This window comes from Cryptomeria japonica, chromosome 11 (genome assembly GCF_030272615.1).
Source record: "Cryptomeria japonica chromosome 11, Sugi_1.0, whole genome shotgun sequence".
Classification (NCBI taxonomy): domain Eukaryota; kingdom Viridiplantae; phylum Streptophyta; class Pinopsida; order Cupressales; family Cupressaceae; genus Cryptomeria; species Cryptomeria japonica.
In genome coordinates this window covers 275,476,467-275,548,555 of record NC_081415.1, presented here as the reverse complement: position 1 = coordinate 275,548,555, position 72,089 = coordinate 275,476,467, and the positions used below count along the sequence as shown (strand labels likewise).

Sequence of the window (72,089 nt, the reverse complement as noted above, 5' to 3'; positions counted from 1 at the left end):
CTAAAAAGGCGAGGATGGGGTATCGTCACCTATTTGCATTTGCTGTTTGTGGATTGTCTTTTAGTAATGCTATGACTTGTCCAAGGATATGAGGACACTGTGAGTCTAGTATGAACTGGGGCATTCCTTGTTTGTGACTGTCTTATCTCCATGCAAACGGGTACAATGACTTTTTGGGTCGAACATATGCCTCGATTGTCATAACCTACTTGCCATAATAAAGCTCAATGATGATAACGCACAAGAAGCTCTTTCACGTTCATATCTTCTATCTTTCATCCCCCTTTCTTGATTGACTTCCATCGTCCTTCTCAAGTCCGCGTAGCCTGCTATCACATGACTAAGTATAATGATACACAAAAAACATTTGCAGTTCATGTAGTTTGCACCTGCATTACCACATATAAGCATTTCATACATACATATAGATATCAAAACTGCATCACATCTTGCACACAACACCTGTTAGCACAATTTACATCTGCATTATCATATTCATCTGCATTTCATACATTCACATGTGCATTGGCATAACATATAAAATATAAAAGAACAAAAATATTGCATTGGATCATGTACATATTGACATCCATATCATAAGCATCACATAAGAACATCTCATCACATAGGTACACATGCATATAGCTACCGCAAAAATGAATCATCTCATATATATATATAAAGTGTCATGGTACAATGATGTCAAAAAATCATATGGCTACAAAATCACCCGCAGGTGTCTACAATACAAAAATGGTACAAATACTGATACAAGGGAGCCCTCTATGGCTATGATGAACTCCCTCCCTCGGAGCCGCCTGGCCTCGATGGAATTTGAGCCCTAGAAGGACCCGCTCCAGGATCACCCTGCCTGCCCCCTCTATCTAGTGGTGGTGGAGGACCCATGACCCCACCACTCGATGCCTGTCTCCTCCGGCTCCCTCCCATAGCTATCGCTATCCGTGATGGTCTATGGAAGCTCCTCGCCCGCTGATCTGCTAGCATGGCACCATAATAAAGGTCCCTCTAGTAGGCAATCTCCTCTCCGGCTCGCAGGACATATGCGTAGCCTGCTCCTGCGTCCTCCGCCGCCTGCCTTCCTGCCCTCAGCACTGTCTCAGCCTTCGTGTAGCCCTGAATCGCCTGATCCCTCTCCCGCTCAGTATCCCTGAGCCTGATCCTGAGTCGGTCCCTCTCCCTCTCTAGATCCTGGATCTCATCTACCTGGCCCTGGCAGATCTCCCTGAGCTCAATCAGCTCATCCTCCTCTGGATCCCCACCCTCTGCCTCTGCCTGTGGCTCTCCCTCTGCGGGTGCCTGTCCCTATGCCTGTGCTGGTGCCTGTATGGGTACCTGTCTCGGTACATGCCTAGGTCCCTGTACCTGTCTCCGTCCCTGCTCCTGTGCCTGTACTGGCACCTGTCCCTGTCTCTGTCCCTGTGCTCTAGGACCCTGTGCTGCTGGTACCTGTAGGGGAAATCCACCGCGACCCCTCACCACCTGGGCTTGTCCCTCCTGTCCACCCTCCCTCCGAGGTGCCACCCTCCTCTCCCCAACTACTCCCCTCCGCCTCCGTTGGCCTCGACCCCCATCACCCCCACCATCATCATCATCATCTCCTCCTCCATCTCCCTCCAGTAGCTCTCCTGGATCTGTCAATCGAGGGAATGGATGCTTGGCCCAATATGCTGCATACTCTGCATCCATCCAGGTGTCCTCGATCTCTGGCCACATATCCCAGGGTAGGGGCACCATCTCTGCCAGCTGTGTCAGCGCCTGATCATATGAAAATAAAGGCCCGAACTGCGCCTGATCCCTAACTGTATGGGCATACATACCCGAGCCTCGTGGCATCCTCTGGATCCTGCCATACTGCCTACATACTCTATCCACCAGCTGTCTCTCCAGTATATAGGGCGTCCGCCCAATCAGATACCTGCTCCGGAAGGTGTAAGGCAGCTCCACTGCATCATCCTCCCACTCCTCGCATCCCAGATACGGCCTCCAGATGACTACGTCAATGTCATCTATCACTCGCTGCCAATGCTCTAACCTGCCAATCCGCGGCTGCGAAGTGATCATGTCATACAAATGAACAAAACTCTGTCCATGACCTCTCCCTCTAAAATGTATCGGTCGCGTAATAGGAAGATGCTCGTATGCCCAAACCTGCAGTAGTGTCACTCCACAGCCCAGTCCCACTGATCCATGGTATACAAACTGGTGAAGCTCATAATATAGGTGGGCCAACACACATGGACCCCACGCATATCTGGTGTGCTGCGTCACCAGTGTCTCTAGTGCTCCTCCCCAGCCCACTGCCAACCCCTGTGTTGCCCTGTCCGGACATAGGAACCCACTGATAGCTCCTCCGATCACAACTGGCAAGGCTAACCCTGTCGTGGTCATGGTGTCCTATGCCACATGTCCTGCTCTCATCTCTAGGTCGGGATCCTGAAACACCCGTCTCAAAGCCTCTCTGTCTCCGTCACGATCATATGGAATCAGATCTCCATCAATCGGTATATGCAAAATCCTGTAAACATCCTCAAGGGTGACTGTCATCTCACCCATCGGCAAATGGAATGTGCAAGTCTCTGAGTGCCATCTCTCAGCCAGTGCAGTCAGCAATCCCATGTTTGCCCAAAACTCAGGCACATACAGCACGTGTCTCAAACCCATCTCCTCGATGGCAGCTCTATCCTAAAATGACAACTCCGATCGCAACCTCTATGTCGACGGGAATCTCTCCCGTGACTCTAACATAGGCAAATACTCCTGCAGTCAAACAAAGCAAATCATGTCAGTCATCGTGGCATTCATTGTTCATCACAAAATGCTACCTTTTATCTAAATGCATATGGTTATCTATCTTAGTGACACTCACTGTTCATCACAAAGTGTTGCTTCTATCCTAGTAGTACTCCCTGTTCATCACAAAGTACTACGTGTGTGACACTCCCTGTTCATCACAAAGTGTTACTCACATTTTGCACTCCCTGTTCATCACAAAGTGTTGCTCATACTTTGGGTACTCCTTGTTCATCACAAAGTACTCTATCTTGGTGCTCCCTATTCATCACAAAGTGCCTTGATCTATCCCGGTCTTCCTAGAGGACCTGCTTGAGTGTATCCTCTCAGCAGCTTATCCAATCGACAACGTATGTTCATCACAGAACTGCCGATTTGACCTAGAAGACAAAACCTTGCATTTTTCAGACATAAACACGTTTCTAACTCACAAACGCACCTATAGACTGCACAAGCGCGCCTAAACAACACAGACGCGCCTGTTTGACATAAACGTGCCTACATTGTTCACAAACGTGGCTTTCCAACATAAACGCCCCTGAAGGACGTAGGCGCGCCTGACTTTGACACAAACACGGTTTCAGGCACAGACGTGCCTGGCACCGACACAGACGCGCCTGACACCGACGCAGACGCGGTTTCCCAGTTTTTTGCATTTTTTGTACCCTGCTTCTAAGCGCATTTATTGCTCTATTCGGCATGCATTAATGACAAAAGCAAATGCATCAAAGTACAAAGAGGTTTGGTGGTACTTACCGGTTCTCCTGCCTCTGCTGGCCTCTGAAATCGACGAATGCGGTCGAATCTGTGCACGAAAGCCATTGCTGCTGACTGCTGCTGCTCTTTTCTCGCTCTGTACTTTGATCTCGTGAAGGTGTAGATGACAATGAGGATGTCTTTTTCCCATGGTCTATCTTATAGCCTACCCTAGCCTTGGCCTTCATTTCCCGAGTCAGTCTTCTTCATCCCGTGACTCTGTCACTTTATCCGGTCAGTCCATTCTATCCTGTCTTTCTTATTGAGAGATTGTCTACGATCTTTTCAGACATTTTCATCCAATCTCTCGAGGGGGCATATCATTCTCATTCTGGGGCAACTTTGTATCAGTTCATCTTATCTTCTTTGAAACAACGCGACAAGCCGCATTGTCTCAAAGAGGGGCAAAATGTAGACACCTAAAATTGTCATGTCTAATTAAATAAATATTTTATTTATTTAATTATCTAAGCCTAATTCTTCTATTAATTAAATAAATCTTTATTTATTTAATTAATTCATTTATCCTCTTCTAGCCTTATTTCTCATTTAAATAAATACATTTATTTATTTAAATTATCCTTTTCCTAAATTAAATAAATATTTTTATTTATTTAATTATCCCATTTCTTCTATTAATTAAATAAATCTTTATTTATTTAATTAATTCATTAGCTTTTTCTACACATGACACATGTCATTCATCTCTTAATTCATACACTACCTACCCCTTTCATTATTTTACTATTTCTTCTACCTACCCTCTAATCCTAGCCGACCTCTCTTTTTACACCTATCAATCTTATCCCTCCATTTCATATTGTGTCTTCTATTTAAGGAGATGCCTTCTTCATTATCAAACCCTAACAACTTGATCAATTGGCTACACTACGATCCTACTTGCAACCACATTCCGTTCTTTGTTGAGCTCTTGTGCACATAAAAATCTGAGAGCAAATATATCAAGCAAGATCAATGGAGATAGGAAGAATGGAGATCAAAACCCTATTGGACATGTGATGGTATAATCTTTGTGATTTTGTTTTATTTGCATTGTCTTAGGTAATCTTCATATGTTATGGTGGATCTTTGTTGATTATTAGGCTAGGGTTTTGTGGTTGAATTCATTTAGCCTTTCAATATTGTTATTATTGTTATCCATTTTCACCATAAACAGTAGGTATAGTAAATATAAAATAGATTTATCCAGCAAAGTGGGAATGTTTTATTATTATTTTAATTTAATGTATTCATACACCCCACTTAAGAAATGAAAGTCAAACTATTAAATAAAACATGAGCCACAATTAAATAAATCAAATGGGGGAATTAAATTAAATAAACCAAGGGGTCATAAATAAATTAAAGAACCAGATAAATATTAAATACCAAATAAATATTAAACCATAGATGATTAAATAAATAAACAATTAAATGCCAATAAAGGTCAAATCACAAATATCAAATAAATATAAAACCACAACATAAACTAAACAATAAATATTAAATAGATATTAAATCATCATTAAAATAAATAAACATTAAGAATCAAGTAATTAAATACCCAAAAGGCCAATAATCCAATAATTTAAATTAAACATTAGATAATCAAATAATCAAATCGCTATTGATCAAAATAATTAAAATAAACATTATTAACTAGTTAATCCCATATTGATAGTCAAATAATTAGTCTCAACATTAATAAACACATCATCTCACATAATAGAATAAACCAACCAATACCAGCATACTCACAACACAGAAGAAACCAAGCTTACTAACTGTCATAGCAACTTACACCAAGATGTTGATGACTCATAGTGAACAACTTAGACCTAGAGTATGTGAGGGGAACTTGTGTCAACTTCGAACCCATTGGGATTTAAAGACATACTCAGACCTGTGCAACCAAGTGGAGTCAGTGTCTGGTAGCTGCAAATCCTGCATCCACAAAGCAATGATACGACATATATATATATATATATATATATATAAAACAAGCAAAGGTTAGAGAATTTCAATGGCCCATCCCGCTCGCAATGAGTGATGTGACATCGTCTCTATCCCGAAGACAATCATACAACAATAAAACACACAATAAGATTAACTCATCATAGATAATCATTAAATATGGTTAGTACATCGAAACATCATCAAGTGCATGGTTAGCATAATTCATCAATATAGTAAGGCATTTAAAATCCATCAAGCATATGAACACATATAAGATCCATCAACACTTATACTCATCAGATCACATGATCAATAAAGATAGTACCATCATCCATATAAACCATCAAAATAGCATATATCCACATAAGTCATCAGAGTATCAGATTTTCCATTAATGCCTAACATCATAATGAGTATCTGCAATGTAAATAGATTCATGATCATAATCTAAAACATCATAAAATAGCATCTACGATATGAATAGAGTCATAAGAAATCATCAGAGTATCATCAATATGTCTAAATAAGTGTTATCTATCCATAGATCAAAAGATAAACTAAGGAGGGACACTACAACGGCCATAGTCTGGACATGCTTGGCATTGGTGACTCCATCATAAACAACATTTTTGTTTTTAGACCAAAACTTTGGCTGGTTATTATACAAGGATGAACCTTGACTTGATTTTTAATAATGTTTTAATGTTCCTTCCTCTAAAAGGACGCACTCTAAAGCTAGCCCCTTCTTGGTGATTTGGTCAAAGGTCTCCAAGCACTAACAAGTCAAAGGTTTAGATAGTTTAGGTACCATGTTACATTGGAATAACTCAACTTGATTTGACTCTAGTATATCCCACGAAAACTTCTTGATAAGATGCCACCACCTTTGTAGGAAGTTGGTGAAGGTTTCTCCAAGCCATTGCTTTGTGTTGCATAGGTCCATCATAAAAACATTGTTCTCAATATTATAAGCATAGTGGGACACAAACTTCTCTGCTAGGTCCAGAAAGGACTTGATGGAGCCAAGAGGTTGGGTGGAGAACCAAGCTAGGGCATCTCCACTAACACTCTTAGGAAAAATTCTTAGAAGGTAGACATCACTGTAAGAGACCTCTTGACAAAGGATGTAAAATTCCTGAAAGTGGTCTCTAGGGTCACCCTTGCCCTTATATTTTTAAAACTTAGGCATCTCAAAACTTGGAGGGTAGGGTGCAACCAAAATGGAAGGATCATACGAACAAGGACATATTTCCTCAAAAGTGTAAGGTCTCTTGTTTGTCTCATCCTTGAAATTTTTAATAAGTTCTTTCATGTCCTGAATTTCTTTCCTGAGGTCGGGTTGTTGATTGTTGACATTAGGGACATAATGACCCATGTTAGACCTTGGTATCTGATTGGACATAAGCGGGATACCACCACCACCAACATATTGGTAATTAGTGGAACCAAGCGGTTGTGAAGTAACTTGAGGATGTGACCCATGAATGGTGTTACTGGGAGGCAAGCTAGTGTTGATGAAATTGAGAGAATTATGAAGGGGTGCAATCGACCTAGGAGGTTAGGACATGGTTAGATTAGAAGTGCTTGGAGGTATAGAAATTGGAGGTAAAGAGGTCATGTGCGTGGATGTTGCAAGTTGTGGATGGAGAATAACATGACGATGGGTTGGTCTACGAGGTCACCTTCTGATGGTTTGTCGAGGATAGATTGTTCAAATCCTAGGGGCAAGTGTGCCCCTTGAGTAATGAGATGACCTATGAGCCCATTAGGATCATGTTTGAAAAATCTTTCCATCATCTCCTAATTACAAGGATCATCTATGAAAGATTGCACACAAAGAGAAAGCTCAGGCTGATCGACAAGTTGTTCCTCTTGTTGCGGATCTTGATCAAAGAGGTGACTAGTCTCAGGCATCTCATTGCCTTCGGTGGCCATTTTCACTTTTTGTGAGCGAGTCAAGACCATACATGGGTAGCTTTAAAGATGAAAAATGAAGATTTTGGAATAGATCGAATTTAGAAAATGATGAAAGGACTTAGAAATTTTTTATTTGATTTGGGATGGTCCTTGGATTAGGAAAAGGTTGATTCAAAATGACACCTTAGCCCTTGGATTAGGACTTAGATGAGAAATTGATGATGTGGACCACAAGCATGGTGATAACCAAGATAAGTAAAATTCAGACATTGGATTAGGCACAATTGATTAAACCTTCTTCTACTTAGGATAGACTCGCGTTCCTAAGAAAAATAGGGTAAGAGGATTAGGGTTTTGATTAACCCAAATGATTAAGCAAAGGTACATGAGGGAGATTCTTTCTCAAGTTAAAAAGCCAATTGATGATTGATCAAGGGTAAAGGTCTAAATCAAACTTTCACAAAGTATTGACCTTAGGATGAGGTTGATTGATTGATAGATGATTAGGATCAAAGGTTGATTAATTAGTATGCTAATTCCTTAGAGATTAAAGGTGAAAATGATTGTGGAAGAGAAAGGTGACAATCAATTATGGAAGAAAGAAAGGGTTGATTGAAGAAAAGAAAGATGAAGAGGAATAAGGTTACCTTAGATGGACAAATGACTCAATAAGTGATTTGAGGATGGGGCAAGTTGGACAAAGGGATATGACCACTCCTATTGAAGCCTTGGGATAAACTTGATCTTTGATGGAAAGCACATGTTCTCAAAGGTTCTTCATCAAACTCATTGGTGTAACCATGAAGTGAATTGTGAAAATGGTGCAATAAGGTTCTATGCTTCAACAAGAGTTCGCGGTTGATATACAATAATTTTCGATGCCTGAGGATTTGCTTATAGTTGGGTTTCTTCTTCTTGACTTGGCGGTATATGGACTTCTTGGGATGCTTGATGGATTTGGTCTTCTGGTGCATAAATGAAACTAAATGGAAATTTGACTAAGGTGAAGACGTCGAAGCAAGGCAAAGACGTTGAAATAGTGAGGCGAAGATGTTGAATTACAATGTTCTTAGGCCAGAGGCACTAAAGGATAGTTTGACAGTTTTGAGTAAAAATTTTGAATGAACTTTCGGTCAAACTTGGAAAAAAGTTTAGTCTTGTCTACTCTTGGCAAGAAAATATCAGACAATGAAGACACATTGGCCAAGGATTAATGCTTTATGACAAGCGTGAAAGGGGGGGGGGGGTAGATTAGCCTAATTGACAATAATGAAAATGAAGACACATCAAGCATACATCCTAGGTTCAAAAATAGAAATCATTAGATGGGCCTCTCAAAGAAAGCGATACCTCAAACAAGAGGATAGATAGAGATTCTGGTAGCACTAGCTCCCCTCCACAACACTCACTTCTCGGGCATACCAGATTCTCTTGCCCCATAGATTCGAAGATCATATAAGGTCCTATCTCATCTTGAGTGGGTACATGAGAGGTAAATTTAGGGTACGATCTACATCCCCTACACCACTAATGTAGGATTTGGTTTACTAAAACAAGGCTCTTAATACGGGACTCTCTTTCAGGCATCCATATACACTCTCTCCCTCGAGAGGATTCCTTCTTATAGAACCCAGGTAATAAGGAAGTCGACGTAGGTAGGCAATTAGCACCTGCCGTGAGGACTTTCATCCCACGTGTTTTATATAGTATCTGAGAGGTGACCTACCTAAAGGCCCATTACTGCTTGGGTCGTTCTCCCCTCACTTAGCCTTATGGGCTACTCAAGGGGACATGCTCTCTACCTATAAAAAAGAAAAATCAAGTGTTGCTAACACTTTTCTCGTGCACTCAAGATCACGAAGATCAGGGGGAGAGGATAGTGTGTGTTAATGATTGGGACCACTTTACACAAGTGCAAGTGCACAAATCACTGAAAACACTTGTTCATTGTAGTCCCACAAAAATAGGTTTTCTAATCTAAATGCAATGAAAATAAACTATCTAGTGGCAAAAATCTTGTCTTCGGCAAGCATGCTACAAGAAAAGCATTTAGTAGACTAATCAGAATAGTCTTGGACTCACAAAAACTCAAAATTTGATCAATAACAAAAATCCTAACTACTCCAGCACAGACGCTGAAGTATAGGCACAAACGTTGAATGTCTGTGCAGGCGCTAAAGTAAGTCTCGAATCTAAAACAAAGATAAAAATGCAAGAAAACGATTTGAAAATTTGAAATTTTGAAAATGAAAGGGAATTCTATACCTACAGATACACTGAAGAAGGGCACAAACATTGATCGTATGCATAGACACCGAAACAAAGCGTTGTAGAAAATGGTTAGCTGGTAGAAAATTCAAAATTTGAATTAGGGCGAAAAAATGGGCTCAGCGGAGATGTCGAACCAGAGCATAGACGTTGAATGATTGCGCATACGCTGAAGCATCAATGCCCAAAAATAGTACCTAATTTGTCGAAGAAATCTAAATCACTACTAAAAATACGAATAATATAAAAAATGTTAGTCAGTAATTTAAATGTTTTTGTGATTTTTACACTTATTTAATTTTTTTTTATTTAGGTGATTTAATTTAAACAAAATAAACACTAATTCAAATTTTTTGTTATTTTTACACTTTTATTTAATATTTTTTTTTGCTTTTTAGGTGATTTAATTTAAATGAAATAAGATAGAAATTAATTAGAAAACTAAAGAAGATAGAGACACCATTTTAAAACATAGACGTTGATCTACAAATTGCAATAAAAACAAGGCAAGAAAGAAATTTAAATTTTGAACACAAACGTCGATTCTATGTGTAGATGTTGAATCAGAGGCATGGAGATGTTGAATCAGAGGCATGGAGATGTCGAATTGCAGTTGTAGACATTGAAGCAGAAACCTGCAACTAAAATCCTTCAAAAATCCACAAAATGATTAGTAGCTAGGGACGTGGGTCGCATCGAGTGTGCCAAAATGAACCAAGGGAAAACTAAAGTGAGGTGGAATGGTTAGTTTTAATCCAAATTACATAAAACATTCAAGTAAACTCAATAAACACCATTATACCTTTGTAAGCCTTCTCTTTCTCCTCAGTTTGGACCTTTGATGAAGCTAAGGTTGTGCCCCTACTTTTCTTGATTGGATTGGTCCTTGGTAGGGATGAGGAATGCTCTCCACTACACAACAACAAGATTGGATAATGCTCTTTTGATGGATTGATGGATGAAAGATGACTAACTATGAATAAAATTAGCTACTGTACGAATACTAAGGATGATTTCTAAGCACAATGGAGCAACATAAAATTGCATGAACATGAGATACGGACATGAGGGGAGGAGACCTCAATTTATAGATTTGAGAGGGCCAAAATGGAGGGCCAAGATTAATTTTGGAATGGAGAGTAGAGATTGAATGAAAGTGATGGGAATGATTGAGAGGACATGGTGTGGAGACCAAGAGATTTTCCATAAAGGCATTTCTTGTCTCCACACTCCTCTAGGTGCATGGGGAAGAGATCCCTAGGCACATTGGAAGAATAAAAGGAATTATAAATTCCTTGGGAAGGGACAAGGGAATTAAAAATTCCTTGGGAAGAGAGGGCATGGGAATGTGCAAAGGATTTGAAATCCTTTGACATGACCAAAGTAGGTGCATTTAAGGTTTTGGAAGAAGGATGTGACAAACCATTTATGGCAAATGGTTGACTTGTTCCTAATCATGGTGATTAGGATTATGCAAATGATTAAGGAAGGAGATTAGGTGGGTTAATGAGAGGTTAGAGGGCAATGGATAAGTTAGGAGGATTTGACAAAAGAAAAGAGAATGAGTGGGAGAATATAAAATTGAGGGATAATGATAATCATGCTTCTAAAAGAATTAATTATGCTAAGTGAAGATTAGAAGTGTTTTGTAGGAATCACATAATTGAGTTAATTAATTAAGATTAATTAACTAAGAGGGATTTAGAAGAATTAATGATTTAAGGGACTTTAGATGAAAAATTAATTAATTTATTGACAAATTGATTATTGAACTATAGTGATAATATTAATTAAAATTGATTTAATTCCTTTTAAGAGGAATAAATATAACATAATTAAATTGAATTAATTATGTAGAAAGGCTAAATTAGCTTTAGACATCTACAAAAACATTAAATTCGCTATAGTCAATACATACTCGCCATTTACCACCTTTGGCACAATAACTAGAGGTGAAATCCATGCACTATTTGAGATAGGATAAATGAATCCTGCATTTAGGAGTTTTTACAATTATTTCTTAAAGTGTTGGATTCATGCACCTTTGTGGTTGTCCAACTAGTCGGTATCCTTCATTAATGTAAATTATGTGCATACAAAAATCTGGATCAATGTCCATGTCCTGATAGTCCCATGCAAATGTTGAACTGTGGGTTTGCAACAACTAAGCTCATTGTTGTGTTGTCAACTCATTATTGATGTTGTGTTATATGTCTGGACTAATTTATATAGGAGTAGTAGCATATGAGATGGAAGCAAGATCAAGACCAACAATGTTCAGGCTGCAATCTTTAGGTAACACACTTGCTATCATAGATGATTCAACAAAATCCTCATTTTGGGCAAAGCTATGAACTAAACAAGTGAGACATGGCGAAAAAGCTTTTTCTTGATCCAATTCATAATAGTTTTGAATAATCTTAGCAAGAACAATGTACTCACCATGTGTTTCCATCATTGGCGTTCTGTCTATCACCATGAGATTATGAAGTGAGAATTGTTCATCTTCTTCCATGCTAGGCCACATTGCTTGTTTTGAGTCCACAACAGGTTGAGTTGGGAGATATTAAATTAATTGTTTTGACTTATCACCACTGGATATGGTCATGCTTCCAAATTTGCAACCAATGAATGCATTAGTTGTGGCCAACAATGGCCTTCCTAGGATCAATGGGTATCCCTCCAAGTGGACTTTAGGCTGTAGTACCACAAAGTTGGTAGGATAATCATAGGTTTCGATGGTTATTATCAAGTCTTTGATCATTCCTCCTAGAATGATAGTGGACCTATCTGCTAATTGTAGGATAGTTGGAGTAGGTCTAATGTGTTCAACTACAAATCATCCATTGTTTTCTTGGTCATGACATTGATGGTTGCTCCTAGGTCTAATAAGAAATTCTTGATAAAAGTTCCCTTTCTACTAACGTCAACAATAAGAATTCCTTGTGTAGATAGGAATTTGGAAACCATCAAAGCAATAGAAATTAGACTAGCTCAATCACAAAAAACTAGATTGCAGTGACAAGAAATCCTAATAACATTCAATAGAGATTGAAAATAAGACATTCAAACCAAATGCAAACCATTACAAACGCGAATGTCTCCTCCAGAATTCTCCATTGTCCTTCTTTCTCCTTCAAATTAGTGTGTTTGTGGATCTCACCTACAAGTGCATAAGCATAATATGAAAGCAAGATTGACAAGACAACATAAGGATACTAGAAGCGTGATTGATTCGGATCCCTGATTGAAGAAATTCATCCAATTTATAGATAAATTGGAGAAAAGACAAGATTAGCATGAAGAGATTTGAAAGGAAATTCAAATCAAGAATAACAAAATTATGACAAGTGTATGACAAATTGCTATGCAAGGTGTTATGACAATTTATGACAAATTATGACAAATCGCTATGCAAGGATGTTATGACAAAAATTTGAAAATAGAAATAGAAATTAGAAGAAATTAGAAAATTAGGTTAGAAATGATAAATTGGAAATTAAGAAATTAGAAATTGATGAAATTAGAAAAATGGGTGAATTAATTAATAATTTTTCATTCATTAATTAATTCACAAAAAGAGAGGGAATTAATTAGCCAATTAAATAAATATTTAATTGTGACAAGAAGACTTAGGATAAATAAATAAATTATTTAACCTAGAGGGAAAATGACAATCAAGATTAAATGAATAAATCATAAAATCCTAGAAGATGAATTAGAAATGCAATGACGACAATTAGGTCAAGACAAAAGATAATTGATGTCGATTCGATCATGATTTTAATTGACAGAGGATCAATGCTGATAAACGATTGAAATTGGTTGACAAATTAACCAAGATTGATAAAGAGACCAAATTGAAAGGCACCAATTGATGAGGAACAATAATTGATCCAAATTGACACAATTGAAAAGAACAACGATCGATGACAAATTGATCGCAAAATTAACGAGATTGACAAGAGGACAAGGATCGATGACGAATCGATCACAAAATGACAAGATTGAAAAGAACAATGATCGATGACAAATCGATCACAAAATTGACAAGAGGACAAGGATCGATGACGAATCGATCGCAAGGTGACAAGATTGACAAGAGGAAAAGGATCGATGACGAATCGATCGCAAGGTGACAAGATTGACAAGAGGACAAAACCCTAATTCTATCGTCGATTAGGATTGACGATGTCCAAAATATGACAAATGAGCATGCACATTGATGCGACAGGATAAGATCGACCAAAATCATGACTGAAGATTGTTATCGACAAGACCAAATTCAAAAGCGAGAAAAATGAGGAATGCAGAAGGAGGGCTCGATGCTCGCAAATGATAAAGACCAAGTGCGTAACATAGAAGAAATGTTAATGCAACGCAAGAACCCTAAAATAAGGCAATGCGAAAATGTTAAAGTATAACTCCGCAAGCGTTGACCATTTTTAGACATCTACACCTTGATCTAAATATTTTGGAACTACAATGTTCCCTAACATAATTTTAGCTAACTATCTAGTGACATGAACTGTTTTAGCGTCCTGTCTCTTCCTACTAGGCTTCCTGAGACACAATTCCCTAATGTCTTTAGTGTATATCGGAACATCCTTGATAGCTTTTAGGAGAGGTATTTTTACACAAACATCTTTAAGATGTCCTAAGAGATCAAATTCATTTGCAGGGTCAATGCAAGAAGATGAGTCCACTTTTTGGCCAAAAAGTGGAAGTGTTTTCCCCGATTTTCAGATTTTGTCTCATTTGAGCTTAAATTTTGAAACACTTAGAGATTAAATCTTGGAAAAAGTCAGTAATATAAAAGATATCCCTCTGAGTGTACTTTCCAAAATATGTCATTTATTTTAATACCCACATAATAAAAAATAACTTTTTGAATGGAGTTCTGAAGACTATGTTTTAAAAATGCCTATTTCAGGACCATACCATGCATGTGTACAACCCACACTTTTTGACACAATTAAAATTATTTTCTCAAACCGTTTTGGAAAATGGTTTGTAACACATTGAAGATTGATGAGCATATTTTTCTGTATTTTTTTTTCAAATATATTTTTTTTAATTAATTTTTTAATGGCCGTAATTATCTTTTTAAAAATTTGACGTGTACGACCCACATAATTTGATGTAAACTTAACATTTTTTGATTTTTTTTGTTTAAAATACAAAAAAATTTTGTGTAGATTGATGACGTATAATTTTTTTTCCAAAATTCTTTAAAATAAAAAAGTTATTAAATTAACAAAATTAGTTAATATTTCAAATTTATGGACCCGATTTAGTATAAATTAAATGAAAAATAGTTAAAATAATCAATTTTTAAATGAATTTACATATTTAGAATCTAGACAGTATAATCTGAAATGGGTTTTAATTTCGTATAAAAATTCTCTAATTAGAGGCACGTAAATTATTTCAGAAGTTCATATTTGTGCTTTCATTCAAGGAGATTTGAATTTGCAGGTCCATGTCTCAGGTGTGGCCATCCCAGGCCTATCCCGGGCCTAATCCCGAGCCAAGTGGTGGGTTGTGGAATCAACTTCCACAAAACGGGCCCCCATTTTCAAACAAGGGCGACTTGTGGAAAAAAAAGGAAAAATGCGATTTAGAAACGGGGGCCCGTTTATTTTTGCTTCAGGCCCCCGTTACCTTTCAGCTGGGGAGCCCGAAGCATAAACGGGCCCCCGTTTATAAGAGCGTGTTTTCCAATGCGCAGACTTTCGTGAATTTGTGACTCATTACCTTGCACTTGCCCTGCAATTGGACTTTTCTAAATGGGCAACCTCTTAGGAAAAGATGGATGTTTACAAAGGTTTTCCTCTGGTAGTTGAGTCTTGCCCAAAACTTCTTGAGTAGAAATTGGTGCATCATTAGATACTTTAGTGATTTGTGGTAGAGTAGGACTAGTGAGAGTCTTTCCTAAATGTAAATGCACATCACTCACTTCCAATGTGTAAGTTAGGTATTGCACTAGCTCACTTGAATAAGCTTGTTGAGGAGGCTTATTATTAGGATTAGGAGTTGGTTGAGTAGGCAACTTGGGTGGTGTAGGTGCAAGAAATGAAGGTGGAGTTGGGTTAGGCATTGTAGCTTGTTGTTGTAGTTACGCATTAGGAAGTAAAGCAGGTTGTTGAGATGGTGGCTATGGGTAATTGACAACAAGTAGTTGTCACTATCAATTCTCATGCCATGGTTGAGACCATGAAGTTTAAGGACTTTGCCATTGATTAAAAGCAGGATTTTGGTTTTGAGGTGGCCAAGTATTTTGCTGAGGCATCTAGTTTGATGAGTTACCTTGCCATGGTTGACTTTGCATTGTATTCCAAGGCTAAGAATTCTAATTTACAACATTCTGCTAGATTCTAGGAAATGAAGGATTAAAAGATAATGGGTCTACCAACATACCTTGTCTTGGCTGCCATGACTTGCTTTGGCCTATGTATAATACTTGTCCATCATCATCTTTTATTGCATGGAAGTTTGAACGGACTATCTTTTCTTCTGAGATTGTAGCAAGCTTTTTACATCTATAGTTGGGTCGTTTATGTCTACAATGAGGGCAGTATTCTGCAAGTGCAACATCCACTTCCTCTTCCTTCCTTTCAAGATGGAGAGTGTCCAATTGAGTTGCGAGATGACCTATTATATCTTCCTTCATATTGGACAGTAGGTTGCTTAGTTCTATCCTTGAGACACCTATGATTGTCTTAGGAAGCAACCTAGAACCTTTGCCCTTTCTTAAAGTGGACTTGGAATAATTCCTTGCTAGCCTGCACATATCATCAAAAGTCACTTGAGTGATGTCACCTCCACCCATTAGATTGAGTGCATCAATGCACTCATCATTCACACCCCTAAGAAATATAAATTTCAAAGAATCTAGGGCGAATCTATTATGTTTAGACTTCTTGAGATAGAACTAAAATCTATCTATATAATCTTCTAGGGGCTCATATTCCCTTTGAGACATCCTAAAGATGTCTTCCTTCCTTGTGTTTCCACCCCTACAATAATCTTGACACTTTTATAAGAATTTCTCTTTCATACCTGCCCAAGTAGTGACAATATTACTTCCTAGCCCCATGAATCATCTCAGTGCTGAATCTTTCAAGGTGGCTGAAAATAGCTTTAGATAGTGAGCATCAGTTACATAATCATAGCTTCTATAAAGCACATCGAACTCAAATAGAAATAGGATCTTTGGTGACCAAAACATAAAAATTAGGAAGGGCATTGGGAGGTATATTCTTCAATTGTGTACCTCTCTCTTGGTTAGAAATTAGGAATGCAAAGGTGAGCAGTATGTTAGGATTTTCTACAGTAGCATTAGCATCACCCATGGTTGGTACTTCTTTTTGCGGGTGAGTAGGTCTTTCTTGATTTGTATCAGGAGATGTTGAATCTGTATGAGCACTAAATGGATCTTCGTTATAACTGCAGACTTTTCTGCTTCCTCTATTGAAGCATATGATTCTCCTACACGATTGTTGTAGGGAAGAAACCTTCCTCTAACATCTCTTCCTCGGTGCATGCAATAGAAATACCAATCTTGTAGTTGTCTTTCCTACACTTGTTTGCTTTTAAATTCAAAGACCTAATGCCTAATGCTAAATGAAGGAGTTTAAATAAAACAATTGTCTAAAACAATCCTAAACTTGCAAACCCTTAACTGTAGCACCATCCCTGACAACGACGCCAAAAATGACCAATCTCCATTATGTTCCTCTGTGTGTGTGTGTGTGGAGAGAATTCTCTCCAAGAAGATATAATTTCTTAATTATAAAACATTAAACAAAAGTTGACATCCCATCATAACTATAAAAGTTTGAGTACATTTGACTTAAAAAAGTTATTAAGAAATAAAAGTTTATCATTTTTAAAAACTTTTATATGCATTAGATTTTCAAATTATCTAGAAATTCTCTAGATTTTAAGATATGAGGCTGGGATTGTGCCCCGAATGAATTTGGCAGAATGGATATCCCTCAATCCTTGACTCTTAGCCAAAGAAGTTCTCGTGCTCCTATATCGAATACCAAATACAAATTTGTAAACAAACTTCCATAAAAATATATATATATATACTAACACATACAATGCCCTCAAGAAATATAAATCGATAGGAACAAACTCACTCCCACCATATGCTGAAGAGAGATACAATGATCCGCCTCAATGCAAAACTAATGAAAACAAACGCTAAACTGAATAAAAAGAACCCTCAATCCGTCGGAATACTGGAATCTGATATACCCACATAAGTTCAATAAAAAATTGATAAAGAAATATCAAAACCATCCTACCATCTGGTAGAAACATACTATCAACGTGCTTCAGCTTATAAAATAGTAACGAGTCCAAATCTGGTTAGGAAGGCGGGGTCCTTTTCAGTTGCTTGCTGTTGAAACAGTCCATCATGCGTTGTTTTTTCCTTGTACCTTAACTTCTAAGGCTTCAAACCTCTGCGATCTCACAACAGACGACAACTACACGATACCCAACACGACCACTTCACAAATAATACACAAAACCAGTTTGCTGATCACCCGAATGAATTCATAACACAACGTAAATTTTAATCAAGATCCCCATTTTTTGGTTATACAACGTGAGTTGTAATCAACATGCCCGTTTGTTGTAACCATTCATTTGATTCGGGCCCTCCTTAACTTGTGACAGCAGAACCTACAGTTGGTAGCAAAGTTGTTGCCATTTCCATTGCAAAGGCTAAATGTTGCCATTTCCATTACCATTCATTGCAAAAACATCCACTGCAACATGATCAAATCGATGGAAAAACGGGCTTGATAAAAACCAGTGATCTTCGTTCTGCTTGTGTGAGGGCATTATGGAGGCAAATGCAGGTCTTGTTGCAGGTTCCTTTAACAGAAACGAATTGCATGTCTTCCATGGGCACGACGAGGTGATTGTTGGACGTTTTTTATAATTTGTAATGTTTAGAATGTATTTGAATATCTTGTACAGTATTTTGAATCTTCGTTTAACTCTTTTGTAGAGTTCTATTGAGTTTTTCATGTGCCAGTTAAGATTGTAATATATAATTTTCTATTTATTACTAGAGTGCTCTATTATCAAGCTATTGGTCCTTTTAGGACAAGCCCATCGTTAATTCAAATGTGTCTTGTTTCCAACATACCCACTAAAATCATTCTATAGAATGCTTGGAGTTTTTAGTCTGATCTTGTTCAGTTAAGATTTGAATATATGACCTTCCATTTGCTATTAGAGTGCTCTATCATTAAGCTATTGGTCCTTTAGGATTTGAATATATATAAGCTTCCATTTGCTATTAGAGTTCTCTACTGTTAAGTTATTGGCCTTTTAAAACAAGTCCATCTTTGTTTCTAAGTGTTGGACCACTTAAATCATTCTATAGAATGCTTGGGGTAGTCTGGTCTCTCTCTGATATCATATTGAGATTTACAAGAATCAGATAGGAATAGGATATATGATGTCCCATTTACTGCTGAAGTGCTCTACCATTGAACTGCTGACCTTTGTATGATCAATCTATCTTTGATTCGAGCATGACTTGTTTCCAACAAATTCTATCATTAAAAAACCTGAAGTTAACCACCTGATTATTTGAAAAAAAAAACCCCTCTTCAATGAAATAACAAATATATAATTTTCACAATATTATCATTGCAATTTCAATTTATAACGTTGCAATATAAGAACTATAATTTTATCTCAAATTCTGAAAATATAGTTGTTTTTGCTGAATGTTTTGCAGCCAAATCCTATAAAGCTTACAGCTACGCCAGAATGCCAAATTTGCAGAGATATCATCGATCGTAATCCGGATGGGACTATCTTTGTAGCGTGCAATGAGTGTGGGTTCCCTGTATGTCGTCCCTGTTATGAGTACGAGAGAAAGGATGGTGATAAACGCTGTCCTCAATGCAAGACTAGATACAAGCGACAGAAAGGTATCACCTGTTCGTCGACTAATTCTGTATTTAGTTAATTCATTCGGTGGATTCTGTATCTTCAATCAGTCGTGATTAATGCAACAGGAAGCCCTCGGGTTGATGGAGATGATGATGAAGATGGTGGATTGGACGACTTCGAGCAGGAGTTTAGCATGGAGAAAGCTGGCACGGCGCTGAGTATCTACAATGGAGCACCTGCAGCTGTCCCCATAGATAAACGCTCGGTAATATTACAGTTTTATTTTTCAAATATATAGTGTTTTCGTAATGTATGAAATAAGGAGATGATACATTTAGATTTAATAGTATAATTTTGAGTCAAATGGTTGAATACAATTTGCAAGGATGAGGGTATGTTTCTTAATTATACTATTTGCAAAAGTTCAAACTCTCAAAGTGCAATCAAATGAACAAATATAGATAAGTTTAAACAGCACATTCTAAGTTTTGACTTATTTAGATGCTTTGTATGAAATTACACTAGTTTTTTCCAACAGAATCCACTTTTTAATATGATTTCATATGAATCACCTAGACAAGAATCCACCTAGTTCTGCAATTTCAGATAAACCATCTAAGTAAGTCAAAACTTAAAGCATGCTGTTTAAGCTAAAATAATCAGGATAAATGCAATTCTTAAGTGAGTTTGACCCAATTAAGCAAAGATCTACTTATTACTAATATAATTTTAAATAAACCACATTTGATTGTTTATCTAGACTTCCTCATCATGTTCTAATTAACTTGTTCAAAAAACAGAAACAGAAATGCAGATATCTATATAATCAAATTGTTTAGTTTATTCAAAGCTAAATAATTGAATCCCCATAAATGATTACATAATTTACAGTTACCCACGGCGTGCAGAATTCCGTAGGCCATACTTGCCTCTCCACTTCATAAATGCATAATGTTTGTTGCAGGAAAATGGAGATCACTATGCATTTTCTGTTCCTCCGGTTTACGACGGTGATAATGCAAGTCTTCGACGTTATCCACACAGTGGTAATGTTGCCCTTTGAAACGACAGCATCTGTGTATTTCATAGCATTGGGTTCTCAATACTAGTCCTTTTACTGAAAAAAAATATGTGCAGTTCATGGAAATGGAATTGATCCAAACAAGGAGCTCGCATGGAAAGAGAGAGTGGACAATTGGAAAGCTAAACATGACAAGAAGGGAGGCGGTATCAAGGATGGAGATTTTGATCCAGACGAGGAAGATGATTACATGTATGTTCTGTTACATTCCATGAGAATTGAATTTATCAATTCATCTTTTGTTTTTGTCAATGTAATATCTAATTTGGTCTCCGTTGTTAATTAGCTGTGTGCATTCTTAACTACTTTATGAGTAAAATTTTATCGGGTTTCTTCCTTGAAGACTGTTTTTTTCCTTAGATTTGTAGAAGCTGCTCTGTATATTTAATGGCAAGTTATGATTATCAGGATGACCGAGGCCGAGGCACGGCAGCCTCTATCACGTAAGGTGCCGATTCCATCGAGCCTAATCAATCCCTATAGAATTGTGATTGTACTGCGTTTGGTGATTTTGGGATTCTTTTTTCGGTACCGAGTGACAAATCCTGCCAGAGATGCATATCCCCTCTGGTTGATCTCTGTTATATGTGAGATTTGGTTCGCCCTCTCCTGGATCCTTGATCAATTCCCCAAGTGGTTTCCTATCATGCGAGAGACATATCTTGATAGATTAGCCATGAGGTATTGAAACAACGACCTTATATTTGATCAATTCTTGATTAGTTAGATTTTTATATGATGATACATTGAGATTCCGTTTATGAATGGTAGGACCAATTCTTGATTAGTTAGACTTTTATATGATGATACATTGAGATTCCGTTTATGAATGGTAGGACCGAAAAATGCATCACCTAAATGTAATGAATGCTACATGCACCATTCATTGTAACAAGTGAAACACCATTTATAAATCATAAAATAAATCATTTCACTGTTGAATATACCGTAAAATCATGGCTTAATGAATTTATTTGTTATGATCTGTTTTGGAAATGATAGATATGAGAGGGCGGGAGAACCCTGCAAACTTGCGCCTGTGGATGTGTTTGTGAGTACTGTGGATCCGCTGAAAGAGCCACCTCTGATCACAGCAAACACTGTTCTGTCGATCCTATCGATGGACTATCCTATAAATAAGGTGTCCTGTTATGTTTCAGATGATGGGGCGTCCATGCTAACGTTTGACTCATTGGCGGAAACCTCGGAGTTTGCTAGGAAATGGGTTCCCTTCTGCAAAAAACACAACATTGAGCCTCGGGCTCCAGAGTTTTACTTTTCTCAGAAAATTGACTACTTGAAAGACAAGGTCGAGCCAAGCTTTGTGAAGGAAAGGCGTGCAATGAAAGTGAGTTTCTGTTACTGTTCTTTATTTGCTTGCTTTTGTAACATTAACATATTATAAATGTAATTAAAGATTATATGCATAAATTATGTAATTTGCTAAGCTGGTCTCCAACAAGATAGAAGTTCAATCCTACAGTGTCCTGTATTAACTTTCATGAAGGATATATGAATCAGACCAAATTTTTTCCAATACCTAATAAATGATTACTAGGGCTTCCCAAATGCTTTCTGCTTACCAACTCTGGAAGCTTAAAGCTCAACCAACATTACATGCCAAGAAGCTTAACCAACGCTCTTCAAATGGGCCATGTTTGCACAGAGTGGCAATGTTCATTCATGCACGTGATCCATATATTCTCACTAAACCCACCTTACCAGTTTTATTAGCTACGCTAATGGCTTGACAGCTTTTAGTGTGAATGAACAGCACGTATCAGTGTGTTTGACCTCGAAGTATAACAGACCCACTTAGCCCTGGGCATTCTCTATATAACACTCATAGGCTCCTCCTTGACAGTCTTCAAAGTGATGGCGCAATCGATTCTTCCAATATAAAAGGAATCAACAAATGGTTGTACACTTTTTGCTTAATTATCGAAATGGAATGAAGTTTTTTATAGTCTATGATATTGGGTGATCTATTTTCGGATTTACATATTTACGTATGACTAATAATATATGAGATTGTCTCATACTTTCAATATGTAGGAGACACCTAGTTTATATTCTAACTTGTGTTTCTAATGTGAAACAACATACCATATCTTCTTAATATTTGAACTTGTGACCTTTCTTTCAAAATATCAGATAGACAAATTTAACGGTCTCCTCTATTACAGATGAATAGAAATGATAAAATTTTCTGCATTTAATGCTATTACATATTTTTAAGGTCCTATGTAATAACTCATTCTGATTTAAGAAAGAAATGTGTTAACTTCCGAGGACTCAATTCAAAGTATTTGAATATATGCAGCGAGAGTATGAAGAGTTCAAAGTGAGAATAAATGCTCTGGTGGCGAAGGCCCAAAAAACCCCTGACGAAGGATGGGTTATGCAGGATGGAACTCCATGGCCTGGGAACAACACTCGTGACCACCCCGGAATGATTCAGGTGTGCTTAATTGCAGCATAATGGTTTGTTTCTCATCTTCAATTTATCACTAAAGAGTTTCCTACTCAGTCATCAAGTTATATGATGCTTCTCAGGTATTTTTGGGGAACGGTGGAGCTCGTGATGTAGAGGGTAACGAACTGCCTCGCATTGTTTACGTTTCTCGTGAAAAGAGGCCAGGTTACCAGCACCACAAGAAAGCCGGTGCCATGAACGCTTTGGTATTTCTCAAGGCTTTCTCCATTCTTCTAAGTTTTGGGTTTTTTAAATGTTTTTACTTTTTTTCATTATGTGATAAGCACTTGCAAGTTTTAAAGATTCCAGGTATGATTCTCATGGATATAATTGCCGACTTTGCCATAGGTTCGAGTTTCTGCAGTTTTGACAAACGCCCCATTCATTCTGAATCTTGATTGTGATCATTACATCAACAACTGCAAGGCTGCAAGAGAGGCAATGTGTTTCCTCATGGACCCTCAGCTGGGCAAGAAACTGTGCTATGTTCAATTTCCTCAAAGATTTGATGGTATTGATCGTCACGATCGATATGCAAACAGAAATACTGTTTTCTTTGATGTGAGTATGCAAATTAATCTATAGATTTGTTTAATTCTATATTTAGAGATACAATTGTACAGAGAATAGTACAAGGCTTTAAGATTAAATGTATTGTGGTAATGTAGATCAACATGAAGGGCTTAGATGGCATCCAAGGGCCTGTCTATGTAGGTACAGGATGTGTTTTCAATCGGCAAGCCCTATATGGGTATGATCCTCCAGTTTCTCAAAAGCCAAAAAAGATGACATGCGATTGCTTGCCATCCTGGTGTTGTTGCTGCTGTGGTGGGTCTCGCAAAACAGGAAAGAAGTCAAGGAAATTATTTGGCAGGAAGAAATCATCTAAGAAAACAGAATTAAGTCCTCCCATTTTCAGCCTGGAAGAAATTGAAGAAGGAATAGAAGGTTAGTAAATGTTAGCATAAGCTGCGATTTGTGATTAAGAAGTTTTAAAGGTTTGTGCCAAATGAGGAGTTACAGTTTTCAAGTATATATTGAGATAATTTGTAGTCTGTGTGCTAAACATCAAACGGTTTAATGGTCTAACTGTCATGTAAAAGTGGTAAATTGTTGTCATATTTTCATTGGGAAAAATTTATGTTTAAAAATAGCCATTGCGTAGTATGTGACATGAGAACTATGACGAATCGACAAACCATAGACTTAAGCATTTCCTATCCCCATGTTTTGACATGGAGGACTCAAAGTAGGGTGAAATCTAACCTTATAATAGAATAAACACCATGCCCACTTCGGTTCTGTTCCAACGGCGCCCAAAATCTGTACCTTAGATGTTATAGTTGATAGTGATGAGTTCAAGTAACAGATTAAGAGGCCCAAATTGCCAGGAAAGAGAGGATAATATCTAGAAATGGCATTTTAGCTCAGATTAAGAGGCTCAAATTGCCAGGAAAGAGAGGATAATATCTAGAAATGGCATTTTAGCTCAAGGTGGAAGCCATTGTTGAAAGACATTAATATTTCAAAAGTGGCGGTCAATTTACTACATCTTTTCAAACTAAATTTATGTGGACAATGTTGATGATCTGCAAATTGTTTTGTAGGCTATGAAGATCATGAAAACTCAACGTTAATGTCACAGAAGAACTTTGAAAAGAGATTTGGGCAGTCTCCTGTCTTCATTGCTTCCACTCTAATGGAGAAAGGTGGCGTTCCAGAGTCTGCACATTCAACTTCTCTTATTAAGGAAGCCATTCACGTGATTAGCTGTATGTATGAGGAGAAAACAGATTGGGGAAAAGAGGTAACTAATTATAATCTCAAAACCTATTCATCATAACATAATTTTACAAGGGTCAGGGCCCTTTCAAAATCCCTGCTTTTATTTATCAAAACATAATTTACTCAAATTGTTGTTTTCTTGTGCAGATTGGGTGGATATATGGTTCAGTGACAGAGGATATATTAACAGGATTCAAAATGCACTGCCGGGGCTGGCGTTCTGTTTACTGCATGCCAACTAGGCCAGCATTCAAGGGATCTGCCCCCATCAATCTATCAGATCGTCTGCACCAAGTTCTCCGTTGGGCATTAGGTTCCGTAGAGATTATGATGAGTAGACATTGTCCTCTGTGGTATGGCTATGGTGGAAAGCTTAAGTGGTTGGAAAGATTTGCCTACACCAACACAATTGTGTACCCACTAACGTCAATCCCACTCTTGGCTTACTGCACACTTCCAGCAGTGTGTCTTCTCACAGGAAAATTCATCATTCCCACGGTATGTATGTAGTAACTGAAATGTTTTCAATCACATTTATTCATCATTTATGTAGAAACGTCAAACATAAGCTTTCTAGTATTATAGATGAGCAGTGATGGAATAGAATGATTTTAGTTACACCATTTGGAGACTTGGGAGATCATGTCATATCGATGGTTTGGAGTAGAATTTATGCAAAACGTTTTACCCTGTGTATCATGACATCATTAGTCTTATTGTGCTTAGCTTCTGGTATCAATTGTGTGAGTTATTTCCTATATATTTCAGATCTAACTCCATGAAGGAAATCATATGACTACAATCATTAATCTTCATTAGTCCAATAGGCTTAGCTGGTATAATGTAGACGAGCATTGTTCAATTTTGTTGCTCTGAAGTATATGATGCAGGGTGTTTCTAGTTTAATTCTGCCCGCTCTGATCATTCCCTGCCTAAGAATATGATGTTACTTCAGAAAGAATGACCGTATAAAACCCATACAGACTGCACATATGAATTATTGTCGAATAGAACTTCCCAACAATGCAGACACTATCACAGTTTTAATTGATGCTATTCTTATTATTCACAAATGGATTACTTTCTTAAATTATATCCAGCTGTTCATAAATTTCAGTGAGCAACGTGTCAAAGATTCAGGAAATAACCTCGTGCAAATCTGAAACTTTTTCAATTCTGCTAAAAACATTAGATTTTCTACAGAACAAAAGGTGAAATTGGAATCCCACATATTTCCATGGAAAAGACCAACAAAACAAATTCAAAGATTTGAAAAAGCAAAGGACAATCATTTCCAGCCCTGTGTTTTTATCCATAGACAACCTCCATTTGTGAAAAAAAGCGTGATTTTACAGAGACTCCTAGGAGGAAAAAAGGAGTACAAGAGAACAGTTATGTATAAAACACAAAACTGCTGGGTAATTGAGATGACATACAAAACGAAAATTTGCACAGAAATAACATTTTGAAAAATACAACTTGTGACTAGTGAAAAAGAAGACTACATGAAAGAGCGATAATGTAGAAAACAAATGAATGCAGGGTAATTACTTTGTTATAAAAAATTGAAAAATAAATTGCAGAGAAATAACATCGTGTAAAATATAACACCTCAACGGACTTTAAGCTACATGAGGGAAAAAAGAAAACTATTCAAGTAGAGCAATAATATACAACACACAAAAATACAGGGTAACTGCTATGGCATATCCAGCATTATTGAACAAACTGTACCAGAGAAAAGTCCAGACCCCATCATAAACTACCAACTGCATGAGCAAAGCATCAATTAAACTAGGCTGACCAAACAAAGTAAACTGTGGGAGTAAGCTGCAGCTTGTAAAACTAAGACGATACCTGTAAAAAGTGAGATAAGTTACTGTTAGGGTTTATTGGGATTTATAGCCCTCGTTCCGAAGAATGTTTTAAACATAGCAAGTGCCTCTAAAATTTAGCAAAGTGGGTCTACAAGGTGAGCCCAACAATCCTGAATCCACTACAATATATACACTAGTAGGTTTGTAAGCTGTACCTGCACATTATATATACCATGCTCAATATCTTGTGTTGCTCATACGTGTAGCTACTTGTGTGATTAATCCATAAACCAAGTGAACTGTTATCTGAAATAATTTTATAAACAAAATTGTGCTTTGCAGCTGACCAACCTTGCCAGTGTATGGTTTGTGGGGCTATTTATGTCCATCATAGCTACTGGAATTCTAGAGCTGAGATGGAGCGGAGTGAGCATTGAGGAATTCTGGAGGAATGAACAATTCTGGGTGATTGGGGGTGTCTCAGCTCATCTGTTTGCTGTATTTCAAGGGTTGCTGAAGGTGTTGGGTGGTGTGGACACAAATTTCACAGTTACAGCCAAGGGAAGCGAAGAAGGGGATGCATTTGGGGAGCTATACCTATTCAAATGGACCACTCTGCTCATTCCCCCAACTACTCTGCTCATACTGAATCTGGTGAGCGTGGTGGCAGGCATATCAGATGCAATAAACAACAGTTACAGCTCATGGGGACCTCTGTTTGGGAAGCTCTTCTTTGCCTTCTGGGTCATTCTTCACTTGTATCCATTCCTCAAGGGTCTTCTCGGCAGGCAGAACCGCACCCCCACCATTGTTATATTGTGGTCAGTTCTTTTGGCTTCTGTGTTTTCTCTTGTCTGGGTGCGGATCGACCCCTTTTTGCCCAAGTTCAATGGCCCAATTCTTCAGCAATGTGGCGTCGACTGCTAGCTTCAGTCCTCATCCCATCAATTCTTGTTTTTTAAGAGTGTTTCGTTAGGGGCTCATAATTTGCCAGTACTTGGTCTCTGGTTCGAGTTTATATAGATTACCACTCTTTTCCCCTAGAGCCCTTCCTTTATATTGAATGCTATTTCCAGAAGAAAGAGCCCTTTGTATTGGGTGCAATGCATAATATTATAGCTTGTATTCCCATGTGAAAGAATTATGCAGTGGCAATTGGCATGTTCAGTATATAACATTTATCAAGATTTTATAATGATTTCTTTGGCATCAATGTATTTTTTTGGGGCTACCATTTGTAGCCAGAAATTGGATGTTCTTTAAGGAAAATGTGTTATTTTTTTGGATGTTCTTTAAGGAAAATGTGTTATTTTGGATGTTTTTTTATGATAAACACATTCTTGTATTTAATAATAATAATAATAATAATAATGTGTACAATTTTGTGATGAATGTATTTATATGATAATTTATTAGAAGTTTTCTTTATATAATATAATATAAAATTAATTAGAATAGAAAGGTTTCTTATAAGAGAATTATTAGGATTAAGTATTTTAATTTATTTTTTAAATATAATATAGAATAACATGTAAAGTAAAATCTTTTCTTCAAATTAGAAAGGGAAGCTTTCTTGTAAGAGATAAATTTTGGTAAAAATCTTTTCACAATAGATAAGTTTTACAACTTTTCACAATATACACAAAGTTTTGTTTCCAATATTTAAACATGCAATACAAATAAATTTAAATTATCCCAATCTTTCCTTTTAAGATTTAACACAAGACTACAAAAATTTGTCCACACGAGTATGAAAGATCTCCATCACATCTTGAATAACTTCTACTTAAAATTTAACATATTACAACACAAACATACAAAATCCAATCAATAAGAAGTGTATTGATTTCTACTAAGAAACTTTACCTATACAACACAAGCACACATATTCGAGTTAATGACTAGACACCAAGGAGTATACACACATAAGAATTGAAGATTCTAATTACATTCAAAAAAACTAGATTACATAAATTAAACACCTAAGAGTTATATACAAAGCTATAAATGTTTAAATAAACAATAACTAGCATACCTATCTTTAGAGAAATATAGGTAAAGTACACCAAAAGATATCATATTTGTTCATTGTTCCACTTAAAAATTTATTATATTATCATATTATAGTTAATATTAAATTATTATTATATTATGATATTGTAACTAATATTAAATTATTCTTAAGATATGATTATATTATTAGATTTTTAGTTATATTTCTTCTTATTGGTATTCTTCAATTTTCTTTAATTAATAATTAAAAATTAGTTAATTGAGTGCATGGGAGGAGAAAACAAATTAAATTAAATTAAAAAATAATAAATTTTTGTTTTGTTTTGTTTTTCATGCATTTAAGTGTCACAAATGCATGAAATTAAATGCTTTTAGTTTTTATTGACGAACGTCTTTGCATCCATATATAAGTATAATATGCCTTCAACATAATTAAACTTGCAACATATGAAAAAATAAAATTAAACCTACAAGTTCTACAAATAAAATTAAACCTACTAATTCTATTAGAAATCAATATTAAATATATGAAACTCTTCACACAAAATAATTCAATTAAAATGTTAATACTACATATTGAATTGAAGATGGAGGAAATGGGTGTCTGAATCAAAGATTCAAACTTGTTCCAACATCTAACAATGAAGTACCCGAAAGAAACATACATGCAAAACAAATATCTAAATTAAAACACACATGCATGTTACAAAAACCCACTCCATTGCACTCCTATCAACCAAGATCTTGTGCTTAATAAAAAATGCTCTCAGAAGCACATGCACAAGAGGCTATGGTGAATGAAGATTTGTGATGCAAAGAAATGAAAGATGAGAGAATAAATGAGATGATGAACTAAAAATGCAAGAGAAAGATTTGAAAATGCAAGTATGTGAATGGTAGACTGATTTGCTAGGCTCACAAATGAGAGAGGGTTAGGTTTAGATAGATATCCTCAGGGTGGATCTAGGTATTAGAATAGATGTGGGATAAAAGGGTGTTGTAGAAATGTAAATGATTATCCCATATACATTAGATAAGTGTAATAGGTGGGAGTGAAATAAGATAAATAGAGGATGGATTGGGTATGCAAGAAAGTTTAGGAATAATATGAATAAAATGGGGTAATGATATAATGTGATATTTATTTGATATATTAATGGGTAAGTGCACCAAGATGGTGAACAAAAAGGGGGGTATAAGTGGCCACTTTTTTTTTCTGAAAACAAATAAACCTAAACTTCAAAGAGATATTTGAAGGTCATGCACTCAAAACTAGGAGTTGAGAAAAGAATAAGAATTGTAGTACTCTGAATCTAGTTTCTAAAATACTAGATTTTTTTAAAATTGGATAAGATTAAGAGGGTCAAACCTTTCACACACGAAAAATTGTTCTCGATTTTTTCATAAAAATATAACATAGTTGTTTTCGTGCGCTGCACAAAATATATAGTTAGATTTAGTATTTTACAAAACCCTTTGGTAAGATGACAGGTAAGAGTGAAATCTAGAAGTTGTGTATTTTTTTGTAATTTTTCGTTGAGTATTTTTTTTAATGATTTTTTGAAGTGACCGCATCCTGAAAATTTGGTACCTGTTCGTGCGCTGGACATAACTTGCATCAAAATAATAAAAAATGCAAACTTTTTCTAAAAAAGTGTATAGAATCTAGTGTAGAACAATAATATGTAATTTATTTTTAATTTCGTCAAGTATATCAAAAGTTATCAAAAAAATGGTAGACATATGTCTGTGAGGACTGTCAAGGCATTGATAAAGAGAATTAAAGTTTACTATGCTAATGTTGTCCAAAAATAGAAAAAAGTATATGTTAGAAAACTAAGAAGATGTGTGAGATTATGGTGGTAATTTTAGAGATACCCACTTGATCATTTGTAAACCTGATGACGATGAAGTCGAGAAATCATGTTGGAGGATGAAAAAACATGTAAAGGGACAAAAAAGGGGGGGAAATGGGCTTGCAAGCCTTAGGGTCATTTTCCAACCCTCTTACCAAGCCAAAACCCACACGGGTTTTGAAAAACAAAAAGTACTATTCGTAGTTCTAAATAACCCATACGGGTTATGTAGAACTAAAACCATTATTTTTAGTTTTACAAAACCCGTACGGGTTATGTAAAACTAAAAACATTTTTTTTTGTTTCACAAAACCTGTACGGGTTATGTTAAACTAATTTTTTTTTTTTGTTTCACAAAACCCGTACGAGTTATGAAGACATAATAATGTATGCTTGTAAACTAAGCATTTACTACAAATATTTTACACATACCTATATAATATGTGTTTATGTATGTATATATGCATATCTATAGTTATATATACATATATTTATATAGATAAATGTATATATATTTGTATACATGCATGCATCTCTTCTTTTCCTCTCTCTCTCTCGTCTTCCTTCCCCATCTCCTTATCCTATTCTATTCCTCTCTTCCTATCTCCTATTCTCTCTCTTACCCCCTCTCCCCCTACTCTCTCTCTCTCTCTCTCTCTCTCTCTCTCTCTCTCTCTCTCCTTTTCATAATCTCCCTCTCCATCCATCCCCCCCCCCTCTCTCTCTCTCTCTCTCTCTCTCTCTCTCTCTCTCTCTCTCTCTCTATCTCCCTCCCCCTCTCCTTCTCTCCCTCTCTCCCTCTCCTTTTCCCAATCTCTCTCTCTCTCTCTCTCTCTCTCTCTCTCTCTCTCTCTCTCTCTCCCCCTCTCCTTTTCCCAATCTCCCTCTCTCTCCATCTCTTCCTATCCCCTATTCTCTCTCTCTCTCTCTCTCTCTCTCTCTCTCTCTCTCTCTCTCAACCCCCCTTCTCTCTCCTTTTCCCAATCTCCCTCTCTCTCCCTCTCCCCCTCTCCCTCTCTCTCCCTATCCATCCCCCTCCCCCCTCTCTCTCTCTCTCTCCCCCTCTGTCTCTTCCTATCCCCTATTCTCTCTCTTACCCCCTATTCTCTCTCTCTCTCTCTCTTCCTATCCCCTATTCTCTCTCTCTCTCTCTCTCTCTCTCTCTCTCCTTTTTCCAATCTAACTCTCTTCATATCCCCTATTCTCTCTCTCTCTCCCTCTCCCACTCTCCTTTTCCCAATCTCCCTCTCTCTCCCTCTCTCCCTCTCCTTTTCCCAATCTCCCTCTCTCTCCCTCTCTCCCTCTCCTTTTCCCAATCTCTCTCTCTCCCTCTCCCTCTCTCCCTTTCCTTTTCCCAATCTCCCTCTCTTCCTTGTTGGCATATGGACACTCTAATGAGACATTGTGTGTGATTGAAGGTTTTGTCATTGATGGCAACCTTGCAATCCTATGGCACCGGCAAAGCATTACTCAGGCAACCTTGCAATCCTATGGCACCGGCAAAGCATTACTCAGGCAACCTTGCAATCCTATGGCACCGGCAAAGCATTACTTAGGCAACCTTGCAATCCTATGGCACCGGCAAGACATTATACCGGCAAAGCATTACTCAAACAAAACAGTGCTCTGACATCAACAAAATCAATCTACACCAGCACCGGCACAGAAGATGTACACTGACACAAAAGGAAATATGTATACCGGCATAGAGGCCGACAGGATTTTTGATATGTAATATTTTGTTTATCATTGTAAGCCGACTTGGCAAATTGTAAAATGACTCTTGTATATAAAAGAGATCATTGTAGGCATTTGTAGGATATGGATAGAAAGCAATAAATAAATTATAAGGCAGACCTAATGTGCGAATTGTAGGTCAAGGGTATATGTAAAGAACAGAGCAAGAACCGGTACTGGATCTGGCATTGAAGATGCTATTGTAAAGCAGTACAAAATATTGGATTTGTGTAAATCCTCATTGTAAGTCAGTGTGACTTCTTATTGAGCAGTGAGCTCTAGGCAGTTGGCCTTCCTACATGTGCAGGCCCCTATTGTAAGTAATATTCTCTTATTGGCTAGTAAGTAAATATTGTGGGTCACAAATCCCACCGAGGTTTTTCCCACACCGGGTTTCCTCATTAAACATCTTGTGTTATGGTGTTCTTTCCATGTGGATACTTTTGATTCTGTTATTTGCATTAATTCTTGCATACCGATATACTGTTACTTTATATTCTGCATATTCAGTTTTAAGAAAATTTCATTACCGGTCAGATACTGATTCAGCCCCCCCTCTCAGTAGCTGTGGGAACCCTAACAATTGGTATCAGAGCTTGGTCCTCTATTTTCAGAAGCCTAACAGCTTGAGGAAGATCTTGACACCGGTAAAGATGGAAAATCTGATGAAGCAACTTGAAGGAGCTCTTACTGACTATGATGCAGAGAAGTTGAAAAATATCAAATTAGAAGATGATTTAAAAGCAGCTCAAGACATTATTCAGGAACTTCAAGAAAATCTTACTGTTACAAGAAACAAGAGAAGAGAACTTTGTGAAAAATTGCAAAATGAAAATGATGAAAAGGAATCACTAAATGATATGATAAGCAAATTGAAACAAGAGATCATGACAACAAAAAATGAAATGTAGGATATGACTATGAGATTCTACAAAGAGACTGAGGACAGAAAGAAGAATGAAGAAGAATTGACTAGAAGACTAAGTGATGCAACAAATGAGAACACAAGACTTAGCTATGAAAATGACATGTTGAAGACAGATCTGATGCATACTCAAAATGACTCGAATGAACTAATGAGACAAAAAGAGATATTGGAAAGGGAATTGGAAACTGCAAATCAACACAAAGAAAAATTCAAGAAAAGCTCAAAAGAACTTGGTACCTTATTGAAGAATCAAAAACCCAAAGGTGACACTTTTGGAGTTGGATTTGAAGTTGGAGAAAGCTCCGGTACTGCAAATACCCAAGATCAAAGCAAACCAGTAAGACCCTCTAATACTTACAAATTCAATGGAAAATGCTTTAATTGTAATAAATATGGTCATAGGGCAAATGAATGTAGATCTAGGAATTATCAGAACATCAATCCTCCCACCAGTCAATGCACAAATGCAACAAAATTGGTCATAACTTTGAAAATTGCAGAATGAATGTAAGATGTTATGTTTGTGGAAGATTTGGTCATTTATCAAATAAATGCAGAACACAAACCGGCATAGGTTATGGGAAAGCTATTCAGAAAAATAATGTAACTTGTTATGCATGTAACAAGATTGGTCATATTGCTAAATTTTGTAGAAGTAAAGGTACACCGGTAGGTAACAAAAGTACTAGCTTGAAAGGTAAAGAAAAGGTTGAAGAGGTTAAGCAAGAATTTTCAAAGCAATGGATTAGAAAAGGTGATCTAAATATTGGGGTTACTCCTCCACCGGTAGAACCAACAAATGCTTCACCGACAGGACAATATGATGCTCCACCGGTAGGACAGAGCAATGCTCCACTGGCAGGATGTTCTTCATCAAATTGAAGAAAATTATCTTGAGGGTTTGGCAATTTAATGACACATGTGCTATTATTCCCTCGGTTAGAGAAAAGAAGTTGAAAATCCTTCATTACTAGCAAATAAAGTTGAGTTAATACATTGCCGACAAACAATTAATGTGGTAGGTAGCAGAAAAGACTTTATAAAATAAGGTTTTTGGCTCCATTTCATTTCACCGTGAATTCAAACTTTCAGAGAGCGCGAAGATTTTCGAGCTAAGGCATTCCGAGCAAAGAGGCAAAGCACTTCAACAATCAATCCATACAAAGGCAGAAAAAGGTATTTATCATCATGGCATCCTCCTCTACACCTAAATTCATAGCAAACCCTACAGTAGTCGAGGTTATAAAATGACCTAGGCCCGTGTTTCAGCTAGTTCCCGAGGTAGCTAAGAAAGATGACAACACAGGTGCTTTTTCCCAAATTCCAAAGGGTGTTGTTTATGCAGAAGACCCTAGAATGTATATTCATTGCAACATAGAGGAATTAGGTGATGAAGAAATCAAAAACATGTATAAATCTGTTATATGTGACAATGCCGAAAATGTGAAACCTGAACATAAAATTGTTGAAACCCTAGGATTCACTGAAATCCTCTGCATTCCTGAATTTCCCAAGGAAGTGGTTAGGATAGTTCTTAGCAGGGTACATGGCTCATTCTTTTGGCTTGACTCAGTGCATAAAATTACAAAGGTAGCTATGAAAGCAGTAACAGGGTTACCTTCCACCGGTACCAGACCTGACAAAACCAAGAAGGTCTCCAATGACCTAGTAATGAAATTAACTGGTGCAACATCCGACAAAAGATCATTGAGGGTTAATGATGTGACCGATATAAATGTGAGATTCATTAGCATGATTCTAGGTTGCAAAGCAACTCATGCAAATAGGCTTAACTCTATTTCCAGTTTATGCATAAAAAGTGCTTATGACATGGTTAAGGACAATGTAAAAATTGATATCTGTGAATGGTTAAAAGATGAGTTAATTGACAATGTGGCAAAAATCAAGAAGGATAAGAAAGGAACCTTTAGATTTGGAAATTTGCTTGTATGCTTAATGTTACATATAACCAAACAGGCTCCTGGTATAGGCTATAAGGATTTTGGATTCGACATACCGATAGGAAGACAATTGTCTGACTTATTCAACAACATGGGTGAAAACAGAAAAAAGAATATCAATGAGTATTTTCAAGCACTAAAGGTCAGAATGAACAAAAGAATTAGACTATCACAAGAAATTGTCAACAAATACAAGGATGATATATGCTTTGTAATAAAAAAGGATGAGATCTAGATGGAAGCAGTCATCCCAAGAACAATCTGGGTTACAGAGATGGGGTATGAAACAAATGACCACATAGTGGAAACTTATGCCAAATCACTTCTAGAAGCCCCCAATGAACCAAAGGAAGAAGTATTTGGTAGTGCTGAGACCATCGAAAGTCAAATTCAATCTAAAAAGAGAGTAAAGAAACTTGAGGCATTTGTGAGGAAAGGAACCAGGCAAGCAAAAGCCATAAAAGATGATGTATTAAAGAAAACCGACATAACAAAAGAAGAGTTGGTAGCCCAATAGCCTGAAACTCATCTATCACCGGTAGATACCTCCTCAGAAGGAGATATGCCAGCAACTTTCAAAAGAGTTGTTAGGAAAAAAGACCCCTCACCGGTATCCACTCCTTCACCTAGAAGGACAAGACAGAAGCAACAAGCTGTGAGGTCTCCAGTCAAGAAAGCCACACCTAAGAAAAAGCTGACCCCGAAAAAGAAGAAGAAGACAAACACTGACTTGGCCCCTTTTGACATATTACTGAATGAGATCACAGAGGAAGGTAAATTGAAAAACATAGGGAAAATCTATGACACCCTATCAGATGATGAGAAAGGACAAGTCGAGGAAAGTGTTATATTACACATGGACATGTATAAAACGTTTTTGATGCAAGTCCTAAATGAAATTCCTGATGAATTATATAAAAGACTTGAGGCCAGAAGGCAAGGAATAGTTGAGCTGGATAAGAAAATTAAAAAAGAAAAATTACTTGCAGTATACTCGGTCAACTCACCTAAGGAAATTGATGATTTGATAGCTCAGGCCAACCGGATAGTTTTTTCCACTGCACACCGGCAAATATCACTAATGGCAGGTAGAGTTACTGAAGTTTCAAATGAAACAGAAGATGGTTGGGATACATTCTTGATTGAAAAAGAAAAACAAGAAGAATATAGGAATCCCAAGCCCATTCTGGTATATCAAAAGGACAAAGGGAAAGGTAAAGTTGGTGGACCACCAAGTATCAAGATTAGAGACAACTTACCCCCACCTCCTTTAAATACTCCACCGGTAAAAACAACAACTACAGAAGATCAACCAGTAGCTGAGAGCATGGACACAGAGGATAATAATCCTAATCCTGAAGTCCTATATACTGTGAATGTTGATACTCAAAAAATCAACATAGTGGTAGATAAGGATACCACAGATAAATCTGATAACAAAGAGCAATCGGCAATAGGAAACAAAGAGAAACCGGCAACAGGAAACAAAGAGAAACTGGCAACAGGAAACAAAGAGCAACCAACAGCAGATTCAAAGAAAAAGATGGAATCTAGAACACAAATAGAGCAACCAACAGAGCTAAAGGCTCCAGAACAGATGCCACCAGTAAGAAATGATGCAGGAAAAACTGTGCTTAAAGAGATGGAGACACAAACAGACCTACCAGAGGTCAATGCCAGCATGGTCACTTCCACCAGCACTCAGTTTATTGGGTCACCATCAAATGTAACAGAGGTATTGCTCGAATCTATCAAGAAAATAACTGATTATAGCTCACAAGCCTATAAAGCGATAGATGATTCAATTCCAGTTTTGAAATCAATAGCTCCCAATTGTAATATAGCCAACAAAGATTCTTTAGGCCAGTTGGATACACTTCGTAAATATATTTCTGGAAATTTTGAGCAAACAAAGGTAGAAACTGTAAAGGAAAGTGTAGAAAAAGAGAAACAAAAATTCTTTGAGGAAGGAATAAAGTAGTGTAATAGGGAATTTGACACACTTCTACCGGAACTGTGCAATTTATTGAAAGAGTACAAAACTCTGTGCAAAGACACCTGTAAGATAAATTTTTTGACCACGGATGTAGACAAAAAGATGAGCAAGGTACAGGAAGAGATCAATAAACTTGTTGATAATTTTGTTAACTCACCCAATACATTATCAGTTTTTGAGGAAAAGATAACAAATTTTGAGGAAGAATTGCTCAAATTAGAAAGAGAAAAAGAGAAAATAATAAACAAGGCAAAATTTTTGAGATCTAAACTAAGTCCAAGATTGGACTATTTAGCATCTCTGCATAAGGAAATCTCAGAGGCACTAACACAGGGTAGCAAAACACCAGCAGAGCACTTGCAGCATCTCACCGGTATAGTATACAGAACTGTGATAGCAATAAAGGAGAGCAAGAAGTTTATGGATGGCATAAACTTAATTTTGGGAGATATTCTTCAGATAATAACTACCCAACTACAAGGTTGAGGTTATGAATTGGTACAACTACAAAATCTACTAACCTTTGTCATTGATGCCAAAGGGGGAGTAGTAGATGAGAAAATTCAAAACACAGGGATCACATGCTCAAGGGGAGCTCTCACATTTTTGGTAACATTTTTTGGTCTACACATTTTTGGATATCTTTTTGAAATTTCTCATGAGTGTTGCCATCAATGCCAAAGGGGGAGATTGTTGGCATATGGACACTCCAATGAGACATTGTGTGTGATTGAAGGTTTTGTCATTGATGGCAACCTTGCAATCATATGGCACCGACAAAGCATTACTCAGGCAACCTTGCAATCCTATGGCACCGGCAAAGCATTACTGTAAAGCGGAAAAATCGAACCCTAGTCGTTCTCCCCTCCCCAACTCCAAGGAGAGAGAAGGGAGAGTCACTAGGGTTGATGGTTTTCACTTAGGAGGGACTTTACATTCAAAAGAGGGGTTGAAACCCACAAGATCCAATCCCACGCAATGCAAGATTGGATTCTATATGAGTTTCAAGGGTTAAGACATCAAGGATACCCTCTTTTGTAAAGAAATGTAGATAGAAAGATTGAAGTAGGAATGCATGTAAAGTAGGAAAGATTCGCTTATAAACAAAGATAGGGATATGGGATGAAGCTGCGGACTTGGAATTAGTAGTAAAATGTCAAGACGGTGCTGTTCTGCAATTTTGAGCAAAAGTTGACCGGACGATGGGGCCCGACGTGCACACGGTCCTCCGAAAAATCCGCGAAATGAAGGGGGATCTGTTCGTCTCTGCACAAGGATTCCAGATCTTCAATTACAGCCGCGTACCTGCAACCTACACACAGAAAAGAGAGGAGGATTGGGGGGTTAGGGATGAGGGGTTTGCCTTTAGGTCAAACCCCGGTTTTGGAATTAACCAAGAAATGAGAAATTGCTGTAAATGTAAATGATTGTAATGTAAAACAAGTACTAGTACCTTGTTGTAAGAATGTTTGTATTCTTACATGCGAAGGTGTAGATGTTGTTGTATGTTGTATGTTGTATGTGGTATGTGACATGTGATCTCCTCTTCAATGGTTGAATCCTTGTCTTGAATGCAACACTTAGCCTTGAATGGAGACTTAGAATTATCAATTGCTTGAAGGAATGCTTGAATGCTTGAATGCTTGAATGCTTGAATGCTTGAATATCGTTTCCACGTCTTGTACATATCTATCCCTCCTTCTCAAATGGGAGAGGAAATGTAGTTTATATACTTGTCAATTAGGGTTGAAAGACTGATTTTTCCGACCTTGGGCTGACCAGGAAGTACTATTTTCCAAATTGCAAACATAAAGACCCGAAGCCCCATAGGAGACCGGGCCCAAAATAGGGCTAGGGACCAGGGCGCTGGGCGCCATGGTCCTGGGGGACCAGGACGCTGGGCGCCCTAGTCCTGAAGGACTAGGGTGCTGGGTGCCATGGTCCCACCTCCAGGGACAGCGGGGTGCAAGGAGGATCAGGCTAGGGTGCTTAAAAAAATGCAGTTTTTGGTGTCATAAACAGGTTTCGGGGTCTCCATTCAGGTTCCGTGTTGCATTGCCATCGCGAAGACCCAAATGCAGTCAAAATTGCAAGTGTCACAATTTTAGGACGCTACATTTAGCCCCCACTTTAGCGAGAGTATAAGCGTACGCTCATACTTCTGGTAAAGTACAAGGAAACAACATTGAAAAACTTTCACCACGTCAAGGAGGCAAGATACACCAAGCCCCCAGTGGACTAAGGATCTTACGATTTCGATTGACAAAGTAAAAGGGAAGATCACGAGGGAGAACCATGACTGTCAGTAGTAAGGTTCCCTCACTATGAGTCATGCAAGAAAGATCAAAATTTTTCAAGGCAAAGCTAAATTTGTCAAGAAATTTTCAAGTATCTTGAAAAGATATGAACAGGATGTATGCCCCCCTACGTTAAAGTGATCACACACGCCTCACCGGGGGTGATTGCTTTAAGGTAGTGATACATATAAGAAATGAGAAAGGAGCACGTTATCACAAGGATTTAGCCCCCAAGTGTGAGATAAGCCCAAGGATAATAGACACAAAACACAAAGCACAAGGTGACTTCGCTTTCCTCGGGGTCAGTATGTTGTATGATAATTCATGTATATCATATGTATGTATGCATAATTGTTCTTCATTCCCCAATCAAGGAAGGTCATCTAGAAGAAGGGAACACGTGTCTTTTGAGTCAACATGAGAGAGACCAAAAGAGATCTCAATGTTTTGCATCGTCCTCAAGTAGACAACACTAAGGACAACAAATAGAAGAATGAGAATAACACATAGAAGAAGTAACAAAAGAGAGGAGGAGAGAGTCTTCTATGCTAATGAAACTAGTCTAGCACGTCATCTACCCCCCGATCTTGCTGATCAATGTTTCGAGAAGGTAGGGAACACGCTAGAGGAGGAACATTCAACACAGCAGATGGAGCTATCACAAGATCCAAACAAGGGCTATGTTCATGTTCCAAGCCACGTTGTTCTTGTCTAGGAGCTAGGATAAGTGCTTTAGAAAATTCATTAGATAAATGGTTATCAACATCAACAAATTCATATTCACTATCAGAAGCAAGAGAAGTAACATTTTCATCATGAATAACATTTTCATCTATATCATCATCAAGATTTATAAAAATAGGATCTTTAACTCGCACAGGATCAAGACCATCATGCATCTTATGTTTAGAAGATTTTGGCTCAATTTCCGGTTGAGGAGAAAATGGAATAATACTGGCTGAAGGTGTTTTTGGGGATTGTAAAGTTTGAGCTCTAAGACGACGCTTTCGCCGGCGTTCACGTGCAGAATGATTCCATCTAGTCTTAGTAGGAAGTTGAAAAGATTGAGGAGGAGGAATGTTCTCATCCTTATCACTTGGGTGTTTAGGTTGTGGTCTCTTAGGTTGAAAAATAGGAGAAGAGGAAGGTCTCTTCTCTCCATAAGAGGAAAGAGGAGGAACTGCTCCATATAAAGGAGGAATATTTGGTTTAGGAAGGAGACCAAGTCCATCATGACGAGGAGGGATAGGTCTACTTTTAGGAAGTTTATTAGATATAGGCATAGTCACATCCATAGGGATGGGTTGGGAATCTTCTTGAGGAAAGACATTAGTTTTATCTTTCAAAGGAAGAACTTCCTTCTCAAGAATGATAGGAATATCAAGTTTGGGTGTTCTAGGTTCACTTAGAGATAGGATCATATCTTTTTTCCACTTTTGATAAGATTTGAAAAGATGATCACTTCGCGGAGGAAGAGATTGGAATTGTTTAGGCCAAAAATAATCAATAGGAACGCTAGAAGTTCTTTTAGCTGGTTTAAAGAGACTATGATTGACAGTAACAACTTCACCATTATGGGGAAATTTCAAACACTTGTGAATAGGAGAAGCAATAACTTTCATGGAAGATAGCCAAGGATAGCCTAGCTTCACATGAAATTGTTTGGATGATGGAATAATAGCAAAGTCCACATCAAGGGATTTGTTATGGACCTCAATAGGTAATGTAATAGAACCAATTGCAGGAGAAGAAAATGCATCAAATAGTTTCACAACCACATCTGTTTCATCATAGATCACTTGATTCAATTGCAAAGTAAAAAGAAATTCTTCAGTAATGATATTAACCATACAAGGAGGATCAATAAGCACCCCACGGCAAGGTGTATTCTTGACTTTTGCAACTATATATAAAGGACCATCAGGTGCCCTGATAGTTTCACTAGAATCAAAAGTGATGGAAGGTTCTTTAGGGATTTTCTACTACTCTACAAAGTTAATCACATTCGGAGTCATAGACACAAGATCATCAGGTGAGACAGAGGAATCAGTAGTATCAATCGTATTAGAGGTATGAGAAGGCAATGGATCAGTAAAAATCTTAAGATTTTGGTTAGGAGGAGCTACAGATGTGTTGCCTTTATCATTCACATCAGAAACGGAGATAGTATTATTATCAATCAAATCTTGAATTTTACCCTTTAAAGCAAAACATTTTTCAGTATCATGCCCAGGATGACGATGAAATTGACAAAAAGATTTGTTATCAAAATAGGGTGAATTAATCTTTGCAGGATCTATTTGCCTTATAGGAGGAAGGGTAAGCACATTTTGTTCCAATAACTTATTCATAATACTATGCAATGATTCATTCAAAGGAGTAAACTTTCTTTCTTTCTTGAAAAACTTAGAAATAGGAAGCACACCTGATGCTGCATTCACATTGTTGTTGATGATGTTTTCATTGAAATTAATGGACTCTCTGTTCGGTTTAAACTTCCCAAATGGTTGTTGACTACTATCACCCTTATCACTCGGAGCCATAGGATGTGATTGTTCCATTTGACTCACAGTCAGTTGATAATGGTGAAGAGTTGCCCACAACTGTTGGAAAGAAGTAAACTCAGAAAATAGGAGTTTTTCTCTAATATCTTTTTGTAAATTAGAAATAAAGATTCTTTGAATATCATTGTCAGGCACTGGAAAAGAAATTTGAGCATACAAATGCTTATATCTACCAATGAAATCAGTCACTTTTTCTTTAACACCTTGTTTGCAATGCATTAAATCAATCAAAGTAACCTTAGGACTTATATTGTTTTGAAATTGTTGAATGAAAGCATTTGCAAGTTGTTCGAAAGAAGTAATAGAATATGAAGGCAACGAGCAATACCATTGTAGGGATTTATCTCTTAATGTTCTAGTAAACAGTTTTGCAAGCAACCTTTGGTCATAAGCAAAATCAGTACATATTGTTTGAAAGGTCTTAAGATGTGTTAGAGGATCACCCTTACCATTATAAAGCTCCAAATGCGGAATTTCAACATGTTTAGGGGGAATAGCTCGAACAATGTCAAGAGAAAGTGGGCTCGCAACATCAAATGTGGGCACACTAAACTTAGATTGATTCATAGAGGCAATTTGTTGCTGTAAAGAAGAGACAGTTTGTGCAAGATTGTTAATGGTCGCTTTAGTCGAAGAGTTCATATTAGACGTGTTAGATTGTGATGGAGGTGTTATGTTATTGAAAGAAGGTAGAGAGTAAGGTGGTGGGACACTATGATAGTTAGTCATAGGAGATGATTGGAAAGGAGGAACACTATAAGGAGGAATGGAAGGGTTAAATGAATTGCCCCCTTGCATCATGTTCATTTGCAGAGATATAATAGGAACACTCATTGAAGGAATGAATGAAGAAGTTGGATTGCCTCCATGACTAGTGATCATAGGAGGAATGTCTTGTATTGAAGTAGTCATTATGTTTGATGTAAAAGTAGGTATACTAGCAATAGGAGTTGTCAAAGGAATAGAATGATTAACTTGAGTAGGAGGTTGTGTATAACCTAAGGTTTCGGCACAACTCTTCATAGGCATCACATTCAAATCCACAATGTGTGCAATACCACAAAAAATATCAATTCCATTCTTATCACTTTGAACCATACGTTTTAGACCCTCAATTAAAGGAAGAGCTTGACTATTGGGGTATTCTCGAGACATCCATTGTCGAAAATCATCAAATTGGTTATCCAATTTTGAAAGTTGTTCTACAGAAACCTCATGAAGAGCTTCTTCATCATTAAGAGGATTAGAGGAATTACCTATGTCCTCGTTAAAAAGGCCATTCAAATTATGTTCCATCTCCTCAGTAATTACACCTTGGAAAGACTTAATTCTAAGGCTTCGTCTAATGGGAATAGTGTAAGTAGGGCTTATTGTTGTAAAACTCATGCACTAAAGAGAGAGAGAAGATTTTGAATTTTAGAGGTAGCAAATTTCAATAAAACCAGCCAATCTCCTAGATTTAAGCTGTTAAATGCAATCACGACAATCTCCTGAAATTTCGGAAAAAATGTCCGGGACCGTGGCGAACGGAGTGCACACGGTCCTCGCAACTTTTTTCGAAATTTTCAGGGATGAAAGTTATATGATTTTAAAGCTAATCTGAAAAAATTGAGTGATTTTATGATCTGTAGATAGGCCAAATTAAAGTTGCAATCTCAAAATTGAACCCTACCAAGATTGTTGAAAAATGTAAAATTTGAATTTTGAAAAAGAGAGGGAAACTGAAATTTTGAATTTTATGATTTTAGAGGGAATGCTAAAAGCAATGCAAGTTTCGAAATTTAAAAGTTGACTCTATTTCATGCAAAATTCAAATTTGAAAGTGGAAATCAAGGTTGTTGCAATTAAACACTTAATTTCAAAAGTCACAAATTGCAAGAATTTGAATAAAGCACTGAAATTTCGAATGAATGCTAACACACTTTTCAGATTTAGGACAGCAAGAAACACAATTTTGATAGGAATTTTAATTTCAACAATTTTTGAATGATTAGAAGCCTCAATCCAAGCAATCGCTAGACCAATTTTGACTTTAATTTTGAAGGTGTTAAAATTGATAAAATCAGCCAAAATTCTGGATTTTAGCAGAAAAATACAGTAAGATCTAGCTCCCGAAATTTCGGAAAAAATGTCGGGGACGATGGCGCTCGGGGTGCACACGGTCCTCGCAACTTTTTTCCAAATTTTCAGGGATGAAAGATATTGTGATTTTGTTGCGGAATCCAAAGTTACAACCGATTTGGAGGTGTTTTGATCAGTGAAATTATCAGTCAAAGGTTGAATCAAGAAGGTCTTAAAAATTAGGGTTTTGACATTTAACCACTTAATTTTCAGAATTAAAGCACAAATATGAATTGACAATTTGCAATAGAAGGGTAGATCTGGAACAAGCATTAACAATTAAACATTTCACAAGCTTAATTACTAAAAAGAAAACTTTAGGGTTTTTATGCAATTAGCCTCTAAAATTTGCAAAAGATCAAACATGGAAATTTAGGAAAGCAAAATTTTCAGATCTAACCATGAGTAATCAGAATGAGGATGTTCACGTCGGGTTCACCAAAATGTAAAGCGGAAAAATCGAACCCTAGTCGTTCTCCCCTCCCCAACTCCAAGGAGAGAGAAGGGAGAGTCACTAGGGTTGATGGTTTTCACTTAGGAGGGACTTTACATTCAAAAGAGGGGTTGAAACCCACAAGATCCAATCCCACACAATGCAAGATTGGATTCTATATGAGTTTCAAGGGTTAAGACATCAAGGATACCCTCTTTTGTAAAGAAATGTAGATAGAAAGATTGAACTAGGAATGCATGTAAAGTAGGAAAGATTCGCTTATAAACAGAGATAGGGATATGGGATGAAGCTGTGGACCTGGAATTAGCAATAAAATGTCGAGACGGTGCTGTTCTGCAATTTTGAGCAAAAGTTGACGGGACGATGGCGCCCGGCGTGCACACGGTCCTCCGAAAAATCCGCGAAACGAAGGGGGATCTGTTCGTCTCTGCACAAGGATTCCAGATCTTCAATTACAGCCGCGTACCTGCAACCTACACATAGAAAAGAGAGGATGATTGGGTGGTTAGGGATGAGGGGTTTGCCTTTAGGTCAAACCCCGGTTTTGGAATTAACCAAGAAATGAGAAATTGCTGTAAATGTAAATGATTGTAATGTAAAACAAGTACTAGTACCTTGTTGTAAGAATGTTTGTATTCTTACATGTGAAGGTGTAGATGTTGTTGTATGTTGTATGTTGTATGTGGTATGTGACATGTGATCTCCTCTTCAATGGTTGAATCCTTGTCTTGAATGCAACACTTAGCCTTGAATGGAGACTTAGAATTATCAATTGCTTGAAGGAATGCTTGAATGCTTGAATGCTTGAATATTGTTTCCACGTCTTGTACATATCTATCCCTCCTCAAATGGGAGAGGAAATGTAGTTTATATACTTGTCAATTAGGGTTGAAAGACTGATTTTTCTGACCTTGGGCCGACTATGAAGTACTATTTTCCAAATTGCAAACATAAAGACCCGAAGCCCCATAGGAGACCGGGCCCAAAATAGGGCCAGGGACCAGGGTGCTGGGCACCATGGTCCTGGGGGACCAGGGCGCTGGGCGCCCTCGTCCTGAAGGACCAGTGCGCTGGGTGCCATGGTCCCACCTCCAGGGACAGCGGGGTGCAAGGAGGATCAGGCCAGGGTGCTTAAAAAAATGTAGTTTTTGGTGTCATAAACAGGTTTCGGGGTCTCCATTCAGGTTCCGTGTTGCATTGCCATCGCGAAGACCCAAATGCAGTCAAAATTGCAAGTGTCGCAATTTTAGGACGCTACAATTACTCAGGCAACCTTGCAATCCTATGGCACCGACAAGACATTATACCGGCAAAGCATTACTCAAACAAAACAATGCTCCGGTATCAACAAAATCAATCTACACTGGCACCGGCACAGAAGATGTACACCGACACAGAAGGAAATATGTATACCAGCACAGAGGCCGACAGGATTTTTGATATGTAATATTTTGTTTATCATTGTAAGCCGACTTGGCAAATTGTAAAGTGACTCTTGTATATAAAAGAGATCATTGTAGGCATTTGTAGGATATGGATAGAAAGCAATAAATAAATTATAAGGCAAACCTAATGTGTGAATTGTAGGTCAAGGGTATATGTAAAGAACAGAGCAAGAACCGGTACTGAATCTGGCATTGAAGATGCTATTGTAAAGCAGTACAGAATATTGGTTTTGTGTAAATCCTCATTGTAAGTTAGTGTTACTTCTTATTGAGTAGTGAGCTCTAGGCAGTTGGCCTTCTTGCATGTGCAAGCCCCTATTGTAAGTAATATTCTCTTATTGGCCAGTAAGTGAATATTGTGGGTCACAAATCCCACCGAGGTTTTTCCCACACCGGGTTTCCTCATTAAACATCTTGTGTTATGGTGTTCTTTTCATGTGGATGCTTTTGATTCTGTTATTTGCATTAATTCTTGCATATCGGTATACTGTTACTTTATATTCTGCATATTCAATTTTAAGAAAATTTCATTACTGGTCAGATACTGATTCACCCCCCCCTCTCAGTATCTGTGGGAACCCTAACATTCCTATCCCCTACTCTCTCTCTCTCTCTCTCTCTCTCCCTCCCTCTCTCTCCTTTTCCCAATCTGCCTCTCTCTCCCTCTCCCTATCTCCCTCTCCTTTTCCCAATCTCCCTCTCTTCCTATCCCATATTCTCTCTCTCTCTCTCTCTCTCTCTCTCTCTCCCCTCCTTTTCCCAATCTGCCTCTCTCTCCCTCTCCCTATCTCCCTCTCCTTTTCCCAGTCTCCCTCTCTTCCTATCCCATTTTCTCTCTCTCTCTCTCTCTCTCTCTCTCTCTCTCTCCCTCTCCTTTTCCCAATCTCTCTCTCTCTCTCTCTCTCCCTCTCTCTCCCTCCCTCTCCTTTTCCCAATATCTCTCTCTCTCTCTCCCTCCCTCTCTCTCTCTCTCCCCTTCTCTCTCCTTTTCCCAATCTCCCTCTCTCTCTCTCCCTCTCTCCCTCTCCTTTTCCTAATCTCCCTCTCTCTCCCTCTCCATCCACCCCCCCTCTCTCTCTCTCTCTCTCTCTCTCTCCCTCTCCTTTTTCCCAATCGCCCTCTCTTTGCCTCTCCCCCTTTCTTTTTCCCAATCTCCCTCTATCTCCCTCTCCCCCTCTCCTTTTCCCAATGTCTCTCTCTCTCTCTCTCTCTCTCTCTCTCTCTCTCTCTCTCTCTCTCTCTCTCTCTCTCTCTCTCTCTCTCTCTCCTTTTCCTAGATGTAGAACTAAGGCCAAAACTTCTAGTTCTACATAACCCGTATGGGTTATGGGAAAATCTTAATATATTTTAGTCCCAATGGCCTAAAAATTAGCATTGCAAGTTGTTTGAAGGCCCCACTACTTTTGCACATGATTTTATGGGATAGTAACAGTCAGGTTTTCATATTCTTTTATCACTTTTGCTTTGGATCAAGTGAAATGCATTCAATTAGAAGTTCAAATGAAACATCACTAGTTATTTATACTAGACAGATTGCATGCTTTTGCTCTTCATGTATGCATTTTGTGTGGGACAAATGTGAATCAAAAGAGTAGGTTGACCAATGGTCTTGTAGACCTTTGCAAACCCTAGATACATATCAACTTCCTAAAGTACTACAAATGAACCAGATTGAAGCATCAGTGGATTTTGACCATGTATCGGACATAGTTGAACCAGGTAAAGGGTTGCAATTTGCTACAATACTAGGCTTAATTTATTAGTATTAACTTATGCTGATTTTGGTATTAACTTATATTCTTCTATTAAGTGCAGGTCATGTATATGCAGTTATTGTGGATGAGAACAACGAAGAAGGAACAAATTACTTTTTGTGTCATTGTATTGAGGCCAAAAATAAATTGACTTCTACAATGGTTGATGGAGAGGGTATTGAGTACCCAATAGGATCCGTTGTTGTTACAGGGACATAGCTTAGAAGGTACCGTTGTTGTGTCAAGTTGTATTGAGACCTCTTAAACTCATTTATTTAGCAGTCGTTGTATTGATTTTGGCATTAACTTATCCTTCTATAAAATACAGGTACCCTATCAAAAATTATAATGCCTGGTTGTTTGAGGACTTTGAGACACATAGACATATTCTTCATTACTCAAACCTTCTTGTTGCAACAAATATTCATTTGATTAAATATTGTGCTAGACCTCTTAACAAGGATTTATGGAAAGTTCGTGAATCAGACCACAAGGAAATACTTGAGACACTAAGGGTTAGAGCTGATCGAGAAGGTTCACTTGATTGATTTTGGGTCATCTAAAAGAATAATTCTACAATATGGTAGAATAATTTTGACAATTTTGTATATAACTTCGCTTTTTTGGATGTGCATATGTAGATGCCAAATTTTGTATATAAAAACATCAATGAGTTGTAATGTGCATATCTAGATGCTAAATTTTGTATAAAAAAACAAAAATGAGTTGTGATGTGCATATCTCGATGCCAATTTTTGTATAAAAAAATAACGAGTTGTAATTTGCACATTTAGATGCAAAATTTTGTAAATATAAATAGTAATGAGCTTGATCATTTATATTAGATGCCAAATTTTATATATGAAAGTGTCAATGGGGCTGATTTGCAAATTTTTGAGAGCCCAAATTTGTACCATTTGATTATAAATACATTTGTAATAAACTTGTACCATTTGATTATAAATTTGTACTATTTGATTATAAATAACTGAGTCCGATTCTGATATATGTTAAATAACTTGCAAATGGGTATCTGAATATGCAATTTTTTTTCCAAGTGTTTTGGGAAAGTTTTGAGTTATTGTTGAATTACCCGATTTGAAGGGCTAGTGGGAATAGTCCAAAACTGAGAGAGGAATTTTTAGGTAGTGACAACACAACCCCATAGGTTCAAATGGATCATCCATAAGTGCCATGGTCTCTGAGTTACGCAACATCAAAGTTTGATTATTTTTTCCACTTTGAGCGCTCAAGGGAAAACGTCGCTACGAGGTGGCTGGGAATGATCGAACGTCTTGGGGAGCAAGACAAGGGCACACCTAGTGTAAAATTGGCCACCCAGATGTGCTCGTGCTAGCAGTTCGATCCCATGACAAGCAAAATGAAAGATGCACTATTTTGCCACCTCTCACTGACGGTTTTCGATGTGACAGAAAAAATATCACCACAAGAAAAAGGAATCGAGTTGTCCAAAACTAAGAGAGGATTTTTTAGGCAGCGACAACACAACCCCATAGGTTCAAACAGATTTTCCATAAGTGCCATGGTCTCCGAGTTACGCGACGTCAAAGTTTGACCATTTTTTCCACTTTGAGTGCTCAAGGGAAAACGTCGCTACGAGGTGGCTCAGAACGATTAGACATCTTGGGGAGTGAGACAAGGGAACACCTAGCATAAACTTAGCCACCTAGATGAGCTTGCGCTGACAATTCGTTCCCACGACAAGCAGAACGAAAGATGCACTATTTTGCCACCTCTCACTGACGGTTTTTGATGCGACAGAAAAAATCTCACCACAAGAAAATGGAATCGAGTTTCCTGAAACTAAGAGAGGATTTTTTAGGTAGTGACAACACAACCCCATAGGTTCAAACAGATTGTCCATAAGTGCCATGGTCTCCGAGTTATGCAATGTCAAAGTTTGACCATTTTTTCCACTTTGAGCGCTTAAGGGAAAACGTCACTATGAGGTGGCTCAGAATGATCAGACATCTTGGGGAGTGAGACAAGGGAACACCTAGTGTAAACTCGACCACCTAGACACACTCATGCTGATGGTTCATTCCCACAATAAGCAGGAATAGAAGATGCACTGTTTTGCCACCTCATTGACGGTTTTTGACAATTTTTGATGCGACAAAAAATATCTCACCACAAGAAAATGGAATCAAGTTGTTCAAAACTAAGAGAGGCCTTTTTACGTAGCAACAACAAGACCCCATAGGTTCAAACAAATCATCCATAAGTGCCACGGTCTCTGAGTTATGCGACGTCAAAGGTTGACCATTTTTTCCACTTTGAGCGCTCAAGGGAAAACATCGCTACAAGGTGGCTCAGAATGATCAGACAACTTATGGAGCAAGACAAGGGCATACCTAGTGTAAAATCGACCACCCAGATGTGCTCGTGCCGATGGTTCATTCCCACAACAAGCAGAATGAAAGATGCACTATTTTGCCACCTCTCACTATGTTTTTGATGGTTTTTGATGCGATAGAAAAAATCACCACAAGAAAACAGAATTGAGTTTTCCAAAGCTGAGAGAGGCCTTTTTAGGCAGTGACAACACGACCCCATCGGTTCACACAGATTGTCCATAAGTGCTTCAAATCTTCTTTTATAGACAATTTGGATGAATAGGTGTGTCTCTTACCCTAAGGTCGACTTGTTATGGAATAAAATTTAAATGAAAACCCTACCTAAGTCAACTCATCCTTAGATAAATTTCAAATCTGCTTTGTGTGCTCAAATCTTGTCTTAATTGGCTCTTGAAATGATGAACTTCGCTCCATAAGCATGAGTTTATGAAATAATAACTTCACTCCAATCTCTTCATGCACGAAGGACTCAAAACAAATTCACTCAATCAAAATACACAATATCAACATTACCGGTGTCGGTACTTGGGTATACACAATATGAGCAATAGATAATTTAAAAGTATACGCCATATGAGTTACAAGTAATGAACAAATTGGATCACATTTCAAGACATATACACAATGAACAAGTTTGATCACATTTCAATAGCAAATAACTAAGTTTCAAGAATGTCAAGTTTCATATATATCAATGAACAAATTGGATCGAATATCAAGTTTCATATATATCAAAATGAACAATAATCGTCTACATATCAAAAATGGCATAGATGCCAAATCAATAATAGTTACAAAAATATAGCATGTGTCATGTCTATCAAAGTCGATATATACATATACAAATGTCTAATATATAAAAAAATTGGTCCTTCAATGACCACAACTATAACTATATGTCTTTATCAATATCTAAGACTATGGTGGATCATCACAATCAAACCTCTTCGAAGCAATATGTGGCTCTGCAGGTGGCTGCACAAGGACAATTCAAATGTCAAATCGGATATATTTTCTCAATACAACATCAAAATAACTAAATACTGAACTCTAAATTGTTTGAAGTTGAAATGTTGATTACCTCAACTCTATCTTCTGCAATTGGGTGAGGTTGAGGATCCATGGGATGTTCTGAAGGAGGCTGTAACTGGTAAACAATATTAATACATGTTAATAACATATATGTCAAATAACACATAATAACTAAAAATGAATAGACTAAAAAACTAAAGCATATCGGAGCCTTAGATGGATGTGTTGTGGTCATAGGAGGCAAAGTCATAGATGAATCAGTTACGACCATTTCCTATATCCATGGTAAGTGATCTAAAAAGAGTTAACTAGACGGTTTCAACTCCGTTGTGCAATTAGTGAAAAGGAGTTGATCTAAGTCAGAAATACCTTTTCCCTTGGTCGTGTTGGATCCCATAATATACGTGTAGGACTTCTACTGAAATGGAATGGTAGAATAACAATAGGAAGTTTGGAAGGAGCCTGTAATAGGTTAAAGACAATCATACAAGTTAATAACCCAAAGTTGTTAACAAACTAAATAAAACAAATATGTTAGCATATGTAGAAAAAATGCACATTGAAGCCTCGCATAGTTCTCCTGTAGCCTTAGGAGGCCTAGTCGAATCTGATGCAGCTATTACCATTTCCTGTATGAAAAATGATAACATATGATATAGAGATAAAAGGATTTAGTTATTTCAAACAAGCAAGAATGCAATCTAAAGTGAATATGAAGATATCACCTCTTCCCTCTGCTGAACCTCATCTACATCAGGTGCATTCATTAATTCCATAAACCCCATATGTTTCTGTATATAGAACAAATAAATTAAGTGCATTTATCAATATCTACATATACATGTTTAATCATAATACATTTCAACAAATGAATTTAAATTATACTGAATTACCTTCTGTCATTTGGGTGTCTGAGAGGATATCTTTTTCTGCCTCGGAGTGCTAGAGGATGGCTTTCCCACATGAGATGTCCTCAAGGTAGGTGGGGTAAACTAATGGAAAAAAATTAACATAAGGGAAAATAATATGTATTTAATATATCACTTAAGTCAAAAATATATAAATCTAAATGGTACCACATAACTATCTTGGCCAAAGTCAATGGCCAAAAGCATGATATCATCAAGTTGGGACATCTCAGCCACTAATAAGCCCTATAAATACCAAGTAATGATACACATAATTAATAAAAGATATTTTGAAACCAATATATTATTATATTTTTAACAAATTTACAAATCTTTACCTTTGGTGGCGAAACTACTCGTGACTATCGAGTCGACTGAATAGTATGTGGTGTACTCCCACCACCTGTTGCACCCTACAATGCATTTTATTTATATGTCACTTTAAATTGTTCTACAAATAAAAATTCATTTCTTTTTATAAGATTTAGTCACTTAATTGATAACATGTCATAAACAGAATTAAATGCACGTGTCTGATAGAGAAGGTACAACATATTGATCAGTTCGTCAGTGAGGGCCACATCCTTTGCAGTGGAAGCATGACATCTACTCTCGCAACATGTATACGAATGAGATATCAAATCATCCTCATCCGCGTCAGTGTCTACACCAGAACATACACCCTAGCAGGTGAGGCACATATGTTGAATGTGTTGGCTCGTGCCAAATGATGCATGAGGTGCTGCTGATGAAGGAGGTGCCACTGAGGAAGGAAGTGTCATTGATGAAGGAGGTGCCATTGATGAAGGAGGTGTTGCAGGTGCTGGTACATCTTTTGCTCCAACCAATTGTGTGCCATTATGAACAATGACATCAGTCAATGATGCAGCTACCTGAAGTATCTATAATTCCATAGACTCCTTCAAGGATATAGGGACAGTGACATGAACCATGGTTTTAGGAGTTGTACGCATCCTATACTGTGGCTCTACCACCCTATGGGCCCCAGGTCTATCCTACGTAGAGCCTCTCCCTCTACCCTGAAATTGTTAGATGTCAAAGTAATTTGGCTTCTCGCCGAGGATAAATTCACAATACAACTTTCTCAAAAAATATAGAGGCACCTCCCAATTATTACAAGGTGGTTGGTCAAAGACCATATACCACCTATCCCAAAAAGCTTCTTTCAGCCTACCATGAACACACCAATGTATAGGAAACCAAGTCGTATTTAGTTCTAGTTTGTTACTGGTAATAGGATTAGTGAAAAGAGCACATATGTCAGCTTTACCTATGCCCTTTTTCTTCACTTGATCATATGACAACCCATCCACATAAAATGTTCGACATCTATCCCTCCATGAACCCCATTTTGTAACCTCCCTAGATACCTCATTTGCACTATTATCCATTGTTTCTAGTGTTCTGGTGAGGGTTGAGTGGTGCTCAAGGCTAAAGGACCTCAACCTATTCAGCAATATAGAAATTTGGGCACTATTTTGTGTAAGGCAATTGATGAGATCCTCTTGTGTGGCATATACATGATCTAATGGAGGACATGGGGGGTTTCGGGGTGGCAGTGGTTTTCGAGGAGTAGCATTTTGAGGATTTTGAGGGTTTTATTGTTGCTCTTGTGCAATGTTTACATGGTTTTCTTGTGTTGCTTGTGCAGGAGGAGGTCTTTGTTGTCTATTTTGTTTTGGGGGATTGCTTGAAGAATCTGACATCAAATTAATAAAAACAAAACTTAAATCAATTAAAAAACCCTACTTCAATTAAAATATAAACAAAAATAATCAAACCAATCAAATCTTACCTGTTTGACGGGGTGCCATTGTTGAAAATTGCTTTCAATGTTGGGAAAATCCAAAATAGTTGCAAACCCGTGCGGGTTCTATGTTATTTTGGCTTTTCCTTGTTGTTGTTCCATGGGTTTTGGCATTGAAAATGGCCAAAACCCGTGACCTACACCCAAAAATAATGTTTCTCAAAACCCATATGGGTTTTGAGAAACTTTTAATTTTTTATTAAAAAATAAAATGTTTCTCAAAACCCGTACGCGTTTTGAGGAACTTTTGTTTTTTAAATTGTTTTTCTCCAGGCTTGGTGTTACCAAGCCTAGCACATTTTTGAATTTTTATAACCTGCACGGGTTACGAAAATTTTACATTTTTTTTGGCATGTGGCCACTTTTCTATTCACCATCTTGGTGCACTTACCCTAATGAATTAACAAAAAAATGGAATAAATATGGATATTAATATAATGAATAATATAGAGAATAGGATAATAAGAATATTATTTAATTTGGACCCACTTGATAATGATTAGAAAATTGAGATTTGATAAGAGGACACTTTTTAATGAAATTTTTAATGTGTCTACATTTTTCCCCTCTTTGAGGCAATGCAGATTATTGCGTTGTTTCAAAGAATAATTGATCCATTAATATGCCCTAGAGATATCTTGGTAAGGATGATGATTGATATGATATGGCTCCTTGAGAGATTGATCAAAAAAATTGTGAGAAGATTGATCTCTTGATAGATTACAGGAAAATATTGAATGGTTGATATTGCATGAGTGATTAAGGTGAGATGCACATTTGATGAAAATGCACAACTGATGAGTGTAACTGAACAATTGATGGAAATAATCAGTATAGCCAAGTTGATAAGTTGATTAAGCCGATTGAGTTGATTTAGTTGATAGGGATTGATGTTAACACAAGGCAAGGTGATCCAATGATTGATTGATTGATCTAGGGGCGATGAGATTTCAAGAAGCAAGTTGATTGATTTGATAAAATGATTGATAGAGATTAAAAGATATGTATGGGTTTGATAAAGTGATTGATTGATCTCTCTAAAACAAGGAAGATGAAGAGAATAAATAAGATGATGGAAGAAAGTGATGAAAAGGATGAGAGTGATGAGAAAAATGGATAATGAGAAAATGATATGAAAGTGATAAGAATTCTTGTGCTTTTTAAAGTGTTTATATTATCATCAAGCTTATTATGGCAAAAGGATAAACTCATCTAGATATGGCTTAGACCCAAATGATTTGACATACCAATTGCATGTAGGAAAACACATCAAACGGATAAGGAATGCCCCAATTCACATGAGACCCATATGTCCTTGATGATCTTAGACAATCATGTCCTAAGATGAGTCATCATATTACTAAGGAACAATCCACAAGCAACAAACAAGTGAACATGCCTCATCCTCATCTTTCTAGTCAAATACATCTTGGAGATAAAATCTCTAGCTAGAGACATCCCAAAAAAGCTAAAAGACATTTCACCGAAGATAAAATTAGAAACAATCAAAAGACATAATCAAACTGATAGACATTAAGAGTTATGGTCAAAATGTTTTTTTTTCCATAATTAACGTGTTTGATTTGATAGGTTGATAGGATATTGTTATGTCTACTCAATATTTTGATTGTGCTTGTACAAATTGTCTGTATCTTTCCAATGTTTATTAAATGTTTTTTGATTTTTTTTAATTTTTAAAATTTTTTTAGGGTTTTTTAAATATTTTATTTTTTAGTGTTTTTAAATGCTTTGATTTTTAGGTTTTTTTTAAAATGTTTTATTTTTAGTTTTTTTCAAGAATTTTTACGATTTTTACGATTTTTTAATTACTTTTTATATTTTTAAAGATTTTTTTAGGACTTTTATGATTTTTAAGATTTTTTTAATGTTTGGCCCTAGTATCTAGCAAGGCAAAAGGGATTGAGTGGGTAAATGAACTAAAGAGACAATAATGGATACGTGAATGATGGAGGAAGCTTATGTGATTTTCAAGGACTATCTCACAATAGGATAATATGGGGACCAAATATAGCTATATATAATGAATACTAAGAGGGGGGGGTGAATTAGTATAGTAAAAACCTTACCAAACACTTAAGCAATTTTACTACAGACCGATATAGCCCTTTAAACAACAAACTGGTTAATACACAAACAAGCCAAATAGCAAATAAAGAATTCACCCACAATAACACAATCACCATAACACAAGATATTTTGACGTGGAAAACCAAATGGGAAAAACTACGATGAGTAAAACTCACAAGTCTACTATCTGTAGAATAGCAACCAAACTGGTTAAGGCCTTACAATGTTCTTCACCAGAACAGATCTTGTCAGGAATCTTGATCTCTGTTAGGAGATAAGTCCTGTTAAAGACTACCTTGTTAAAGGATTTCAGATCCACAACTGTGAACCACCTTGTTAGAGGACTTAGAACATGCTTAACTAAGCCTACCCAGTTAAGGGTTTTTGACTTGTCGAAGAGATTAGTAATCAACAAGTAAGTGATCTACAAAGTAGCACAAAATTATTAGTTATATCCTTGATTGCTCTATGTTAATGCATTGCAGCATTACTTCAGTCTTTTGTCCTTCGCACGTTCAATCTCTGTTGCAAGATACCCTTTTTGCAAAGACCTAATCTTCTTACACAACACGCTTCACACCCAAAACCCTAGACATGATGTCCTCATATAGGAATTTGATTTCATGTCGGTCCAATAAGATTGGATTACAATTTCCTAGGTACAATGCATCTAGACACAATTGTAACACGACACAGAATCACTGCATTAGTGTTGGTAGATGATAACTCATCACACTTTACAAGTTTACTGGTTAACAAAATAATGTATGTATCGATTACCGATTTACAAACAAAGACTGGTAAACTGGAACATAGTGTTCTCATCTTAAAAAGATTGGGTGTCATTTGGGGTCCTCGTACCGCTTGAGGTCTCTTTGACCAGTAAGCTCCTTCTCCAAACACCAATAGTCTTCTACAAACAAAGACTGCATACATTGGAATATAATACTAGTTTGAACAATACCTCACATACTACTGGTTGAGAATAAATCATACAACAAATGTGTGTCCATCAATGACAATCACAACAAAGTACAAACGTCATCAAAATGCCAACAATCTCCCCCTTTGGCATTGATGGCAACACTTAGGAAAATTTGACATCTAAGTGCTTACAAAACAAAAATGATGCCTTAATCAAAATTACTCCCCCTAAGCATATACACTACTCCCTTTGCCAAAATTACAAGCATGTACTACTTCCATTTGCATAAAATTTTCATTCAATACCACTCCCCCTTTGCCAACAATGACAAAGTAATGCAAACATGCCACAAATATTTACCAAAATCATATTGCATAACATGAAAACAGAGTATATGTTTATGACAATAATGAGTAAAACTTTTCAAAAATGAATTTAAAGTTTTTCAGAAATTCCTACATATCTGTAGACCAAGTATCTAGGAGTGAGGCAACAATTTCACTCTAAGTCTTCATCTAGAATACTAACTCCTCCATGGCATCAATAGTGCTCAATTTCTAAGTGACAATAATGTCTTTCATGTTCAGAAAACACTTTTGAAGAATCTGCAACTTAGGTAAAAAAAAGCAACTAAAGCTCCTGCAGATTTTGAGTCTACCTGTAGATTTCTGAATCAGTCATGGCAATCTATTGCCTATGAGTCTATATAGTCTGCCCATACATCATGAAGGAATCATATGGCACTTTGAAGGTCTCCATATACTGCTTTAATTCCAATTGGACTTGACCTTTCTTCTTCATATAATCATCACAAAATAGATCGGGCTGGCAGATTTTGCTCAAAAGTTTATGTCCTTCAGCCATTGCCAAACTGATATCATCTCTCTGATGGATCAGCTTGTCTCTATCTTCATTAAATTGCTTCATCAATGCAAATTTTAGTGCCTTTTCATGCTTCTTTTTCTGTAGTAGCCTAGGCAAAATCTTCCAATGATTGCACTTGATCACCCACTATTGTGCATAGAAGCTTCAACTGGGCCAGTGAGGAATTGATATTGGAAAGATCAATATCGGGGACTAAGTTTGAAAGAGTATCAACAGAAAATTGAATAACATCTTTTTCTTTCTTCTTTCTTAGTTCCTCCAATCTTTCTTTAGCAAGTTGAATACTTCTAAGTAGCTCTTTTTTGTCTAAAGATTTGGTAAGATAGGCAAGAGTCAATTCACTGTGACCAGTGGGATCAACTTGTTTAGCTTGAACTTTATCTCCGGTTGCCTTGGGAATCTCGGAAGTCTATCCACCTTCCTTTGCTTTGATCTCCTCTTGTCTCTTCTTCTCTGGCTCTTCTTTCTCCTTGGCCTCCTTGCCGGCCTTCAATTTCTCTTCTTTTTCCACTTTCTCCTTCTCTGCTTTCTCTTTCTCTTCTTTCTCCTTCTCTGCTTTCTCCTTCTTTGATTTCTCCTTCTCTTCTTTCTCCTTTTCCGCTTTCTCTTTCTCTTCTTTCTCCTTCTTCACTTTCTCCTTCTCTTCTTTCTCTTTCTCTGCTTTCTCCTTCTCCGCTTTCTCTTTCTCTTCTTTCTCCTTCTCCGCTTTCTCCTTCTCTGCTTTCTCTTTCTCTGCTTTCTCCTTCTTCGCTTTCTCCTTCTCTACTTTAGTACCTTTAGCATCTAATGCATCCACATTGATAGGATCATTTTTCTCAGCTACTCTTTCTCCCTGATCATTGAAGGCTTCATCCAGTTTTGATTTTGATAGGTCAATCACTTGCTCAACTTGTAGATTTGCTTCGGATACCTTTTGCATCTTGAAAACTTCTTGAGCCTGTAGATGAGTGTCCTTTTCTACTTCAGAGATTTTACCTCCAAGTAACTAAAGTCTTCTCTTTCTCATGAAAAAGATGCCTTTGTACCAATCTAGAATCTCAAATAATTCAGAATTGGAAGCATTTAGGAAATATTGAGAAAAAATTTGCTCCCTAATTTCTTGCTCCTTTTCAATGACAATGCGCCATTTATTGTCCAAAGAATCATACAAAGAATTAGAAACTATAAGTTTAATATCGGTTGGAGACCGATCATTATCACATAAATACTTAATGAGTTCTTGCTCTACCTCCCGCTTTTCAGTATCATTAAGATCATCAAAATAATCTTTTAGATCATCAAGAATTTTCCTTTTAATATTCTTTATAGTCCTTTGATAATGTCTCATAGGCTTGTAAGAAGCAATGTGTACATTTATTGGTGCAGGGGTTATAGGTATATTACTGATTAGCTTGGTCTTCTTACCTGATATTTCAGCTTCCGATTCAGTGTCTTCTAAATCCTGTGCTCCATTCTTAGTTTTCCTCTTCCTCTCAAATACCTTTGGCAGAATAACCTCCGGTTTGTTTTTGGCTCGTGACCTCTTGGTCACTTTTGGACTGGCAGCAGATGTAACTGGTGCCGATGCCGATGGCACAACTTTCTTCTTCCTCTGCTTTGGTACTTCAGTAGGATTAACCCTCTCAGAGTAGGTACTGGTCCTCTTCTTCTTTGGATCAAGCGGTGAAGAAAGTAGGGTAGAGTCATACCAAATGAGTATATTGTTCACCACTTCATAGCCCATAGGCTCAACCTTCTCTTTTCTAGGCTCAACCACTTCCATTATGAAGTGATCCACTTTGATCATGAAACAAATATCATCTTCATACTTCTTAACCAAGTCACCTGATAGCCTTGTTCTTTGGTTCATCTTCAATCTGAACTCATCAAAATACCTGTTTAGAGTCTCTAAATAAGTAGATCCCACTGCTTGCAGACTCTCCTTGATTTGTCTTGTAACCGGTAGGTCACTTGACCATTGAACATCACCAACTCCCATAAAATACCCTTGAAAATAGAAAAACAACCCGATAAGTAGTTGACCGAACTTGAACCTTAGTGCCTTGTCCTGTTTGATGGATTTTAAATTCTCCATGAGTTGTTTTTGCATGCAGGTACACAAGTCATACTCTGCATCTTCCTTGATCATTCGATAAGCAGCATGCACCACAGCTATAGGAATAGAATTCATCCTACTGGCATAGAATACTCTATACCCGATCACCATGCACACATGCTTCACCAAGTCATCTCTTATGGTGTTGATAGTCATTGCCCGCTTGTCTCACATAGAACCAGTGAGTTCTTCCACTTTGCCTTTTTTTATCTTATGAAGAACAGGGACTTCTCCAATATTGTAGAAACTGGTCACGACATGGATTGCCTCTGGTGTGATATCATGGGTTCGCTCAAGATACATCTTGTGACCATGAACCCTACTAAGAATAATTCTTATGTGATTTTCTATGAATTCCTTGAGAAAATATGCTACATTGTGGAAATTCTTCTTCTCGATCATGTTGTACTCTGGTTTAATCTTCTTATCTTCTCCACAAAACAATCTCAACTGGGAGTGAATCACTAGAGACCCTAGGTCTTCCAGTCTACAATCAATGTAACTAGAAACATCCCCTTCGACAATGACTCCGATGGGAATTTGAGATAGGGCACTGTAATTCAACTTCTTCCTAAGAGATTTGGATGACTCCTCAGGTGCGGAAGAACTAGAAGAGACTTTGGATGTAGAAGCCATGTGTAAATAATTTTGAATGATAAGAATGATTTGATGAAAAATACCTTTTCACTTCGAACTAGGGTTCATCGATGTCGAGCACAACACTCTTCTCCAAAAGATTTCTTTACCACTCTAACCTCCACTATGGATAGCTTGAAATGACTATTGGGTCTTGCACAAGATTTGTTTCTTGATTTCTTTGTATGCAAGATTGATCACTTTTGTTGCGTTGCTCAAGTTAGACAAATACTTCTTCAAAAATAGGTAAGTAAAAATGACTACAAGAGTCACCTTTATACATGCTCCTACCTACCATAATAAATGCCTCATCGATAGGGTACAAACCCTAATTTTATCTTTTACCACTTCATTTCTTTTGTCAGTTGACAGGTAACCAATACCAATAAAAGCACTTTACTGATATACTCTGGGGGTCCAAAAAATGTTACCGATATGTTCCCCCTTAAGCTTTTTGAAGATCAATTTGCTGATTCAAGGGTATCCACACTGGGTGTGGAAATTGGTACATCTTGTGGCTTCTCTTTAGATTTCTTTTTCCAAATTTTATTCATATCTTCCTGAGTGGTTTCAACATCGACCTTTCCTTTACCTTCTGGGTTGACCGGTCTATCTTTCGATGGATTCTATCTCATTCTGGATGATCTGGCAAGATGTCCTAGTTTGTGACAATGATAGCATACCATACCAGGTGCTCTCCATGGTCCGGTGTTCACATTTCCATTCTTTCTCCTACATGTTGCAGCAGTGTGACCGCTACCACGACATATCACACAAGTTGCATGCCAACAGTTTGTCACTCCATAACCATTTGACCATTGATCATAGGTTCTATACCAGTTTGGGTTCCAGTTCATAAGAGGTTCTTGGACAACTCCTTTTGATCTCGGTGCATAACCTCCAGGGTTATTCATAACCGATTTTCACTCAAAAGATCTATGCCCAAACTTGTTGCATACATAACAAAGACCATTAAATCTACCAGTTCTAGCCGTGTGGTCATACACATTGTTTTGCATGTAAGGGAAATTATTATGTCTTTCTCCTACATACATTGGCAGTATGTCCTTCCTTATGACAGTTAAAGCATATAGGTTTGAAGTTTGACTTACCTTTTCTTTTGCTGCTGTTCTCAGGTATTGGTTGCTCTTTTGGTGCATCAATCTTGGTTCTAGAGGATTCACGTTCCTCATATGCAGAGAAACCAAGTCCAGTGGTATCCCTTAATGGATTCATTGATTCCAGCTTTTGGTTCAATTTTGCAGCACTCCAGTTGAACTTTGCAAGTATCTCCTTCATCTCAACAAGTTCTTTGGAAAGAGCTTCATTGGTCTTCATTAGGGTTTCATTATGAGAAATGGTTGCATTGAGTTTTGCTTGCATTTATTCTTTCTCTTCCTTACCCTCTTGCAAATAAGTGGTAATGGTACCAATTTCTTGATTCAACTTAAAGATCTCATGCTCCTTGTCCTTCACTAGATCCTTAACTTTTCTTTAGTTTTCCAGTTCTTGACTCATCCTAATGGTCATTCCTTCCAGCTCCCTCCTCAGGTTAGTTTTGGACTCATTAATTTTCTCCACTTCTTCGACTAGGGCATCCATGTTTGCTTCATCAGAAGAGCTTTTTTCAGTAATTTCCAACATTTGCTCAGCAAGTTCTCTTCTTTTGGCTAAAGAGGCTTTATACTTGGCCTTAAGTTCATCACAGGCTCTCTCAGATTCAACTAGATGGTGAGTGAGTTCCCTCATGCTGTATTCCCCCATATCTTCTTTCAAGTGGTTAGTCTTAAAGAAAGGTTGGCTCTGATACCAATTGATGAATACTAAGAGGGGGGGTGAATTAGTATACCCAAAAACCTTACCAAACACTTAAGAAATTTACTTTAGACCGGTGTAGCCCTTTAAACAGCAAACTGGTTAAGACACAAACAAGACAAATAGAAAATAAAGCATTCACCCACAATAACACAATCACCATAACACAAGATATTTTGACGTGGAAACCCAAATGGGAAAACCATGGCGAGTAAAACTCACAAGTCTACTATCTGCAACATAGCAACTAGACCGGTTAAGGCCTTACAATGTTCTTCACCAGAACTGATCCTGTTAGGAATCTTGATCTCTGTTAGGAGATAAGTCCTGTTAAAGACTATCCTGTTAAAGGATTTCAGATCCACAACTGTGAACCACCTTGTTAGAGGATTTAGAACAGGATTGATTGAGCCTACCCAGTTAAGGGTTTATGACTTGTCGAAGAGATTAGTAATAAATAAGTAAGTGATCTACAAATTAGCACAAAATGCTTAGTTAGATCCTTGATTGCTCTCTGTTAATGCATTACATCATTACTTCAATCTTCTGTCCTTCACACGTTCAATCTCTGTCACAAGATACCTTTTTTGCAAAGACCTAATTTTCTTACACAACACGCTTCACACCTGAAACCCTAGACATGATGTCCTCATATAGGAATTTGATTTCATGTCGATCCAATGAGATTGGATTACAATTTCCTAGGTATAATGCATCTAGACACAATTGTAACACGACACAAAATCACCGCATCGGTGTCGGTGGATGATAACTCATCACACTTTACAAGTTTGCCGATTAACAAAACAAAGTATACCGATTACCGGTTTACAAACAAAGATTGGTAAATTGGAACATAGTGTTCCGATCTTAAAAATATTGGCTGCCACTTGGGGTCCTCATACCGCTTGAGGTCTGTTTGACTGGTAAGCTCCTTCTGCAAACACAGATTGTCTTCTACAAACAAAGACTATGCATACATTGGCATATAATATTGGTTTGAACAATACATCACATACTACCGATTGAGGATAACTCATAATGCAAATAAGTGTGTGTCCATCAATGACAATCACAACAAAGTACAAACATCATCAAAATGCCAACAATATAAAGTGAGGATACGGTGGAATGAATTTCAAGTGGTTTGAAGGAATGGACATGTCAAGAGGTTTTTGCATTTTATGTCCTTAATTTTGATCAAGATCAAAGGATAGATTTGAATAGGATGAAGATAGGATAAGAAAGATCAAAGGTGGTAATGAAGGATGAAAGAAGGAAATGGATAAAAACAATTTAGGAGTTAAAGGGTGTGGATCAAGTGTAATAAATAGGATACATGAAGCCTGCAAAGGTCCTTAACCTTATCAAGAGCAAAGGTGGAAAAGGGATATGTATGTAGATTAAATCAGGGATAATGGAGGATGAAGGATAATGGAAGACGAGGGATAATAGATGGATGTGGTAGATAAGATAGCATGGATTGAACTTTCCCCCAATTAACAATACAAGAAAATAATGGATTACGCATGATGCCTATTTGTCAGCTTTTCATCATGGTACTTGCCCAAGGTGCCACAAGAAGTGGTTTTCACACATGGACAAAACTATTTCTCTTTACTATTTTTATTTTTTTCACTTTTTTTTCACTTTTTTTTTCTTTTTTTTTTCTTTTTTCACTTTTTGATTTTTTATTGTTTTTTCTTTTTTTGACTTTTTTTTCTTCTTATTTTGACTTTTTGGAATATAATGGATGGAGGAAGGACTCAAGCATCTTGTTGTTTGGATGATACCCTTGACAACTATGCTATAATTGACCATAGCCATTGGAAGTATAGTCAAAGACATTGGAAGGATAATGAAAAAGGAATATGAGATGGATGATTGCATGGAACTAGTGTAAGGATTTATGTAAAGGATTGGATAAGAGGGATGGAAGGGTGAAAAAGAGGTGTTGGATAATGGATGCGATGTTGGAATAATTGTGCATTGTTGGATGGAAATGCTAGAAAGATCAACATTGGCACACACCTTGAAGGGTGATGAAATGAGGGAGGAAAAGTGGATTGGAGTTTGAAATTTTGATGGAAAGGTTGATGTGGATTTTAGGACACATGGACCCAAAATGGATGAAGGAGGTGACAGAGGAATAGATTTGAAAGCTGGTAAATGTTTAGATGGACGGATAACAATGTTGGATGCCAACTTTGATTTTTCTTTAGGATGTTGTTCTTAGAGTAGTCATTTGGGAATCCACATGAATTTTGATTTTTTATTCTTTTGTGGCTCCTTGGAATGCATGTCTTGTACAAGGGAATTAGGAACCTATATGGTTTTTAATTTTTATTTTTTCTCAATGGGCCTTTGTGGCCTTTTTGATATTTCTTTTTCTTTTTGGATCATATTTTTCTTTGTTTTTACATGTCGATTAGATGGGACATGTTGATCTTTAAAATGCATGTGGATTTCTAGACTTATGGACTTTATGCTTGGCATCAAAATTTATTGGAAGAGGAACGTGATTCATGGGTGGATAGGGATTATATATGGAGGGTTGATGGATGGATTGATATAGGTAGATGGTGGGAAGGGTCTCAATAATGTGTGTCTTTTCTTATCTTGAATAGGGGATGAAGGAATATAAGGACCTTAGATGGATGGAAGGGATGAAGGACTATGTGCATGCTCGGATTTAGATTTTATAGGGATACCAACGTCTTGAGAATGAGGTATGTAACCAAGGCCACAACCATCAGGATCTTCTTTGATATAAGGGGTTATTAATGTACCTTGTTCATGTAGGCCTATCCCTTTGCATTGGTAAATATTTTGACCAATGGGACACCTTTTTCTTTGGAAACAAGAAATGAGTCCATTTTTGAGGTGGATATGATATGGAAGAAGCAATAGGATCATGAATTGGACTAGACTTGATTAAAGTGGAGGAACCCATTTGACATGTAAGGGGTTCATGGATAACTTGCATAGAGGTGTTGGGATCATGAGGAGGATTGGAAGACATGATGGATTCTTAAGGTAAACATAGAGAATTATGACAAGGAGATGAAGGGGTCCTTTGATCTTGACATGGAAGAGGACCATTGGATAGAGTGGAAAGGGTGTTTTCCTCTTTATTTTGAATAGGACAATTTGAAAAGGTGAAATAGTCATCATGATATTTCTTAGGAAGTGGATTAGGAAAAGGACTTGGAAGGATTCTTAGCTCTTGAGATGGAAGGGGATCATCTTGGAAGAAATGGAAAAGTATAAGAAGATCATCATGGGATTCTAGGGAGATAGGATCTTGGTCAACCATTGGATGGGATTGGAGAGTTTTGGTGTCTTGATCTTGAATTATGGTAAGACTTGTTTATTCATTCTTTGGATTATCCTCTTGACATGGATCCACTTCTAAGGAAGGGATAGGATTTTGTGTATGCATGGGGGATTCTTGGAAGGTGTTCATGTTTTGGCATGTTGGGGAAGCATTTTTGGATGGGACTCTCTAGAGTGGGTATGATAAAAATTGGAGTGCATGATGGCATATGATATATGATTTTTAAATCATTAGAAGAACTGGTATCAATATTGGGATTAGCTTAGATTTGCATAAGAGATATCCCTTGATGTTCCACATGAAAAGTGTCATTATTAGGTCCATTGTTTGAAGGAGATGGTACAATTTTTTGTTGAAAAGCTTTAGGAGATGAAGGCATTATGGAAGAGATGGAGGCCACATATGGATCTTTGCTAGACATAGGTGTATGATTTTGATCAACCTTGGTATTGACATCTAGTTTCTTCTTAGGTGAATCATTAATATCTTCAACAATAACACAACCATTATCAATGAGGTCTTGAATCTTATGTTTCAATTCCATGCAATATGAAGTCTTATGTTTTTTTGTCTATGATATGTGCAATAGTTACTAAAAATTTACATCCTCGTGTGGTTGTGTTAGGCAATGTGATAAGATAGTGCCAAAGAAGCTCTTTCAAAGATGACTCAATAGATTGTCTCAAAGGTGTAAACTGTCTATCTGAGGGATCTTTGGAACAAATATCTTGTTGTCTTGGTGAAGGAATCATGTAATCTTGCTTGAGGTTTGGCTTTTGGTTTTTAATTACTCTTTGTTCCATCTCATATATTCTGGTGTGATCAAATCTTGGCCTAATATTTTGGGAGATTGTTTGGGATGGTCTTGTGTATCTTCATTTCAGATGGTTTGTGACTTGCTGCTCCACAAGTTATCTTTCTTTGTGACAATTGTTGATGTTTGAGTGTTCTTGAGTTCCATACTTTGATAGATGAAGATTTGATAAGTGGAGTTGGTGCAGTTGTTACTGATGATTATAACATGCTTGTTGGTGTTTCCTAGTTGTGTCCTATTTATTTTGATGATTAGCATTGATCATTGTGCGAGTTTTTGATGATTTTGCTGAACCAGTGATGTTCTTCATGTTATGTGGTTTCCCTAGTGGTGTAGCATGCTGCAGTTGATCTTGGTGTGATTTCCGATGGTGTTGCATGTTTGGAGATTTGATTTAGGTCCATGTTATATCATGTATATCATTATATTGGTTTGGTGGTCGATCTTTGTATCGTGTGATGTAATTTTTTAATTGTGAGTTGAGGGTTTAGCCAACCTTGTTGTCAAGGTTGATGAATTGTATAAATAGGTCATATTGTCATGTAAATTGGGGATCATAGTTATGTTTGCATTATCAGAGGGTGGTATATGTGAAATCAAGTGATTCATCCTTTGACATTGTGATTGAGCAGAGTTTGGTGTTGTAGGGTAGATAATTGTGCTTAACCAAGACTATCATCAAGAATTTGTAGATTCTATTATTGCAATTCATTCCTTCTGGATTGTAGTTAGAATATTGTTGTAAGTCAGTGAGACTTCCCTGAGGTTTGTAGACTTCCAGGTCATTATATTTTGAGCAATGAGCTCTAGGCAGTGTGCCTAAATGCATGTGCATTCCCCATTTTAATATTTTCACATACTACTACAGAGTATCATCTTATTGTGGGTAGGTTCCCACCGTGGTTTTTACCTTAACCCGATTTTCCATGTCAAAATCTTGGTGTTGTGTGTTGTTCTATTTATCTGCTTATCTTTGTTGTTGCTGCAGTTTATCAGATCTATTTTTGTGATTAATTTTATAGATCTGGTGAAAACTAATTCACCCCCCCTCTCAATTTTCCCTCATTGTTATTTCCAACAATTGGTATTAGAGCTAGATCCTCCGAAAGAAGCTTAACCACTTGAGGAGATCCAAGATGGCAAATGGAATTGGAGGTGTTATCTTAAAGAAGGAAAGTTTGAGATTTTATGGAAGTAACTATTTTATATGGAAGAACCAGATGGAAGTGCACTTGAGATGTTACAAAGAATTCCTATTTTGCTCCTCTGAATGGACCAGTTACTATAGATGAGATCAAGGAAGTTGAACATAATATTAGAGAGAAGGAAGAATCGTTGAGTGCCTTGACTGATTTAGAAATAACAAATGTAATGGGACTTCGGACTGCACATGAGATTTAGGAGAAGCTGTTAGGATAACCAATGAACAACTGAGGGGGGGGGGGTGAATCAATTGTTGACAGATTATATCAATTAATCCACTTAATAAACTTTAACTAGATCACATAAACATTAATTACTAGAATATCAGAAGCAAATACTGGTAAGCAATAAAAATTAATAATGAAACAGATAATCAACACAATGCAACCATACCACATAACACCATGATTTGTATGTGGAAAACCTGGAAAGGAAAAACCATGATGGGAAGCCTACCCACAGTCAGATGATACTTCTATAGAAAGTATGTGATACAATGAGGGGCCTACACATGCAAGAAGGCACACTGCCTAAAGCGTACTGCTCATTACAAAAGAGTCTCACTAACTATAAAGAGGTTATAACCACCTCAATATAAATGGACAACAATCTAGAATATTGAACTGCCAGAGATAGCATCTACCATGCCTAATTACAGTATCGGTTAAGCTCAATATCAGAGGCCTTTGACCTCTTCCTTAATCTTAATTCGATCACCTATGATCGACCAAATCTCCTTTGCATATGATATTGCATTCCAAGACCATGACACCTCATCTATAATGAGATCTTACATCATTTTATACCAACCCTAAGGCCTAAACCAATTAGGTCGGCCACCTAAAATACATTACAATAAGATCATTACATACATACATTTTACATTGATATGCCATGTTGGCTTAAGACCAAAACAACAATAACCAATCCATAAATTATCTCGGTAACGTGTAGACAACACATTAACATGATACCGTTCCATAACCTAGATAGGCACCGAGCCTAACCTGGGTACACCACGCCAAAGAAATGTCTTCACTTAGCTGAGGTATGATCAAAGAACATCTTCAACATCTTGAAATCCATCTAGAAGCTGTACCAACACCACTTATGCATCATGTCAATATTTTTCAGTGAAAGCTTTGCCGGTTAAAACTTAAACTAATGTCGGTATGGGTTTACAAGAGTGTATGATATCATCCGATTACCAAGTCAATACCAATTGACCAAAACATGCTCCAGAAGCATGTAACACATAAAATCAAACATACTCCATTGATCCAAACATGCCAGAAGTGTCCAACAAATAGTCTCTTCTGCCGATAACACTAGATCTTCTACCGGTAGCCAAAACATGTCTGTCGGTAACCAAAACCTGTCTATTGGTAACTAAAACTTATCTGCCGATAACCAACCATAATAGATAGTGTTGACATAAATGACAAAACATTAATGCAACACATAATCAATTCATCCATAATTCCAATAGAAGCTTGAGACCCTGCATGAAGGAGATAAACAAGTGAAAGTTGCTAAGTTACAAAGTTTAAAAGGGAAATATTAGATGTTGAAGATGGGTGAAGATTAGAACATAAATACATTTATGGCCAAGGTGAATGACCTTGTCCTAGGTATCAGATGTGTCAGTGGAACCCTTGAAGAAGATGAAATTGTTGCTAAGGTGCTGAGACATTTTCCTGCTTCTTACAAACATAAGGTAGCTTCTATTGATGAGATCCAGAGTGTGACTACTGTGACAAGAGATATGCTGGTTGGAAATATTGTTACATTTGAGCTAAGAAAATTTGGTGAATCCCATGGGAAGTTTGAGAAAATATTTAGGTCTTTTATATCCGATAAACAAAAGTATGAACTTGAAGAATGCACAATATCTAGATATGAAAGAGAAAGGAGAGAGATGGAAGAGCAAGAAAGAGAACTAAATGAGCTTGAAGCATTGATTGCCTAGAGATTGCCTAAAGGAGGTGGTAGGTATGATGGAAAATTGCCCTTGAAATGTTTCTCTTGCAATAAGGTAGGACATTTTGCTTCTAGGTGCCTGGAGAGAACGGCTAAATGCGATAGGCATGATAAATTTGATAAGCATGACAAAACTGATAAATATGAGAAGCATGAGAACTATGATAAGCCTTACAAGTCTAACCAGAAGTATAAGAATCAAAAGAACTATTATTATGCTATTGATGAAGGTGTTATAGATGTAGAATCAGAAGGAGATGAAGTTGTGTTTCTTGCCATTAAATAAGAGGGACTGGTACCTGTTGATCCCATTAATTGCACTATTAAGGAGAAAGCTTTAGCTTCTTAAGTTGAAGAAAAGGATGAATGGGTGATTGATAGTGGTTGTTCACATCATATGATTGATGATAAAATAAAATTTGTGAGTATGGAAAGGTATGATGGTGGAATGGAGATGACAAAGCTTGTGTGATCCATGGTAGAGGTTCTATTTCCTTTGATGGTAAGCATAATATTGATGATGTCTTGTATGTTGAAGGTTTGAAGCATAATATTTTAAGTGTTGGACAGATGGTTGACAAAGGTTATGATTTACAATTAAATAATGGTAAATGTAAGATCCTAAATGCCTTTGGTATAGAGATTGCATCTGGAACTAAGACTGGAGGTAATATTTTTCATTTGAATGCTGGTGAGAAAAGTTGTTTGATTGCTCAGATTGATGAAAGTTGGTTGTGGCATAGGAGAATGTGTCATGGTAATTTGATTGTATGATCAAGATTAGTTCTATTCAAGTTGTTAGAGATTTTCCTAGGATTGTTAAGCTTGCTTGTTGGCATTTGGCATAACTGATACAAATGCAGGAGATGTAGTTGAAGGTGGATGACTGCACCGATAAAGGATATGTCTATTTGTGATGAAGAGATTGAGATTCTATGAATAGATGAAATGATCATTTATTTGTGTTGTCATTGATGTCAACTGATGTTCCTGATGTTCTTGATGTCTTGTTTTGTCATCTAAGTGATTTGGTTTACCGGAAGATAGGGTTTATCGACAGTGAGCTAAAGTCTGTGAAATAGGACTTTTACCAGTAAAGGTGAGTTGTTTTGATTGGATTGGTCGATCGGTAATATTTGGTGATTTGAGGTTTGGATGGTGAACTTGTATCATGGAAAGGTGTATATAACCAAAACTGGAACTTGTGGAGATTATCAGAAGGCATGTTTCAAATTTCTGATGAAGTTTTGCAAAGGTTTTAGTAGGGTTTAAGGACCGATGAATAAATCATCAAACCGGTAATGATTTATGTTATGACAGTGATCGACAGCGAGTCTACATGAAGTTGGTAACATGACACAACCTGCATGAAAGACATAATTATTGTTTTGGTCTGATTCAAGGAAGATTTTCTTGGGAATTAGTGAAATGCTTAGTAGAGTGTTTTGAGGATACAGATCAGATTTTTGTGATGGGTTACGATCAACCAACGGTTGATATTGCATTGTAATTTGTTGTAATGATCTATATAATGATATATGATGATCTCTTGTGATTTGAATTGTAAATTCATGATGTAATTAGGTTTTGTGGCCGACCTAGTTGAGATGGCTATTTAGGATGACACAGTTGATGTTCATTATGTCGGTGGTCTTAGAGAATGTGTTAAGTCATCCAAGTGAAGTGTGATATATTCCTGAAGCAAGCATAAAAGTGCAAGTAATAGATCATTCTTTCATTGATGTTCCCTAATAGTTGCAGTAGGTTAAATCCCTTAACCAGGTAGGTCCTAACAACCCTTAAATATTTAAGTCCCCGAACAGGGCATCTCTCAAAAGAGTGTTAAATCCTCTCACGAGGTTTATCCTAACAGACCATCAAGCTCCTAACTAGGTTGCAAGGAAAATCCCCTAACTGGGTGACTCCTAATAGGGTCTACTCCTAACCGAGCATATTGTAAGCTCCTAACAGGGCGTACTTCAAAAGAGTACAAATATTTGTGGGTACCAACTCCCACCATGGTTTTTCCCTATTTGGGTTTCCACGTCAAAAACTTATGGTGTTCATGTGTGGAATATTTTTTACGTGATGTTCTTGTTTATGTTCATTTCATGCATTATTTCTGAGACACCGGTTATGATGTTTTATCAGAGGTTACCAATACTGATAAGAAGTTGTTTGGGAAATTTTTTGAGCTAATTGATAAGGTTAATGAGTTGGTAAATAATCAAGTTTATATGAA

The 72,089-nt window shown here is 37.2% G+C and overlaps 1 protein-coding gene across 1 annotated transcript; it reads left to right on the top strand.

The window, feature by feature from the left end:
- Positions 1–18,468: 18,468 nt before the first annotated feature.
- On the top strand, positions 18,469–28,087 carry LOC131069741 (cellulose synthase A catalytic subunit 7 [UDP-forming]-like). The gene is made up of 14 exons (XM_058005280.2): positions 18,469–18,646; positions 19,481–19,676; positions 19,764–19,903; positions 20,603–20,684; positions 20,776–20,911; positions 21,128–21,400; positions 21,722–22,067; positions 23,043–23,180; positions 23,276–23,401; positions 23,544–23,756; positions 23,864–24,143; positions 24,803–25,002; positions 25,128–25,478; positions 27,140–28,087. The coding sequence occupies exons 1-14, from the start codon at positions 18,572–18,574 to the stop codon at positions 27,722–27,724; spliced, it is 3,141 nt and encodes a 1,046-aa protein (XP_057861263.2). The 5' UTR covers positions 18,469–18,571; the 3' UTR covers positions 27,725–28,087.
- Positions 28,088–72,089: the final 44,002 nt, after the last annotated feature.

Bases quoted from the DNA above. Each gene is read 5' to 3' on its own strand.
- LOC131069741 (XM_058005280.2), top strand. From the start codon at position 18,572: ATGGAGGCAAATGCAGGTCTTGTTGCAGGTTCCTTTAACAGAAACGAA. The intron at 22,068-23,042 runs GTGAGTTTCTGT...GAATATATGCAG, and splicing joins AGGAAAGGCGTGCAATGAAA to CGAGAGTATGAAGAGTTCAA. The intron at 25,479-27,139 runs GTATGTATGTAG...TGTGCTTTGCAG, and splicing joins GAAAATTCATCATTCCCACG to CTGACCAACCTTGCCAGTGT.